The following is a 72,089-nucleotide window of genomic DNA, read 5'->3' on the forward strand; positions in this document are numbered from 1 at the left end:
TTTTTATTTTCCTTTAATGTATTTTTTTTTTTTCATTTGTATATATATACTATTAAATTGAATTAAAAAAATACAAAAAAAAGAAATTAATAATCTTTTCAAATTTATTTTTTTATTCTTTGAAAATTTTTCATGGTATTAGAACTAGGTTGATTTTGGCCATTGATCTGGTGTTCCTTTTCAATGGACAGATATCATTCGTGCTCAATCAAATCCATACACCAAAGGTCAAAATTTTTTTTATTTTTTATTTTTTAAAAATTTAAATTCCAGGCCATTTTGGGCAGAAACTCGATCCAGAGAAACCCGGTACTCAGGATCCAGCCACACCGGGCCTGAAATTCAGGCCCGATATTGAAGTCCTGTAGATCTGGGCATAGTTTCAAGCCCAATGGGCCTACTTGGATTGGTCCTCATGTGCTCCGTACCAGCAAGAGTTAGGCAAGTCCGCTCATCAAGTGGGCCACATGTTTATGACGAAATGACTGGTTAAAAGAGTTTATGGAAATCTACAGTCACCTACATGATGGGCCCACCTAATGAGCAGATCTTTCTAATCTCTTAGCAAGAGAATGGGCCTGCCTGGATTTCACTCTACTGTTGGTATGGCCTCTCTCCACCGTACGTTGCTGTGTGTCTATCCATTACTGGGCCCTATCATGGATGGCTCGTGTCCATAATCACAGCCATTAGACACATCAACCAATCACTCTCTTCACTTATATTCGGGCCCATTAGATGGATGGACCGGATTTATAAATCATATTTTACGGTGAACAGATGGTTCCACCATATTCCGGTACTTACCCAATGCACCGGATCATTTCCCATAAGAAGGAACCCCATCCAAAGCAGATCAGGATATCTCCACGTGTCTCACGCAGGCACGTGTGCGGCGCCTCAACACTCCGATTTCTGCGACTCCCGCGAACCGCCGTATAAATTTTCGATTTCACCGTTTCAAGTAAAACATTTCAAAAATTTCAAGCTCCAAACGAAAAACCAACCCACCCGCCCTTTTCCCGTCACAAATTCTCTCTCTCTCTCTCTCAATTTCTTCGCCCGCCCAAAATCAAACCGCCACTTCATACAAAACGCTTCCCCCAACACCCATCTTGCCAAATCCTTCCTTTCTCTCTTCCTTTCCACCAAAAACAAAAACAGAAGAAAAAATGGCAGTTTCTTCCCCCAACACCCAAACCAACAAGAACAGTTCTCTCTCTTCCCACCAGAAAAAAACCCGTCACCGGTCTTCTCCCAAACGCATGAAATCACCAGCAATTCACATTGGCGGAGTTTCAACCCAAGACTCAGATGGAAAGACTTGCCACCAGGTAAGAAATACAAGACAAAGGAAAACACCCAAATCAAGAAATTTCATCTTTCATTTTGAATTCTTGTCTAGAAAAGATGAACACTCAAATCAAGATTTTCTATCTTTCATTTTAGATTTCTTTTCTTTCAAAAAGAAAAACACCCAAATCAAGATTTTCATCTTTTCTTTGTAGATTTTTGTCTAGGAAAAAAAAAACCCAAATCAAAAATTTCATTTTTCATTTAAAATTTTGTATTGATTTGTTCTTTTCTTTTCAATGCAGTGTCGGCAGAAAATTTCAGGCTTAGCTGCTTCCTGCAAGAATGTTAGGCACAAGCGTTGCACCATTAAAATCTGTCGCAAATGCCTCCTGAACAGGTTATTCTCCTTTTATAAATCACATTAGTCTGGTGATCTGGGCCGTTCATGGGGTGAACTCTATTGTAGATGGGTCACGATGGGAAAATTGCCTAGATCAGGCAATCAAATTTGTCTGATTCATGGACCTTTTAATTCTGTTTAATATTGACCATTGCTGATGTTCCTTTTCTACTCTTCATTTCTATGTCACTGTTTGGTTGGTTAAGGAGTGGTTTGGATGACTGTATGTTTTTAAGTTGTGACTTCACGCTGCTACTTTGGATGTAAGCTCCAAATCATTAGGGCTGCTTGACACATTGAATCTGAGGGGCCATTTGGCAGTCAGGTTTGTTGGTTGTACAAACCAGATTTTTCTTTGCTTTAAGAGGACAGAATTATTGGCTTTGCAAAGCCTTAAGATAACTCAGAAAACTGATTCTGTAAAAGGAAGGAAGAGAGAGCAAACAATTTTTTTTTTTTTCCCTGCTGCTTTACTCTTCACACTTGCTACAACTGGATACACAAGGTGCCTTTTTACAGGCTTTTGAATGAAGGTAAAAAAGATAACAACACCCCTACAAGGAGCTTCTACCATTTAATATTTATAGAAATCTACGCAGCCTTTCCATCTTTCAAAATACCTCCATAAAAACTGCTGCAGTTGCATTGGAAGTTCAACTGTCACCAGCTGGAAATGAATTTTGGTTTGCAACTCCGATATCCTCTTCCACCATTTATTCCCTTATATTAACACTTACAAACTACGAAAACTCTTGTTTGCATCAAGCGGAAGCCCTTCCTCCCTCGGACCTTTGATAACTTGTTTCAAACACCTTCGTCTCCTCACCCCTATTGTACTTCAATCTCCTCGTTTCCTCTCTTGAGATCTTGTAAGCATTCATCAGTATGTCTTTTGGCATGGCCCGGAAAGTGGATGCCTTGCCAGCGAGTGGGTTTATTATATTTATCGCATTGTCGTTGGTTTTGAAGGCGATGTACTTGAACCCTTCGTTCCCAACTTGTTTTAGCACGACGAATAACTGTGGCATGATCACCAGCTGGCCCTGATGAACATCACCATCAAAGACGGGACTGCCCGTTGTTTCTTACGATCTGGATCCGGCTGTTGCCCCTAGTGACATACACCATGTTGTGGGCGTTCAAGTTCCAGTGAGGTGCCAAGAGAGCATTCCTGTAGAGGACACCCCTCTTAGCACTCATTTGGAGAGTCTTGAGGATAGGAAGATTTTGGCTGTTGGTATTTTTGATGCGTCCACCATGGGGTGTGTACATGACAACATGTGGGGTCTACAATGTTCTCTGTCAGTCTCATGGAGCAGGTGGTCTCTTCCAACCCATTCAAACCCCTTTGTTCTCGTTGTTCATCCTCCTCTCTCCTTGGTGGCCTCACCACCTGAAGCCCATTCTCCACACAGATGATATTGCCCCTTCGATCATCCTCGCCGTCTTGGAGCTCACGCTAAAAGCCTCCGCCATTGTCTTTACATTGAAGCCGCTGAAGATGTTGTTGTTGCTAGATTTTTGCTGGTAGGCTGGCTGATGGGATGGTCGAGAGAATGGCCGACCGTGCCGCAGTTGCTCTCTATCCTGCTTGTTGCTTGCTTTTTGCTTTGCGGTTCGTATTGCTGGGACCCTACTAGTTGGAATCTATTGAGATTTTGATTAAGTTGGTTAGCCTAGTTATTGGTGTCGAATACAACGATCACAACCAGTGGAGTTTCATTGTTGTTGTAGCACCAGTGGGCCATTCCTGCAAGGAAAGCGATGATGTCTCCTTGTTGAAAGTGATGGATCTTCTGGTGTTGGTCCCTGTATTTCTAACGGCCTTGTTCTTGCTTAGATTGTCGTGATTGATGGAAGGGGTTGAATGATTCAAGTCAGCTAGAGATGACCGCACCAAAGAATGTTGAAGAAAGGTTATGGAAGTAGAGATCCATGCTATTAAGAAGAATCACACATGGGAGATGATCTCAGTCGATGAAGGGACCATTGGTCTCAAATGGGTGTATAAAATCAAGCGGAATGCCAATGGTAAGATTGAACGATATAAAGTAAGGCTCATAGCAAAGGCTACAAATAGAAATATGGGCTAGACTATGAAGAAGTTTTTGCCCAGTTGCTCGCCTTGACACTGTGAGGATGATTATCTCCCTTGCAGCTCATTGCAGTTGGATAATCTACCAATTGGATGTGAAATCCGCATTCTTAAATGGAGTACTCGAAGAATAAGTCCACGTTGACCAGCTTGAAGGCTTTGTTATGCAAGGGGAGGAACACAATGTGTATCGATTGAAAGAAGCCCTAAATGGGTTAAAGCAAGCTCCTTGTGCTTGGAATGCACAGATTGATTGCTATCTTCAAGAGAATGGTTTCGTCAAATGTCCGTATGAGCATGCTGTCTACATAAAGAAGGATGCCTATGGCAATATGCTTATAGCTTGTTTATATGTTGATGATTTGCACAGAAAATAGCTAGACGATGTTTGAAGAATTTAAGCAAGATATGTTCAATGAGTTCGAGATGACTGATGATGGATTGATGTCCTTCTTCTTGGGCATCGAAGTGAAACGACAAGTTGGCAGCATTTATATATCATAAAAGAACTGTGTAAAAAAACTTCTTGAGAAATTTCAGATGACCGACTGTAAAGCCGTGAATACACCTGTTGCAACAGGCTTGAAGCTCACAAAAGATGGTGAAGGAAAAAATGTTGATTCAACTTTATTCAAGAGCCTAATCGGAAGTCCAAGTAACCTCACAATCACCAGGATAGATATAGTCTATAGTGTTGGGGTTCTAAGCTGGTATATGGAAGTGCTAAAAGATTCACATTGGCTAGTTGCAAAAAGAATTCTGAGGTATATCAAATGGACTATTGAATTTAGTTTTTTTTATCCTTATGATTATGCGATCTTGTATGCATACTTTGTGTAACACCCTGTGTTTTCAGAATCTGAGTATATGCAAGTATATGACTCATTTTCCAAAAACCTGAGTGTTAATCTTTAGAGAGCCAAATTACATGTATATGTATTATTATTATTATTTTTTATTTTCTTTCAGAGTTAGCAATTTAGCGAAAGATGGACAAATTAACATAAAGGAAAATTCGCACTTACATTAAAATTTTACGAGCGATTGCCTATAATGACTTATATAAACTAATGTCTCAATGCTTACAATTACAAAATGAGATAACATTGCATGTAAAATAAAATACATTATAACAAATCTTGAGCTGTGAAATTACATAGCAACTCTTAGTAATACAATCATGCATCCTTGACGATTGCACCCTGTTTTTCATCAATATGAACATGAATATCAACTGTGCCACTTGTGCTATCTGTACGGTTATATATTTGATGAATGAGTGGCCAGCTCAGTGTGAATTCCTCTCAAAATTATACACTGCCGCATTAGGTAAGCATAATTATAAAATATAACAAGGCATATAAAACAATACATTATGCAGTCTTATTAGATGCATGGATGCATGAGTACACATCAACTGGGGATGTTCATCCAGTTGGCTTTTGGGCAAAACCCATGTAATGTGGCTTGTCACTAGCGAAAGTACATAGTACACGTGTAGTGCCAAACTCACCGAAGGTGGCTCGATAGTCAGTGGTCTAGAAGCTAGCGAAACAATACCCCAACTAAATCCTATTAGGCACGTGTTATAACATCAAGAATTAGCCATTCGTCATCACTCGAATGCTATAAATGTATAATTAGCCCAACCATTATTAGTCCATTTACAATCAACCAGTTTAATAAAACTCAAAGGTCACTATGAGGGGTTCATCACCCAGCGTAGGCCGACAGCTCAGGCATAGTATCTCATTCCACCATCCCTGACTCGTGAGGCTACCACCTTAGGATGTTTAATGGAAGCCAATCGACTAGTGGCCGATCACACTTTAGAATATGGGGCTTACCATTGCATGGTTGTGCAAAATAATATATCGAACCCATATAGGGCAAACACCAAAACAAAACTCATAGGGTAAATATCAAAATTAAGCCGCATAGGGCAAATATCAAAATTAAGCAACATAGGCAAATATTAAAACCATGTGTTAAAAAACCATTCTTAAAAACTACTTAGATACAATAACTTCTGGATGGTAGGCCCATATCAGTATTTGATTTAAATCACTATTCAATAACTATTAAGTCAAAGGTCCATTACAATTATAATCAATTGAGTTACATCCCAAGTATGGGTGTACATTTATAAGTGAGGGTTTCCTACTGATGTATTAGTTTAAGTTTCATAAGCAATCCACAAGTAATCCACAAGCATGTGAAATTATGCAGGGTAATATTGTGCATGTAATCTAGTAATTCAATTCTCACAATTAACACATGTGATTATAAAATGACGACATCAATTATCAATCGGAATTAAAATAAAAACTATCACTTAAGCTAATGGAAAAATGGAAAGCTCAATGGGAAGAAATCATCATTTTATATTTTGAATCGCCAACTAATGTTGCTAGGAAATGCGTGTACCCTTAGAATTGAATCCTACCATGGATTGTAAAGTTATACGTGAGATTAGGTTTTTTACAAGGTATTTATGGTCAAGATTAATATAACCTAAGGTTTGGATCACTTGTTTTTAGGGTATTGATGTAGAACTTAGGGTTTTCATCTTAGGGTTTAGTTTTAGGCTTAGGTTTTAGGATTTGAACTTTGATTACTATTATTATCATTATTTTTGTACAATGGATCAAATAATATTCATAATAGGAGCATTAATCCATTAATATTAATAATGATGATTCATAAGTTGATATTTAAATATACCAACAATATCTAATGTTCTTATAATGACTAATAATCTATTAAATAATAAAGGTAATAGAAATATATTATTTATTAACAATAATATGATGACTAATAATAAATATTAACAATACTTATACTAATCCCATAATGAAAATGATAGTATTTTCTAGTGATGATAATAATAGCTATCAATACTGAACTTATTCATGATAATACTTAAGGATAGTAAATAAAATATAAATGTCTAATAATCGTAGGTTTATTTATAACATCCAATATTAGTATGAAGAATTAGCCTAGTGGTCAATCATGCTTGATAATCACAATGATCATGGTTATGGTCTTAACCTAGGGTTTGGATTACCTAGGTTTAGGGTTTTATCCATTAATCTAATCTTAGACTTTGGCTTAAGAGTTTGAAATCTAACTCATATAATTAATTCATAATAATATTAGAATGAAGTAAAAATAAATAATAATTGTCTATTAATATTGACAACACTAATCTTATAATCAATAATCTACTAATGACAAAATAAGAATAGCATTAATAATGATAATTGTTAATATCAAGTATTTATAATAACTAATACTAGCAAAATTAACCTACTAATGGTTAACTACATTTAATAATTGCAATAATTATAGTATCAATAATAATGATGATGATAAATCATGAAATTTACTTTGGGAGAGGGAAGCTAGCTTACAGTGGTTAACTTGACAGCAAGTTGAGTTTTAAAACTGATCTGTTCCCAACGGCCCCACATTGTCATCACTCCTCTCGTGCGAGTTCAGCGCTAACTGGACCTGAACAAGGCTCAGCCCAAACACATTAGTCCATGCTCGACTTGGCCTAGTTGACTCGACAATGAGTCAACTCACTCTCCAACCCACTCTCTCTCCTTCTCGTTTTCTTCCTTCCTCCTCTTTTCTCTCACTCTCTCCCTGGACTTTTACAAAACCTGGACTTGGCGAGTTAGCGTGCCGACTTGGTGTCAACCTCGCCTCACCTCTCTTTCTCTCTTCTTCTCCTTCTTAGTCCAACAGGGTTCACTAACCTAAGGTCGACCCGACTCAGATTCAGCGAGTCGAGTCTAGTCGACTGGACAATAGCCCATGAGTCAGTCTAGTTTGGTTTGGGCTGAGATAATGCTGCACATGCACCTGCTTTCCCACTCTCTTTCTCTATTCTTCCTATTTTTTCCTTTCTCCCTTTTCTTCTAGAGCCACTTAGGACTTAGTGTGGTGTGCCGCGACAGCGAGTGAGGAAGAATCTCTGAAGTTAATGGCGGTTTCCAAATGGTGGTGTTTCTCTTCAATCCGGCTTTCATGGACAGTATGGATTAGCTCCAAGGAGCTTGTGGAGGAGAGAAATCGAAGGTCGAACGAAGATCTAGAGCTTGGAAGCTCTTAGCTCAATTTTTTGAAAAACCAAGAGTTGGTGTGGCTACGGTTTCTCTCTCTTTCTTTGCATGAAACCCTAGCTTTGTGGGGCTAGGATTGCTTTAAGATGGATGGTTAGGATAGGCGGATTCGGCCTCACACGGATCGCCAAGTTGGCAAACCGCAAGGTGTTTACCATTTTTGGAAATATGGTTTTTCACAGTCCACCTACATTTGGATTTGTGCCCACATATGTGCACACTGTCATGTGGAATAGTCAGGGTTTTGGTCAGCCCCATGCTCTAATCTGATGGACAGTTTGGATCGTCCTAATGGGGCCAGATGGTGGGCCACCGATCAGAACTCTAGACAATCGTCCGTCTCTTGTCAAAAACCAAAGAGAGAGAAATCTCTCTCTGTTTTTTTTTATAGAAAACGTGGTTTAGCCCATGTTGACTGGGCTCCTAGGACCCGTGCATGGCGAGTGCACCTCCTTTGGTGCACATGCGGCGCATAGTGGGGTCCACCATGATGTTCAGGTGAAATCCACTTCGTCCATCAGATCCCTCGCGTCCAAATAGCGCCCTTGGCCAAAGATCAGGAAGATCCAAGGTTTAAGTGAACCGTGGTTTCTAAACATAAGGTTAGATCAATTCTAAGCCTAGTCATTGGTGATCCCTCGGGGTTCCTAGCTCAGTTTAAGTGAAAATCATTGGTGAATTTAGTGATCAAATGGCCCAATTATAATGGTTAAGCGTTGTATCGTTTGACGGAGTTTTGAAGGCTAGATGAACGATGGATCTGTCGATCTGGTTGCTAGGGGTTGTATTAGGAGATCCACCCCCTCCATCCTTCTAGCCCACTCATCTTTAGTCGTTGGCCCAAGGGTGTGGCTGATCTAAAACTTAGGTGGGCCACACTACCTTATTCTTAGGGTTTTAATGACACTTACTAACAATCTAACGGTTAGATTGGCTCGAGGTGTTAATCTAAATGACCCCACATGATCCTTAAGTTGCTCAGTTCACAATTGTCTCCATCAAGCCATTTAATTAGGTTATTTTAAGTAACCACATACCATCTGCAGTGTGCGCTCTATAATTCAATGGGCGGATTGATTCAAGACCACTAATTAATGGTCCTGGCAGTCTTAAGAGCCATCTAAGTGGGATTTGATTACCACTTAGATCGTTTGGTTAGTGTTAGTGAGATCAAGTGGCGGGACTTTAAACGTTGAGTTACGTCAATCTAATGGCTGGATTCTATCAATTTTGACCATCAATGGTCCCAAGAATTTCTAAATTAGGTGGTCGCTTGGTGGATATCGTCTAATGATATGCTATGGGCCCCACGGACGGATCTAACCTTTTATGTGGTCAGTGAAAGTGTATTGTGGTCCTAAAGTGAGGTCCATTGTGATGTGATTCACAAATCCACACCATTCAACTGCTTTTACATCTCCTATAAGGGTTGTTAGTCTAAGGATGATGCATATCTAAAGCTCAGTGGGCCATACAACAAGGATCTCAGTGTTTCGCTAACGATTATTGACAATTAATGGTTGGGTCATTTCCCGATCCAATCACTGATACTTTTAGTTGTCCTTAAGCTAATATATATGGGTTTTAACGATTGCTTTCTCAATGTGGTGGCTAAGTCGTGTAAATAAGTATTAAATCATCTTACATTGAGTCGTGGGCCCAATGAACAGTGGATTTGCTGAGTTAGGTCCTGAAAATGACCATGTACGGTTCACTTGTTCTAATAGATCATTAGGTGAAGTTTTGTCGCGATTGAATTTCCATAATTAAGTCCTTTGAGGTTTGACACCATTCCACTAAGGTGCGATGGTCCATTTAATGGATGGATCACTTGATCTAAGGATAGTGATTTCTTCCAATAGTCCTAAGGGTCCTAGGGTTGTCTAGATGTAGGCCAATGGTTGAATTAATGATCTGATGCTCTAAGTGTAATAATCAGGTAGTAGGCCTTCAAGTTAGATATTGTGGATCTATGAGTTTGGTCTCGATTCTGGTGAGTTGCAATCCAGCTTAGGTATGGCATGATGGTCCGGCCAAAGGTCAACGATCAGATAACTTAATATTTGGATAAGATTGCACCAGATGGTCGAGATGGATAGATTTAGGACCATTGGATGATGATGCATAAGGTGAGTCACGTGTGTTCCCACACACGTGCAGGCTGATTTAGATCTCTATAGTAGCACTTGAGTATTGAAAGGTACGGGGTGTTACACTCTGATAGTGATTGGGGTGGTGACCAAGATGAAAGAAAGAGTACCACAGGGTATGCTTTTTATTTTGGATTGACAACATTCACATGGAACTCAAAGAAGCAGAGTATGGTAGTGCTGTCCACATGTGAAGCCGAGTATGTAGCAGCTTCGTCCACTGTATGTGAGGCGATATGGCTAAGGAATATGGAAAGGAGTCGAAGCATTCACAGGAAGACTATTATATACGTGGACAACGAGTTGGCAATTGAGCTTGCCAAAAATCCAGTGCAGCATGGAAGGAGCAAGCGCATTGATATAAGGTATCATTTCCTGAGAAATCAAGTAAAGTAAAAAATCAGTAACGCTAGAGTACTGTCATACCACTGAACAAGTGGCAGACATCTTTGCCAAAGCACTGCCAACTGATACATTCAAGAAACTTAGATTGATGCTTGGAATGAAGCCTATTTTGGTTTGAAGGGGAGTATTGGAGTTGCAAACCAAAATTCATTTCCAGTTGGTGATGGTTGAACTTCCAATGCAACTGTAACAATGTTCATGGAGGTATTTTGGAAGATGGAAAGGCTATGTAGACTTTTATAAATATTAAATGGTAGAAGCTCCTAGTAGGGGTATTATTGTCTTTTCACCTTCATTCAAAAGCTTGTAAAAAGGCACTTTGTGTATCCGGTTGTAGCAAGTGTGAAGAGTAAAGCAGTAGAAAAAAAATAGTTTATTATTATTATTATTATTTTGTTTGTTTTCTCTTCCTTCCTTTTATAGGATCAATTTTCTGAGTTATTCTAAGGCTTTGCAAAGCCGATAATTCTATCCTCTTAAAGCAAAGAAAAATCTAGTTTGTACAATCAACAAGGTTTTGGAGGCAAATGTGTGTTTTGAATCCAAGATGTTACTTTTTTGTGTTTGGTAGTCAAGTATTCAGAGGTATATGGAATCAGAGATATTATACACACTTTTGGTGTGTTTTGAAATCTTAAATTTTTATTGAGATTTGGTTGTGATGGGAGTGAAATGCATTTTTAATCCCTTTCGAAGGTAGGAGAGTTGGATGAGTAACAAAGATATTACTAGGCTACCAATCTATTGTACATGTGGCATGCTGATGATACTCACAACAATCTAATTATTGGCTGCGGCACTAAAATCACATCAATAGAATTATTCAAATTGTCCAAATGTTGATCATCTAAATGGATGGTTAAAAAATGCTGGTTAGTCGCTCATTTGTAATCCGTATGTTTTTGGCCCACCTAAGGCTTGGAATTTCCTCATTTTTGGTTAGAGTACATATTTCAATGGGCTTATTACAATGATTCCATCAAATATCATGTGTACTCTAATTTGGGATATTGAAGCTGATTTAATTAATCAAATTTAGGTAAGTGAATATGTTAAAGAATTCCAATGTATTCCAAATAAGTGCTCTCAAACAAAAGTTTTGGAAACTAGTGTTACAAGTTGCCAAACACAACTTAGGATTTGGAATCACCTTGATTCCAATGTGATTGTGATATAGATTTTAATGCATTCCAAATACAAGTTTCCAAACAAGCCCTTGGATACACCTTTATTAATAACTCTTAAAAAAAACTTATAACAACAAATAAGCTATGTCTTTAATGGAAGTTAAGTTTGGCACCCTCTTAAAATCAATGAGGTTGAATCGCAAATTGTATTGTTTTATATATATATATATATATAGGAAAAGGTACTATGCGCTCGAGTTGATGGGATCGTCCCATGAGGTCGAGCTGTGTGGGCCCCACCGTGATGCGTTTCGAACATCTACCCCATCAGTCAGATGCACCATTCCATCGTGGGCCTAGGTCTCAAAAATCAAGTCAATCTATGACTTGTGTGGGCCACACCACATATAGAAGTGGGGAGGGGCCGTGCACCATTAAAACATTCATAATCATTTTTTGGGCCCACCGAGATGTGGTTTGCAAATCCAGCCCATCCATTATGTGTGTCCCACTTGGATGAGGGTTCAGACCAAGTTTCAGCAGCATTCAAAACTCAGGTGGGCCCCACCAAGTGCTTTTATATGTTTTTGGCATGTCTTCACATGATTTTAGATGGTATGGCCCACCTGAGTTCCGTATACGGTTGATATTTGGGATATCCCATAATTTAGAGGGGACCCATCAAATGCACGGTGTTGATGGTCAACACGCATCACGGTGGGGCCCACACAGCTCGACCTCACGGGAGCTTATTGTGAGGTTGAGCGCATAGTACCTTTTCCCTATATATATATATATATATATATATATATATATATATATATATATATATATATATATATATATAATGAAAAAAATATAAGTAAATAAAAAATATTAAAAACTTATTAATCACCAATTTCCCATCAACATGTACCAAAAAAGTAATACATATAATGATACTATCAATTGAGAAAATGTATATGGTATACATATCATGATATTAAAGGATTCTCATCTTGTTCCTTTGTTTTCTTTTATTGTCTTTCGAAAAATTTATATTAAAAAACATAAAAGAGTCCTTTAATAGTTTTTTCTTTTGTACCTTTCTTAAGTGTAGAATCATGTTAGAAAAAATGGCATTTGATTCTATTGTGAATAATATCTTGATTTCTTTGTTTTGTTTTGTTTTTTGTTTTTTGAAAGATGAGAAACTTTATAAAAGCTGCTTGTCCTCAACAAAAATAGACTTAGAAGATAATTACAAAAGGAAAGAAAGCAAAACAACAACCAGACCCCAAGTCTGGAACTGCCCCCTAGCTAGAAACCCTTAGGAGACCTAAATGAAGAGAAGTTTATGGAGCCTAATCCCTAGATAACATCAGGACTCTAGAAAAGATGCCTGCTGAAGAAATGCTTCTATTCCTAAAACATCGGTTGTTTTGCTCAACCCATATAGCCCAAACCACAACTAGCAAAATGGCTCTCCATTTCCTCTTTCCAATGACTCCTCCAAAATCCCAATGCCATGAGTAGAAGATGCGTTCAACAAATTTGGTTATCACCCACGAGATTCCTGCCAATCTTAGAACACTTCAGCAAATATCAAGAGCAAAGTGGCAATGGATGAAGAGATGATCTGTAGTCTCCTTGCTTTTGAAGCAAATGAGGCAGACGTTGGGGACCATCATTCCTCTTTTCTTCAGTTGTCGATAAAGGGGATTTGGCTCAGATTGAGATGTCCTCCGAGGGATAAAACATTCAGTTTCCAATTTGGAAGTTTTCTTTCCATTCTTTCCACAATTTTGTCCCATAACAAAATAGGATGTTTTCCAACGCATAAAGGCAGGCCCATATAAATGGTCGACAACACCTACCTTACAACCAAACATATCCACAAGAGAGTTATTTACCTCAGTCTGGATATTGACATAAAAAATTTCACTTTTAGACAGATTAACGTTCAGACTTGAAATTACCTCAAACCAACAAATGGTCATACTTAAGAAAGTTAATATAATCTTGTTATCTTCACAAAAAATGTGTCATCAGCAAATTGAAGATGATTTATGCGAATGGGGGAATTCTTTATTAGCATATCGTTATAAAGCTTAACCTCTTTTGCCCTTACATTCTATTGAGTGCTTTTGTCACAATAACAAAAAGGAAGGGCGACGAAGGGTCTCCTTACCTTAGACCTCTGGAAGACCTAAAGAAACCAGAAGGAGAGTCGTTAATCAAAACTAAAATTTTTGGAGATGAGATACACTCGTATATGTTCTTTATCCTAAGTACAAGAGTCAAGGCATTCATTTGCTATTAACACACAATTTTGAATTTGCTTGTCCTCAACAAAAACAAATTGAAAAGGAGACAATCTTAGGAATCACTAACCGAAGAAGCATGAATATCCACTTGAATAGTTTGCCAAAAGTGCTGAAAGAAAGCAATTGGAAACCTATCCAGGCTCGGGGCTTTATCCCTACCAAGACCCTAGAGAACATTCCTAATTTCATCTAAATTGTTGGGTCTTTCCAATTGCAAGGCTTGATCTTCTGAGATGGAATTGAAAGTGAGATCATCGATTTTAGGTTGGTCAACATCATCGACAAATAGCAGCTTTGAGTAAAAGTCAACAATTGAATCAGAGATGGATTTCTTATCAGAGACAAGGACATTGTCAACCATAAGGGATGATATTAAATCATTCATGATCGAGCATTAGCAATACTATGGAAGAATTTAGTATTGTGATCTCCCTCCTTCAACCAAAGGGCTTGAGACCGTTGATGCCATTTAATCTCCTCCTCTTTGAGTCTTAAAACAGATTCGTGAGAGAGATTCTCTAGCAATAGTGTTCTCCTCTAATAATAAACCAACCTCCTTCAAATCCAAGTCTTGGATGGCTAGGAGCGTAGAAGTCATTTCATTTTCCCTTAATCCAAAAACCTCCTAGTGCCACAATTTCAATTTCTGCTTTAACATCTGGAGCTTTTTGAATAAAACAATTCTCGAGCGCCTCTCCACTTGGAAGGAAGCCCACCATCCCTAAATCCTCTCTTGCCTCACACACACACACACACACACTCTCTCTCTCTCTCAAAAGAAAAAAAATGAGGATATATTTAATAAGGGAGGTCTTTTCATGTTTTATGAGCAAAAGGGTACAAAGAAAAAAGAAAAAAATTCAATAAAAATTTTCAAAAAAAATGATTTCTAAGTAATTTTTTGGCCCATTTATGTAATCTACAATTATCGTATGATTATTTGAGATTTATGATTTGGGTGAATGCGTACACACTTTTTAGCCCACCCACCCTTCTCTTTCTCAAATTTTTTGTCAAAGGTGGCCTGGCATGATGGATGGCTTGGATCGAAAGTGGGGCCCACATGATGGATGGTCTACATTAAAGGTGGGTTCACATGATGGACAATTAACATTGATGGTGGGTCCCATATGGTGGATGATGCAGGTTAAGGTGGGCCCATGTAATGGATGGTTAACATCAAAGGTGGGCCCCTAATGATGAATGGCTCACATCCACAGTGGCCCCACTAGATGGATGACACACTTTGAAGGTGGGGCTCACAAGATGGATGGTCCACATCAAAGTGAGCACCACATGATGGCATTGGACATTGAAGGTGGGTGCACATGATGAATGACCCACATCAAGATGGGCCCCACATAATGGATGGTTTGCATCAAATCTTGGCCCTAAATGATGAATGGCTCACATCTAACGTGGGCCTTGCAGGATGGACAGTCCACTTTGAAGGTGAGGCCTGCATAATGGATGATCCACATCAAAGGTGGGCTCTGCATGATGGGCAATGGGCAATGAAGGTGGGCCTCACATGATGGACAATTAACAATGATGGTGGGGCCCACATAAAGGATGGGTTGGTCAGTAATGAATAATGACCCACATCTAAGGCAACCTTGCATGATGGATCACCCATTGCGAGGTTGGGCCCCTCATGATGGGCAATTCACATCCAATGCCCGACAAGTGGATATTAAAGGTGGTCCTTGCAAGAATAAATAAATTAAAAGATGTTTTGATGGAAAAGATTAAAAAAAAGGCAAAAGAGAGGAGAAATAGAGACTAATGGAAGAGATTCAAAAATTACTTGTATCATATTGGAATCCAAAATGCTTTTTTACTTTTTGGTTGATGAGTATGTTGTGTACCAAATGTACTTTTTTGCCGAATAAGTAAAAATCAAGATAAGCTACTGGAGGCATAGGTAGCTTAAGCAAAATGACTTACAATCCAAACAGGGCCTTATAGGTAAGTGGTTTTTTGTGTTTGGATAGCTAGTAAGTCACTTATAGGTAAGTAGTTATGTATACACACCATACAGAGTTTAGAGTTGGGAATCATTTCAAAATATTCAAATCACATAAAAAAGCTTGACAAGATATGCCATTGGGTTGAGCCCATCTTGATGAATTTATAAAATGATTCTTAGGCTAAAGCAATCATCAGGTGAACCACAAAAGTGGGCCCATAAATTCTAAATGCTTGTAATGTGGGGCAACTACTTCAAATAAGTGGCGACATGTGGCAAATGTGTGCTGCATCCAAGCTTCGTATTAGGTCACTGTGTGTAACCCATGGCTCAAAAACACAAGCCAATCCAATTATTCTTATTTTTAAAAAAGCATGAAAATTTGCAATACTTAAAATCTAAGTTATCCATGAACCTAGTTGCACACATTCATACCAATTGAAAAGAAGAGAAGGAAAAAAAAAAAAAATCAAAATCCAATTATAACTGATTAGTGAAGATAATTAGTTTGCTTAGCAATGTTAGAAAGCGATTGAGCCAATTGAAGGAAAAACCAAGCTTTTCAATATGGAGGTTAACATGGTTGATTGATAAAACTTCTGTTACTTGAGCATTGCACACGTGACATCTCATTAAAACTTGAACACAGTTTGCAAGCCCTCACAAATGTAAATTGAAAAACATCCAATTGTTCTATCTCATCAAACAAGTGCCCACTACTAGAGGAAGACTGTGATCTTTCTCTTCATGCTCTTCCGTGTGTCACAAATCAAGTGTTAAAATTGTTCAAATAATCTAATTTTGGAATTGTAAACTAGCGACAGTGAGTACCACAATTTAGTCAGTTTAAGTTGAGAAATGTCTGCCACTTATACAATGTTTGAGTGCCCAAGTATCAAGTGTCATATGCAGCTTGAATATTATATTAGCTGATAACTTTCATGCGCATGAGACCATATGGTCCAAAGCTCTATGGGGTCCCCCATGATATCTGCCTGAAATCCGCTCCTTCCATTAGATTCGCCAGCTCATGTTAGGATGGAGACCAGAAATGATGCAGATCCAAGACCCAAGTGGACCACACCATTCTAAACAAGTGGGTTGGGGTTTTTTTTTTTTTTGGGGGGGGGGGGGGTGGGGGGGTGTGGAGAGATCTACCAATGAAACCTTCCTAGGGCCCACAACCTTTTTTTAAAAATCCGTAATCCATTCATAAGGTGATTCTCATTAGGATGAAGGGAAAACACAAATATCAGCCTGCTCTAAAACTTCTGTGGGGTTCAAGGGTTTTAATGGTACGAGTACAATCACCACTGTTTGTTGTGGGGTGGCCCATTTTAGTCTTCGATCAGCTTTATTTTTGGGTTCATATCTTGAAATGATATGGAAAAACTGATATATAGAATGAATTTGAGGACATTGTGGTGGGCCCCACATGCTCGTCCATGATGGTTGGTAGAGGGAGGGAGGGAAACCCAAACACCATTTGTAAGTTCTGAGAGAGAGAGAGAGAGAGAGAGAGAGAGAGAGAGAGAGAGAGGCAAACACAAACACCATTTGTAAGTCACAACTTACAGGCATCCAAACAACCCCTAAGATTGTTGAATTAGTGAGTTTCTTTGTTGCAGGATATCTACGATGTGGTGATGGAATACTGTGCTGTTTACCCTCCTTTTTGTTTTTGTTGCACAGCCAACATTATGGGCTACTGCTTCAAAATCTCACAGATTGGACTATCCTACTAGTCCAATTCGACCTTTTTCCATTTAATGAAGGCCGTCATGGTTGGATGGTTAAGATTGTCTGATCAGCAAGATTTTTCTACTGCAGCCCATTCACAGTGGGGGCCTACCAGATGATGCATTACATTTTTGTATAGCCTTTTTCTTGTGCAGCACACATGATCATTAAAATGTTTGGGTTCTTTATTCACAGATATGGAGAGAAAGCCGAAGAGATTGCCAAACTGGATGATTGGAAGTGCCCGAAATGCAGAGGCGTCTGCAACTGCAGTATCTGCATGTGAGCGAAAAATGTTCATTGCAATCAACATTATTTTCATGGTTTTATCCTTTGTTAATGAATCTATCATTGCAGGAAGAAAAGAGGTCACCAGCCGACTGGTGCCCTCACACAAGCTGCCAAGGAAACTGGTTTTTCTTCAGTTTTGGAAATGCTGCAGCTCAAAGGCAAAGAAAGTTTGGCCATTGAGAAGGCTGTAACAGATTTGCACAGCTCTCCAAATAAATTGACTGTTACAAGCAAGGTCTGATGGTCCTATTTTCAGCCATTTCAGTTTTCAGGAAGTTCTGTCAATGGGTTTCTATTTCCCCTTTTGTAACACAGCGATGGATTTTTACAGGTGTTAATTACTTCAAAAAGAAAGCATGGGAAGGAAAACTCTTCTTTTGATCCAAATATGCAACACAAGCCTTTACCAAGCAATGGGGGAGTGAAATTAAAGGCTGAGATTGGAAGGAAGAAGGTAAAAATTAATGATGGAAAAGGCAATGCATGTATAGGCAGTGGCAAGGGTGCTGGCCTAAAGAAGAAGAATGATTTACAAGCATGGATTCATGAGAAAATTCATGCGAGTCCCATTGCAAAAGATGAGAAGGTGAATGGGAGTGATGGTGTGTTGCTGGCTGGTGGTGAGATAAAAGTGCCCAATGGTGAAACCACTCCTGGTGCTGTAGTGAAGAGTGTGCTGCTGCCAGAAAATTTCAAGCTGAAAAAACATGCTATGGGAAGCCACAGCAAAGATGTAGATGCAGATGTTGTATTGCCTCAAGGCCATGATTTAGTCACAGTCGGTGGTGTTGATTTACCAGCTGATGATGTTGGACCGGCCTTGCAATTTTTGGAATTCTGCACTGCATTTCGACAAGTAAGAATCAAGACGTAAACATGGCATAACCCATCTGGTCCATCTTTCGGTTTTATCATTTGAAATGAACTCTTTAGTCTTGATATTGTTTGATTACCACATGCATTCAATCTACATATATGTCTGCCTGATTGGGCTGGCCTGAATTTTTGAGGAAATGCATCTGTGCATTGATGTCCAACTGATGGACAGCTTGGATGTGTGGTTGTGTGTGATCCCATCATGTCCATGAGTGTGGGCATAGCAAAATTCCCTAGTTTGCTATGGAGCTCATGGTTGATATTCATGTATTGAGTTCGAATGTAGGAAAGCATTTGAGGCTTTATTTTTTAAGGCAGTTTGTTAATCTTTAGGTACTTGATTTGAAGAAAGGCCAGCCGGAAGCAATCCTTCGAGAACTAACACGTGGGCGTGTTGGGCGTGGCGGATTATATTCAGCAATTGTTCAGTTTCACATCAAATTGCTGTCTTTCATGCAAAAGGACTTTGGAGAAGAGTACAAATTTTAGCCCACATGATTTTCTTTGAGAAGCTGTCTAAGTTTTTTATTCTTCCAATTTTTATCTGATAGAGTTTGTTGGATTTTTGACTATTTTCTAGATCTTTATCAGAATCAATGAGCACTGGAAGTTCATGGTTTCAAGCTCTTGGGAAATGCATCTCTGAATCCCAATTTGGATCAAAGCAATTTTCCTTGGATTATTTTAATAGGGGTGTTGATGGATATAGTAGGCTTGATTCTTCGGAAAAGCTTAGAGTCTTGAATTTTCTCTGTGATGAGATTCTTGGCACTGAGTAAGTGCTATATACTGATCTTCATAATACAATATTGTTTGGTTTTTTACCCGTTCTTTCCAAAAATCAGATTTAATTTCATCAACTTGCATTTGCAGACAGCTGAGGAATTGGATTGATAAGGAAAATTTGAAATATGTTGAAGGAATGAAGGAAGCAAAAGCTAAAGTTCTGGCTGCCAAAGAAAAGGTGGTCAAGTTTTGGAGCATATACTTCATGAGATTTGCTAATTCTCCAAGTTTATACACTAGCCTCCTACATGTTGCAACATGTGTAAGAGATCCAAGCTTTCCAGCCAGTGAGACCCATCATGAATGTTCAAGCTGTTAGTGAATGACCCCTACGTGGGTCCCTTAGGATGTGGGTGCTCACTTCCTCCTGTGGTCTCATGTTCCATCTCACCTACCTCTGTCACCATTTATCATATAAATGACACTCTGCCCCCATGATTGTCTCTATTATTGTTAAGGAAAATGGGAAAATAAAATAAAGAAAGAAAGATTATAGTACTTGACATAGAGTTCAGAACATGGGTGGTTCTAATCATTGGATTGCTTGGCACGTGCCCCTTTTGGCCTGACACACTAGATCTTGAGTTCAAACTGCAATCCTTATGAAATCCTTTGACTTCTGAATCTTGTATCAAAATTCTTTGTAGCTTGACATGTGATAGATTATATTTCTTCTTATTCTGGGGCAGTGTGTGTCCTTGGGTATTAGGGAGTGTCTCGTGGTTGACTCCAAATGATAGGATCCAATTCCAAACATGTCCTTTGGATTGTTACCCCTGTAGAACTCGTGTCTGTTGAGTGGTATGGTTCAAAATCAACAAAGCCTTCTATGTCCTTTGTTATATGCTTCGTAGCTCCTGAATTTGTAGTCCATTCATTAAAACCTTAATAGTTCTTAGTACTTCGGAGAAACATAATTGATAGGGGCGAGAAAAAAGACGCTGGTTTTTGTTTGGGGTAGCACTTGGCCTAACGTCCCATCTTACCACAATAAACATGAACTGTCACTGTCCCTTGGACTTTTCATTCTGAACTCAAGACTAACAAACACGCATGATGGCTCCTGCATGATAGCCAGTTTGTATGTTGCGTACATCTGTGGGCAGATGTGGCAGCATGTAGAAGGGATGGGATCTACATGCATGTACCACTAACTAATCTCTATGCTTTAGTATTGATTTATTATTATTATTTTTTGTGGTGTCTATTCTTAAAATGCATTTCAATTGCAGGAGAAGCTTGTAAAGCAAAAGGTGAAGGATGAGATGGAACAAGCCCTTCTTTCTTCAAGAAATGGTGCTCTTTCAGTTGTTGAGCATGAGAATATTGTTTCGAAAATGAAAATTGAGACAGAGAAAGCTCATGCTGAGATGCTGGAGGCAATGGCCATGGCACCTAAAAGTATGATTTCATTCTTTTACTAGGCGCATTTCTATTCTTGATTAAAGCATAGCTATGCTGTATTTTTCTTGCCTATTAGTGTGATTTGCTACAGGTCAACCTCTTGGTTACTCGTGCCCACTTGATGAGCATATGCATGTTCATTGCTGGGCACTACCTGATGAATGGCTCAGATCTTACAAGTGCTGCTAGCAGTTTAATCCTTAGCAGGGCTCATGATATGCAAGGCAATACAAGTTCTTTCAAAGTGTGAACAAAGCTTTTGCTGTATGTCTGCAGCCATGGTTTTTTATTGATTGCTTATTTTAACGCGTCTCTTGAACTTGTGAGCATTTTCTTGTTTGCAAACAATAGCTGTAGAGAAACAAATGTTGGACGCTGTCAGGACGGAGCCTATTCTTTTAGATGGAGGTGGTCGAATCTATTGGAGATTGAGAAGCTATTGTGATAAATCATGTTTTATACTTCAAGGTTCGTACTAACTCCATAGTCTCAACAGTCTTAACGGTTGAGCTTGAAACTCTAGAATTCGTACCTTGTGACACTAATTTCGTTGTTGTCTTATTTCATTGCAAGATATTGGGAAATGGGATTTGATTACACCTCAAGACAAGTGGTTTATCTATGATGAGGACCAACAAAATGCGGTCGAGGAATATATTTCTACTTTAAGGTGGGTGGAAGCAGGTTGTTCAAATTGCAATTTATGGTTTGATGTAATTATCAAGTGGACCAAATGTTTGGAGCCTTTCCATGTACATTGTTGCAGTTGGCCATGTGGACAATCCATACCATCTGGAGTTTCCATCTGGTCCAATCCATTTTTCACTGGCTGCCTTGAAAGAAACCATGATGATGGGATGACCCAAACCGACCAATCAGTGGGATGCAAGAATGGGTCGGGAGGATTGTTCATAGAAGATGGGTCTAGTCGCGGATGTTTAGGATGACCTCATTGCTGTGATTTTTGCACAGTAACGGAAGAAGAGTGGACTGGACCTAATGGATGGTCCAGATAGGTAAGTAGACGCAGCGAGTCCAAATGCAACTGTGCATGGGAAGGTTTGGAAGGTTTCCATACACATTAATATGTCTTGCAAAGGGTCAGGTGTTGTTTATACATGAAACTGATTTTTTTTCTGTGATGATCTTTCATGCAGAAAGAAGCATAGGACGGTCACCAGTCCTAACACAGCGGCATTTGGGAGCAATGATGTAAAATTTAAAGCATGACTATCCATGCGACTTGTCGTCTGCAAAAAGTGCAACAATCATGATTTAGGTTGGTTTTGTTAGATGCCTGTTCCTATATACTGGATGCCTTCTCCTGTTTGATTTATATTACAATCCAATTGCGAATTTGATTGCAGAAACTAATGCTGTCTCATTTTATTTGTGGCTGCAGAGCAGAGAAGTAAATGATCAAGCAATGGAGGGGATGCAGGAAGTCTCTGTCATGCATTCTACTTCAAATGTGTTATCTATGTTCACAGTAAATTGTCAAGCTTACCACCTGATTTGAAGATGGGAGGGCACTCATTTTGGTGCAACAAACAACCTCCAGCATTTTTTTTGGAGCACTTGGGATGGCTGTTTTCTCCTTTTGTGGGTGCTCTTCATATCTGGACCCTCTGGTGACTAGTAAAACTCACGGCTGATTATTTCACCAATGTGTCTGAAAGTGTAGCAGTGTCTTATTAAAGCAGATATTTTGTAATCTCTCTATCTTCCAAGGAAGGATAAAAACATGAATACCAATGTGCACTGATATGCAAGATATTTAAGTGGAAATTGGAGATTTATTTTATTTTTATTGTTAGCTTTCCTCGTGGGGTACTTGATTATTTTACGATCCATATGCTAAAAAAAGAATGATTGAAATGAGGATGTTGAGAATTGAGATGAATGAGTGGCAGACTGAGGAAGATAGAATTAGGTCATGTAGGATAAGGCGATGTGGGAGAAGGAACTTCCCTAGTGTGCATGGAGTTTCCATGTGGGGGCCCATAGTTTGGTGATCCAATCATTGAGATCGTGGCTCACATCAGAGATTGACCATGCCCAAAGAACTCAAAGTTTGGTGATCCAATCATTGAGGTTGTGGCTCACATCAGAGATTGACCATGGCTAAAGAATCTTACCTTTGCATGCAAACAGATGATTAAGAAGTACACCAAAATCTACAATCAATGGAAACAAGGCTAAAGATTGGATGGTTAGCATTTTCCAATTACAGATATTTTAGTGGCATGGTCCATCCTTCCCCATTAGATAAATCACTTGATCAGTAACCCAATAGTGGGCTTCACAACAAACGAACTTCATGTGCAATGAGGAAGAAAGTTGCCTTTCAAAAACTGCTAATGGTCTGCCTAAACCCTAATGCTGCTTGCACATAGCACTTTTAGTCAGGTCACAAGACAGTTGTGCCATTACCTGACCCACACCCCTTGGACAACCCTAACTTTTTCAAAATGGAAAATATACTAGGAAACATGTCTTAATCCATAACTAGAATCAATGCTTTCAAAGTATAAATCTTCTGATTTTTGGAGTATATTTTTTCCTCAATATTTGATTTTTTTTTTTTTGGTTAGCTGGTGTGAATGGAATGATGGAACATGATTCATGCAGCAAACCCCAAGTAAGTGTGGGATAAAGGGTTAGAGGATGACAAAGATGACGATGTGAGTAAACTCAAGGTTGTGGCCATGAGGGCTAATAGAATGGTTTAAGACTTGGTTACTTGGACCAACTCGTTCGGCCCCAAGTCCATATGTGACTCAGCCGAGAGTTAGGGTGACTCTCCAATTTTCAATCGATTTGCAACCAGATCAGGTCCAACCAGTCTGAATCAACTTGAACAAGCTGCACAGGACTCATCTGCGCATAAAAACCTTGCTTATAATGTGATTTTATTCCACCGATTAAATTCTTAGAGAATGGCAATAGTTTTATATATATATATATATATATATATATATATATATATCAATTATAATAATTAGATCAAACTAATCAAACAATTTTATGAATATACCAACATGCATGTGTTATTTTCGCTTAGGGCATGTTTAGATACAGGGAATCCATGGTGTGAACAGGCAAAAAGTAAGGCTACTGAGCAATCAAAATAGCAGAAATGTCACATCAAGGGAAAACTTCTCTTCCCTGAGGATTCTGTCTATCCAAACATACCTATAATGCATGGAGGAATATATGACACAACCGGCATCTTTCCACAGTTTGTGCAAGTTCTCAACACTAACACCCGGGGCCCATGGTTTGGCAATCCAGACCTCCTTGCAGCTACCATAGTGAACTATGCTGCCAAAGTCTCCTCAATAGGATTGTCTTAACCTTTCGATCTATCCTTCCAGATCGAAAGACATTGAGAAAATTTTCAAGCTTGGTTGCTGGGATCTTCCAGTCAGGAGATTTTTTGGGGAACTAGCTGCTGATGTTGGGCTGCAATAGATCAATGGTCTGGATTATCAAATCAAGGGCCACTTGTCATAATAGGAAACCCGTGTATTCTGCAAAGATGTGTGTCATGTGTCATCTAATCACTCCTTAACATAAAGACAGGCAATGTTCTGGCTCACTAACAAGAAAGGTCACCATCATTATACCTTTTCAATACTCAGCTTTGAAGTCCATTCATTGGCTCTCCATTTGATTTTGCATATTATACATATGAATTTTACAGAGGGGATACTGTCGTGAGCAGCAGGCCAGTAGTCAAATGATGAAGAAATTAATCATGTGTAGTACGATATGGTGGTATCATACACTTGGCTGTGAGGTTGTGTTGGAGATAAGACGGACTTCATAGAGACTGTTCTCGCCTTTTGCTGCACCCATAGATTCAAAATCGTTATTTGGGCCTAAAATTCAAAGACAGTAAAAAGTTTAGATATACACATTGCTATTCCAACCAAAATGTATCTGTACTTGAACCGATGCTGTAGAAACTCACCAATTTCTGCAGTGATTCCAGGTCCAAAGAACGAAGCAAACTTCGCCTGATGCATGCCAACATTAAGACATGGGAAGATTAATACAAGTTGAAAATTCAGCTCAAGGGTTGAGCACCTAGCTTGGTGGCCAAATTCTCTATATGGCTATGAGAGTCCTCTCTCCAAACATGTGAGATCTGGGTGGGCCCATGGGTCAGGCCATTCCAATCATCAAGTTTGCCACATGTATGAAGAAGATGGATGGTTAAGAAAAATGACCAATGGCCTCATGGCACTTATATGGTGGGGCCCACCTGATGAATGCCCAGATCTCTCACGCACATCACACAACCGCATGTGTGGCAGAGTATGGTCATGGTCCGACTCCAATGAGTAGCCAAAGCACACTAGAAAATATTGAGAAGATAAGTGTAACATTGAGGTTTAGAGTAGACAAGCATAGCAAGGTTGGTGTGTTCAAACACTCAAAATAAGAGAATGAATTGAATCGATTCCTGAAAGTCCACAAATGATTATTTACCTGTCTTTGTTCAAAATCTGATAACTGCAATGCTTTTGCCTCAAACACAAGGACTAAGCAGTACTTTCCTTGTTCAGTGACCTATAAGGCAATAACTCAAACCATAAGAAGGCCAATATTGGACACTCATAACAAGATTAATAGGTTAAAAAAACTTAACTATCACTTTGGATGTGACCAAATTGTAATCACCTTACGTTGAGGAGCTCATGGCCATTTTAGGACATGAGAAAAATAATTTGCAATTTTGGACTATTGTTTCATGATTTTGTTAGAGTGGAAATAGAGTAATAGGATTTGTGTAGCTGACCCCCAATTACTTGGGATAAGGCTTTGATGATGATGAGTATAAATCCCAAAAACCACAAAGTATTTCTCTTGCGGCCTGAGCCAAAAGTCATTTGCTTGAGGTGACATGTGCCTTGTTGATTCATATGAATGTTCCAAAAAGTTTTTGAAGTGATGTAGTTTTGGCAGCATGCTATCTAATCAAATGACATCTATTATCCTAATGAGTCAGTTGCCTCATGCAGTTTGGTTTCCGAGGCGTTCCATTGCTTTCACTGCCCCCAAGGTTTTTAGGTGCGTATGCTTTTGTTCAGCAGTTGGAGTCGGGCTACGGCAAATTAGTTCCTAAAGCAGTTAAATGCATTTTTCTTAAGTATCCTAAAATGAAAAGGGGTTACATGTGTTGCAATTATTGTCTTTGAAGATAATATAATGCAGGGGCATTTTCACACTGGGCTCGAGTGGGGTAGCCCGTGGGATGCGGGGACACACTTAGGGTGGGTGACCCATGAGATTTGGGGCCCATGGGAGAGATCTCGTGTTCGAGACTCCTCAGCGGGGGTGATTAATGCACATTTCACACCGGGCTTGAGTGGGGTAGCCCGTGGGATGTGGGGACACACTCGGAGTGGGCGGCCCATGTGATTTGAGGCCCACGAAGGGGGTTCGGCCGAGATCCTAACCCATGGGATGTGGGGCCTGGGCAATGAGATAAAGGGATTAATTTGCCATACTCTAATAGTTCGACCTTTTACAGCAAGTGGCTAATTGTCCTACATCAAATTGGTATCAGAGCAGGAGGTCTCGTGTTCGAGACTCCTCACCGGGGGTGATTAATGTAGGGGCATTTTCACACTGGGCTCGAGTGGGGTCGCCTGTTGGTTGCAGGGGCACACTTGGGGTGGGTGACCCATGCGATTTGGGGCCCATGGGGGAGGTCTCGTGTTCGAAACTCCTTACCAGGGGTGATTAATGCGCATTTCACACCGGGCTCGAGTGGGGTAGCCCGTGGGATGCGGGGACACACTCGGGGTGAGCGGCCCATGTGATTTGGGGCCCACAAAGGGGGTTTGGCCGAGGTCCTAACCCATGGGATGTGGGGCCTGGGCTATGAGATAAAGGGATTAATTCGCCATACTCTAATAGTTCGAGCTTTTAGAGCAAGTGGTTAATTGTCCTACATCATAATATATTTGTGTTTATGTTACATTCTATAATTCCATTCCAATATTATCAAATAACAATAGATCTCTTGACTTGGAAGCTTCACCATCAGTACCTGTGCCTATTTTGGTTGAAGAAGACACCATCGAATTGCCTCCTTCCACTGGTTCATCCATTCTTATTGTTGTGCCTACACTCAAAGTCTACTCATGTTGAAAACGGGGAGATAGTGCCACCAATCATGATGTGCCACCCACCATATCTTCTTCCGAGCTTGTTGATCCAGTCACTCCATTTATATCACCTGATTATGATATCGCTATTGTTCTGAGGAAACGTAAGCCTGCGTGTACTGACATCCTATATTTAAATTTGTTTCTTTTTAGTGTTGCCTTATCTTTGCCATCTCATTCTGTTCCCAAATCATACTGGGAAGCTTTGTTGCATAAAGAGTGAAAGTAGGTTATAGAAGAATAAATGGCTGCACTTCATCAAAAGGACACTTAGACGCTAACTAGTCTTACCACTGGAAAATGTTTTGTTGATTATTGGTGGGTTTATACCATTAAATTTCAACCTGGTGGCATAGTTGAACAGTTGAAGGTTCGCTTAGTTGCTAGGGGATACATTCAGATTTTTGAGATTGACTACATGGAGACATTTTATCCAGTCATTTGTGTCATTCTTTCTGTTGTTGTTCATAAAATTGATGTTAAAAATGTCTTTCTTTATGTTAACTTCACAAAAGTCTATATGAAGCAACCACCAAAGTTTGTTGCTTAGGGAGAGTTAGATAAGGTTTACAAGACGATTTATGGGTTGAAACTTGAAATAATCATTGCATGCATGATTTGATAAATTTAGTAAGGTCGCATTAGCTTACGATTTTGTTCAAAGTCATGTTGATCACTGTCTTTATACAAAGAGGCGCCTGCGTCTCTAGTATGATTGTATTGGTTGTATACGTAGATAACATTGCGGTTACATGGAGTGATAGTAAAGGATTTGGGTATCTTTAGTATCATTAACGTCACTTCCTAATAAAAGATTTGGGCCATCTTTGATATTTCCTTGGGTTAGAAATTGTCAGATCTATTTGCTCATAAAAACATGCCTTTTTGGTACCAAGCCAATAGATATACCAACGGATCCAAATCATAAACTAGTTAGTGATCTAGGACACGTGGTTGAAGACCCAGGAAGGTATAGAAGATTGATAGAAAAACTTATTTACCTAACAATCACCAGGCCAGATATATCACGTTTTGTGAGTTCTCTTAGGGTGCCTCACATGGATGAAGTTGTTAGGTTTTTGCAATATTTTAAAAGAGCACTAGGGCAAAGAACTTTGTATAAATGAAAATATCATCTTCCAAGTTAGGGTATTCTCATGCAGATTAGGTAGGCTTTCGACTGATAGGAGGTCTACTACGGGTATTGTGCATTAGTGGGAGGAAATTTGGTTGTGTATGTTATGTAGAAGAGTAAAAAGCAGAGCATTGCTGCCCGATCAAGCATTGAAGTAGAATAAGGGCACTTCTCCGTGGACCATAACAAATGCAGTTAATAAAAGGAAAAGATCAAGTCTAGAAGCATACTTCCTCACGGATCATTTTCAGAATAGGTGCACTTCTCCGTGGAATTCCTCCACCCTAAATCATGAAGTGGAAAGAAATCAATGTCACAGCTGGAAAGCACATGAGATTATTTTTAAATCAAAAGATCCTGCATGTCACAATTAATTCAGACATTTAAAACAACAATGTTATTCTTTTTCAGCACTTCACAAGGTAACATATATACAACAATGTTTGCTTGGTAATGTAACAACATGGAATCATAGGAAATAATATTCTTAATGGAGGACTAAGTGGAATCATATGTAATATTCCCATAGTTTTGCTTTAATTTCTTTTTTCAAAGTTACTCGTAAAGTTTTTTTTAACTCGTCCAACTCAGCCAAGTCAATGAAAAGCCTTGCTGAGTTGACTCATCCAGGCCTCTGGGCGAGTTACAAGTTTAATCCTAGTTTTTAGACAAAGATGAAGGTGAAAGACAAGACCTGGCCAAAAATATCAGATCTGATTGCTTCATATGCTAGAAAGGGGGCTTTAGAAATTAGAATAAGAAAGTGTGAATAAATAAGAGATGTTGAGTAAGAAAGTAATAAAGAAGCACCGGGCTTGTAAAATGGCAGTAGGCAGATGGTAGCGGGACAACCAAGTAGACGGTAAGTGCTAGGAAAACCTTCATTGCCACTACACTCAATCTCTAGGTTTCAATTATTTAGACCTGCTCAAGTATCATGCTGGAGAAAATTTCAAATCCATGCATTCAGTAATCTCAATGAAACATGTGTTTGTGTGCGTAACAATATTTTGATGAATAAATTGCTCCAGATATGAATAAATGCACACCAGTTACTGATATAATTTGAACCAACAATGGAAATAGCAGTAACAATAAATGAATGGAAAAGAAGATATAAGATAATTTCGTTCTGCAGATTTCACAACCCATTGTGTCACTAAACAGACTGCTGGATGTTCAAGAGTTCCATAGATGCCATCCAGAAACAGAAGTTGAGTTTTGGAAGGTGAATTTAGGAAATGTACCTGACCATATTGGAATATCCGTTTTAAGGCCTCGTCCAAATGTTGTTCATCTCCATATCGAAATCTTATAACATCATTTCTGACCTAATGAGTGCACACAAAAAAGATATGCAATATAGTTAAATTACCAATAGCAAACCCGTGAATGAAGAAATGTCACACAAAAACTATATTTCTAAGCAACTGAAGGATACGCCATTGACCAATTTTAATTCATTACACTCACAATATTCAAATTCAAGTAGATGAATATTAAACCGTGGGTAGACTTCTATGTTAGTTTTGCACCATTTAAAAAAATGGTGGTGACCCATCCTCCTCACATGTGGCACTGATGTAAAGCTATCCAGACTATCCAAAATGTGGGTCCCATTGTGGATGGAGCATATATCTAAAATCACAGTGACCAAGCAATCCTAACCATCAAGTTAATGGCTATCAAATGGATGGGTAAAAGTAAAATAGTGAGTGATCCAAACATGAAATGAAAAATCAGATGGTTACTATTATCTTCTCAGTGCAAGTATTTGGTAATGCTCCATCAACAGTTGGGTTAGTGATTTGGCCGGACGGGATTGCCACACAACTATGCCATGTGTATGTATGTTTGAAGAGTCGCCAGTCACCACCCATTTTAAATGGTGCAAAAATTAGCACAGGAATCTAGCACTATTAAACTATAAGACAGTCTTGGTTTAAAACTGACATATGCTTAATCTTGACTTTCAAGAACGATGCAAGCCTTTAGCATCAAGATTACCTTATAAAACAGGGTTTGGAGGATGTCATGGCCTTTGAAAGAAAGGTTAGCAATTAGGCCATTGAGAAAGGGGAGGAGAGGGATTCGATCTTTGAGGCCAGGAGCCCAAAGATTGTGCACCAACATCAAAGAAGTTTTTCTCAACAAATATTTCTCTTTTATTTTATTTATAAGACACTAAGAAACCCAAGAATGATTTTTATCTTATGATTCTCATATAGTTGAGAACCCTCCATCCATTCCCGATTGCCAAAAAGAGAATGGTAACCATTACCATAGTGGCTGCCTACTCTATCCTTGATGCCAACTGCAAGTCCTCACATAAAAGTGCAATTAATTCAGAGACAATATGACAAAAAATAAGTAGTTGAGGATGACTTCACAACACTGAAGCAAGAACATAGAGAGTGGAGTATGCATGAAGGACCTATCGGGAGGAATACACACAGAGAGTGGAGTATGCGTGAAGGGTCTATCCTGAAGAATACACACGTCCCATTTTGATCTAGTTTAGCAGTTGAGTGTTACATCATAAAGTACAAGATATAAGGCTTCTTAACAAGCTTCTAAGTAGCTCACATATGAAGACCATGAAATTCATCATGGATTTTTAGGAGGTTTTGATAGCCTCACATGCACCTCTGTCCGATGGTTGACAGGCCTGAGTTCTTTGCCAGAGGATCTACACAGTGGGTCCATCCTGATACATGGCTAGGATATCATATACACGTGCCAGTTAGCTCATATAGCCATGTGTAGAGCTGCATGTGGGGGCTGGGAAACCTCTAGATTTGGATTATACATAACAATGGGGATGGGTCACTCCAATCCTTTGGGCTCCAACTTTGGCACGGAGGATGAAACCAGCACAAATTACCATCTCATGGTGTTTTTTGCCTTTCCATCTAAACGTTAGAAACTGAAAAGGCCTTAACACATGCACAGTTCCCTTTTTCATAAGGCCGTCAATAGCTTGAGCTAACTCCTTGGACTTCCAGGTTCAGCATACCATGGGCCAGGCATCTGTCTCATTTCTAGGCTCGCATTCTGGCCTAGGACAGTGCGTGGCCCTCATTTTCAAGCTCGAAAAGTAAACAGGCTAGACCAGAATGCAGATTTGCAACAATTTTCTGTTGAGAGCAGACCAAACCCCATGGGCTGGGCCAGACCTTATCCATGCACATGCCCATGTTTGGGCATAAATTTCTGACCTGAAATGAATGCCAGCCTGATTTGATCAGTCTTGTCAATCGAAAAGCACACAAGAGATCAAGCATGGGATCATTTTGATCGCACATGGGGGGCCCACTTAATTAGACATGCGGGACTCCATGTTACACGCATATTAGCTTTAGGTTTTTAATTGGATTACTTTTTGTTTATGTTTTCTTTTCTTTATTTAGCTTAACCTATGTAATATCTGAAGTAAGGCTAAGCAAGGAGAGTAATTTTGTCTTTTGTTTATTAGCAGGGCTTCTTTCTTATGTTTAGCCTACAAATAGGCCCTATGGGATTTCTGAAACTATGCTTGGATTATGATAAATAAAATTTACAGCTTTTTGTACTTGTTTCGTAGAAAATTGTCGCAAAGGAGGGAGATGTCTCTAGACTAGTGCAGTGTTGGGTTCATAACATTCCAGTTTGAACCCCAAACGAGCTATGGCGGACCCTGACATGGCCCAAGCCTCGCTACTTGTTCCTCTTATTTTTATGCAAACAATTTGGTGCAATATAGAAAATCTAGGAAGCACTATCAGATCCATTATCATGAGCATCAACTGCTTGCAATATATGGGTCCTTACTCTTGCTCGGGTGGTAGACTCTCAGGAGTTTCAACACCTGATCAAGGGTTTGAGTACCCATAGGTGGTGAAATCCCACTACGGCGTAAGTGTGTGTGTGTTTTAAAAAAAAAAAAAAAGTGCTTGCAATATATGTAGCAGAATTGAAGAATCAAACTGAAATTGATTAGATTTAATACACTCATTGCAGAGGATCCAATCCTCCACTTGCCGCCATAAAATTAAAAATTTCTCACATAAAATAATAGAAAATAAATTAAAAATGATAAAAATGTGGAGTCACACCACACAAGACCCAAGGGAATCACTCCCAAAGGGTTACTAGAGGCATCTCACCACTAGTTCTAGAAGAATCTCTCTCCTAGGCTTGTATCCCATCTCGGGAAGCAAAAAAGGCAACTTTACTCCAGTGTTTTCAGAAGCGCTGTAGCGCACGCTATGTAGCGTAGCGTGGCAAAAACTTTACATAGCGTACACAAGTAGCATAACTCCCTGGTAGCGTAAGCTACATGGCATGTAGCGTAGCGTAGATAGCTATCTGAAATATCATTTTTTAAAGAGTTTTTTCTATGTTAATTTAACACCTATATTAAAATGGTGATGACTTAATACCTATGACATGTGGCACTACATTAAACTAATTCGGACCATCCAAATTGTGGTCCATATCGTGGATAGAGCACTTACATCAATCTAAACAATCCAAATTGTGGTATATATCATGAATTTGTGATGTTTCAATAAATGAAAAAAAGAGGTCACACTTAAGGATGTCTAAAGGCAAAGAGAGAGATTTTGCATGGAAATAAGTAGTTGATGATCCAGATTCGTAGTCAAGAACTCATAAAAATTATGCATTTTGTAAATTTTATCATATTTTCTATTATTTTAATTAAAAAAATATTAAGGATAGTGTAGCTTATGTTGGAGTGATAAAGTCCCTTGATATACATTGATACACCACACTCTGACAGCTTAAGCTTTTAGAGTGAATGGTTGTTTGACATGGTATCAGAGCGGAAGGTCCTATGTTCGAATCTCGAGAGCAGCAAATATGCCTCGCTAATATATTATTCTCCCACGGGGGATCAGGAAAAATCAGGTCCGGCCTAGGGACCAGGAAATCAAGCCCGGTCTATTTATGGTGAGAGTGTCCCTCCACTTTTTTCAGTATGTTCCCGTGCGGAGTTCCCACCTCGCACGTGTGGGGGGGTGTTGGAGTAATAAAGTCCCTTGATATACATTGATACACCACACTCTGACAGCTTAAGCTTTTAGAGTGAATGGTTGTTTGACAGCTTATGCTATATGCTATGTAGCTTACGCTACATGCTATAGAGGGCTAAGCGTCATGCTATACGCTACACACTATTTAAAACACTACTTTATTCAAACAAAAATATCATGGCATTCCCATATATCTCATACATATGCCTTATATAGCCTCATATTGATGTGGACATCAGTGGTGCACCATTTAGAGTGTACCAAAAGAGGTATCGCCGACAGAGTACCGGAGTGGAGGAGTTGATGTGGATGGATATTGGGTCCATCGAACCCATTTTCTGACGCGCTACAAGTGCAGGAGTGGCATGACTGCAACCCTGACCATAGATTCATGGGTCGAATTTCACACCCTACCACACGGGTATTTTAGTTTTAGGCTTTTTTTTTTGGTTCTTTTCCTTATTTCAAGGGCTTTATTGCACTTTCTTTACTTTTCGTCTTTTTTTTTTTTGTTATTTTCTTGTTTACAGGGGCTTTAGTGCACTTTTACTTTTTCCATAGCTTATATATACATTGTGAGAAACCCTATTTTCATTATTATTGAATGAATAGAAATTTGTCTCTTTTCTTCCTCTTTATTCAAGAGATTAGGGTTTCAGGATTGACCCTTGGGTGTTGAGGATTCCACCCCGATTTCAGGTTTCCCTATTTCTAAGATCTTTGAAGTGCAGGAAAATGTAAGAATCATCCTCATTCTTTTCTTTTAATGACAAAAGGACCTATACCTCCTTCATCTCGAACCCCTCATCCTTCACCCCTTTCGTTCCTCTTTGGATATCCTCTTTCTAGTTCGAACGGAAAAGAGTGATGATTAGTTAGTAGAATCAGATCCAAGTTTAATCGTGGACTGACTTGTGCTAGATCTGGGATATCCTCATATCTCGAGGTCATCCCTTTTTTTACTGTTTACATGATCTTATGCTGAGGGGCATGATCCTGACGGAATAACCTCATCTTTGTGTTAAGATTTACTCAATCCTTTTGATTGGAAATGGTTAATTAATTAGTGTATTTATTTGAATATTCTTTAAACTGATTATACATGCATCTAGGGTTAGGTCATCACATGTCCCTGCATCAAATTTGGTATTAGATCTCAATTTTAGCGTAGGTCAGTTTATTGTCAATCCGTCTTTGTAGTAAAAATTTTCTACAGAAACCCTTTACCCAAAATTTAAAAATCGTTTAGGTTTCGGGTGACCGCTCTGCGTAGGGGGCATATTTTGTTGAGTTTAGCTAACCCTTTTTCCTAGGTTTTGTTGAGTGCCCATATAGATCTAGGTCATATGTCGTAGTTGTATTGCATTCGTATCATCGTTTTTACCCCTTTCTGGCACATAGATCTAGGGCCATTCACTTGTCATTCCTAGTGTATGCCCAAGTGCACTGGTCGTGGGTTCAGTCTCCATTACACCATGGACTCCGATCAATTTACCAAGGCCATGGAGGGCCTAACTAAGAGAACGGATCAACAGTTTCGAACCTTGAGGGATAATATCGCGTAGCAGTTTACTCATCAGGATGGTAGGTTTATGCGTATAGAGGAGAGAATTGTGCGTCTAGAGGCTGATATTCCAACCACCAATATAGGTGGAGCCTAGGTGATCCCTGACACTGGGGATGTCGATCAGTCCCAAGTTGTAGGCCCTGATCCGCCTAGGGATGGTTTGAGCTTAGACAAGGCCCGTGGGCCTGGCAACGACACAATGGGGTGTATCCATTACCACTCATACACAATCGTGATCATGTTCTTCTCACCCAATGGGAGAGCCATGATGAGGTGCGTTGTCGGCACCCCCAAAGATATCATGAGCACGAGGACCCTGTTACTAAGGTCATGAAGGGCATCAAGGTTGACGCCCCCAGTTTTGATGGGAGATTGGACCCCAAAGTTTTTTTTTAACTGGTTAGCAGACATGGACCACTTCTTTGAGTGGCATGATCTGCCAGACCTACGGCGAGTTAGGTTCGCCAAGATGAAATTGGTGGGCCAAACAAAACTATATTGTGGGAATGTGGAGCATCGCCGTGAGCGATCTGCAGAGGGGCCGGTTCTCTTTTGGATTGAGATGAAAGAGTTGTTACGAGAGAAATATGTTCTCGTTTCTTACAGGTAGAGACTGTTGGATCCATGACATATTTTGCGCCAAGGATCCATGATGGTGACGGAATACATCGCCAAGTTCGATGAATATATGATGAGGTGCGATGTGGATAAGGACCCTGCTGTGGTTCTGATGAGGATATCAGAGAACCTACTCGAATGTACCAAAGATGGAGATGACCACCCAAATCGGCGTGGCTTTCTTTATGGATGGGAGATGAGTTTCGGATGGGGCCCGTCAGGCCATTTTGAAGACCCCACTTTGGGATGATGCATGTGGGTTGCTTAGGAGATCATTTTAGTCATAAGATTTCTATTTCATGTCGATCCGACCATTGGATCTTGTCGATCAGGCCATTGGGCCACCAGATCTTTTAGATCTGGGCCCCTTGGACTCTGATCTTACTTTGTTTATGTTTTTTGTTATTTTTAGGAGTTATTTGATGATTGAGATTGATAATATATATTTTAGTTTTATTATTTTGGATGATGGGCCACTTAAGTGACAAGCATAGTTGTAATTTTGCTGGATTTTAATTCCGAATTTTTAATTATAAAGCACAGGGAGGGTGGAGTTCCAACCCTAGCGGAGATTTGAGAAGAAAAAAAAAGAGAGGCTCTCTTGTGTGAAGAAATTTTCCTCATTGTTTTCTAAGGTTTTTTTTTTTTTTTTAAACATTACCTTCCAATTAAATTGTGGAAGGGTAAAAGCTTGTTGGGTGGTGGATTCCCCAAGGTATTCTTCGTCTTACATCATTCTTCTTTCTTCGAAAGGTATTTTTCTTCTTCTCTTGTCTTTCTCTTTTCCTTTCCATTACAACATTCTAAACCCTAGATCTTCAATTTCCTATTTTTCCCAATTTTTAAAACCCTAATTTTTCAAATTTTAGATTTTCTCCTTCCTAACCCTAATCATAAAACCTACAAATCTGTCCTTTGAGCGTGGAACGTGCTTATGCTAAATTGAAAGTTCTATCCTTCCATCGGTTCTAGTTTTAATTGATTTATGTGATTTCCTAGCATGTATGCATGTGATTTAGATTAAATCAAATTTTATTTCATATTGTTTACTCTTAATTGATTGGTAGATTAGCATCTTTTGTTAATTGAATTACTTTATAGACTCTTTCATAATCTCCACGTTGCATGCTAACATTAAATCATGTGTCTTGCATCAAATTTGGCATCAGAAACCATAGGTTTAGCGTAGGATTTTTGTGTTGCATTTATGTTAGAGTCACATCTAGGGTTAGTAGAACATTCATTGCATATAGGATCATATTGCTGATTTTTTTTTTTTTTTTAGTATCATATTGCTGAATTTTCAGTATAGGAATCTCAGGGTATCACATTGCTGAATTTTCAGTTTGGCACCCTTAGATTACTACCCTGCTGAATTTTCAAACATCATATTTGAGGATAGTGGCTTGCTGAATTTTGTGGTTGGTGTGTCCAGCTTGATCTTTAGGTTAGTTTTATCATTGTCCCAGGACCTAGAGTTTCCCTTTTGGAGTTATCTTGTGTATGCCCCCACTCGTTTTGGATGTGGCTTTGGTCTACATCCCGCTATGAATCTAGAGCAGATTAATGAGGCCCTTAACGCTATCAACAACCGTCTGATGGCTATTGAAGCACACAATAGGACCATGACAACTCAATTGACCGTGATCAATGCGTGTGTCAATTGGCTTGAAGCCTCCCTTCAGGAAAACTCCGACACTCGAGAAGATGTCCAATCACAAGTCGGGGATCAAGTTGAGACTATTCAACTTGCAATTATTAGCCGCGCCTTAAGCCAAATTGTAGAAAGTGATGATTGACGCAGGGATTCAATTTTTCACACTCATACTGTAACGACCTTGGAATTTCTGTGCTAATCTTTCCTTAAGTAGTTGTTTTGGGGTAATTAGCGCTTTACTCGATTGCTTGTGCAATCCGCATCAATCACTTTAAATTGTATCTGCATGGCTCTAAACGTGTAGATTAGTGAGCGCTACGTTACTCTGAAATCTGGGATCCATCGCTAAATCCAGTTGTTCTGGGGAATTTTTGGAAGATCTGGATCGGACCTGGACCGCGCGTCGAAAGTCCGATGGCGATGATCTTAGGCTGTTGCGGTCACCGAGTTGGGCTTGATCTTCACCTCGAAAATCAAGTCGATCTGATGTTCTGGGTCGATTTGCTTGAGCTCGGAGTGAAGAGTGTGAGAACGGTTGGAATTTAATAAGCTTTTATTGAAATCTGAGTCGTGTCGCTTGCGCGACGATTTTAAGCATTCTGACCGTTGGATTCTGACCCAATTTCACCCTCTGATCAGGATGGTTGGCCCAGGCATATCCTAGTGCTTGTGGACCTGATCGAGTTTCCGTGACCGTTGAATTGAGTGTGGTCCGCCACGGCTGATCTGAAGAGCCGGTCGGTATGAAATCTCTGCTTGACCTAGATCCATGGTCAAGGAGCTTAAGTCCGACCTTTCGTGGTTATAGGCCCACCAGAAGTGCTTCGTTGGATCGAGAAAGGTGTGCTTTGGTTATAACCTAAGTATACCTTGACCCTGGGGTTATTTCCATCATTTTAAGGCCTATATATAGTCCTTAAACCCTAGCTCTCATTTTCATACGAATTTTCTCTAACCCTAGCTTGGAAAGAGAGTGGAAAAGAGAGAGAGAGTGAGAGAGATAAGTTGGTGAATCATCTTGATTCTTCCTTGTTCTTCTTCATCTTCGAACCTTCACTTTGAATCGTTCTTCTGACGATTCTGAGTTCCTTTGGGGTAAGTTAACCCAACCCTAACCTGTGTTAGAGCTTAGATTAGACTTGGTGTTGTTGTATCTCATTTCTATCCTTATTTTAGGGTATTCTAGCGCCGTTGACGAAGACAACTCGTCCAAATCAGCTCGGCGGTTCTTTCTTTGCTTAAGGTGCGGACTTTAAGTGTATAGGTTATGGTTTTCAAGGCTTTCAATCCCAGTTAATGATTTATTCTTGCTATGGATGAGATTTCACATGCCAAATGTTGTGTTTACATTGCTTTCCTGACATGCATATGCTATATTGAGATTTGTGTATTCTAAGTGTATTTATAAAGTACCGTATACGTATAAAATACGCACTTGTGTTTGCCATGATTATTTGTCATGTATGTATGCTAGATGCATGTATGACGACTCCTTGGTAAAAGGAATTGTCTAAGTGCATGTATTTCAACATGCGTCATGTATGTTGTTCCATGTATGCTAAGTGTTTGTAGAAATGCATGAATGATCTAAGTGTAACTTATTACACTTGTTGCGGGCGTTGAGAAGTGATTCTCAATACTCCTATGGATGCGCATGTTTTCCTTTATGCAGTTACATTCCAAGTTATTTAAATTCAAGCATCTCATATGCTTACATTTATGTTAAGTTGATATTCTTCAGATGTGTATGTACCATGATCTGAGTTGTTGATCCATTACTGCTTTACATTCCATATGAATATCTGTAGTTGTGTAAGGTGTTTGGGACTATGCCTTAGTCCAGGAAATCGGTAATTGACCCTTTGAATCGTGGTTGAGATTGCTTTCGCCACGTAAGACGTATTAGACGAACCCGAGTCGTATTAGAGTTGTCGGCAGTGGTTTGGCCACGCGGAGTGTTTGCACACTCTATGTCGCTCAATTCGACGTGCGCTCGTGCTAGTCGAGTTCGTCAAGTAACCCGATTGTCCGATGTATGTTAACCATGTATGGACGCTACTGCTTGAATCTAGGGTATCGAACTTACCAGTGAAATCCTAATAACCATGGTACACGATCCGCTAAGACTCATGAGCCGGACATGGTGGTATGGGACACCGTGGTCGAGTGTCGGCCTACGCTGGGGTGACGAGCCTCCCGTAGTGACTAGTGAGCAACTAAACTCGTGAGCCGATTATGGTGGTATGGGACACTATATTCGTGCTGTTGTCGGCCTACATTGATTGGTGACGAGCCCTTTGTAGTGACCTCGAGCATACCCGGATACCGCAAGGAGGTGACGAGCCGATCTGTGGTAGTAAGGGCATGAAAGGCGTGCATTGATTGGTGACGAGCCCTTTCTATATGACCTCAACTATATGATCGTATGAGATATCTAGGATTGACGACCCTAGTATGGATCACTGTTTGGATGGTGATATGAGGAAGGTATCTTAGCTTCCCAATCTGGCTGTGTGAAAAGGACTAATAACACTTGGTAATCATATCCATGCACCGCATTTGCATGTGCTTTGTAGATGTGGCGCACTTTGAGGCGATGTCATGCGTAACATAAGATGAAGACGCCGAGGGTGTACGCGTGAGGGCACGCATCATATTGCATTCATACTTGCATTAACAAGAGTACTTAGGATTTAATTACTTATCTGCTTTATCATTCTTGTTTGATTGAACCGATAACATGTTAACTAGTGCCTTATTGTTCCACCGAGTTGATCACTCACTCCCACGTTTAAGGCGGTGTTACACACCCACCGGACTCTGTCTTAGGCCCTGATGGTGCATATGTGGATGCGACGTCTGAGGCAGAGCGGGAGCTGGATGACGACGAGGCTGCCTTCTCCTATATGCAGTTTTCAGACGGGTTCTAGCGAGCCTCGGTCTGTTGCGCGGGATCTTTGGGATTATTTTTGGAATCTTAAATGATGTAACTTGATACTTATAATTTTGTTAAATAACACTTTCAAATGATCTGGCTTGTATATGTAATTCAGGGGTTTACACTTGTACACATATTTTCCTATAAGTCTTCCGCTTGCTTTATTCACTTATCCCTGAATCATATCTGTGTTTTGGCTTAATCTATTCCATGTTTTATGCACTAATACAGTCAACATACATCCATCATTAAATATGTTGCATAAGTGATGTTTTGGAACTCGGGAGCTGAGTTATGCTCGACCCCCGAATTTCAGGGCGTTACACATACCAAGTGTGGTAGCAAAAACTGCAAGGTGATCATTGATAGTGGCAGTTGCATCAATGTGGTATTTGCTCGCACCGTGGACCATTTAGGTATGCTAGTTGTTCCTCACCCTCAACCCTATCGAGTCTCATGGGTTGATGCATCTTCAATTCTGATTTCTCAGTATTGTCCCATTCCCATCCAGTTTTGTTCCTATACGGACATGTTGTGGTGTGATGTTTTGCTTATGAATATATGCCACATCATTTTGGGTAAGCCTTGGTTGTATGCCATGGACGCAACACTATTTGGTCGCTCGAATATGTGTTCATATCTGTATGGAGGCAAAAGGATTGTCTTAAAGTCTCTCCCGCTCAAAAGCATCCCTAAAAAGGAGGACGTCAAGACATGTGGTCTTGAAGGTGTGACGAAACTCCAGCTTAAGTCTCTTCCTATAGTTAATGCCAAAGAGTTTGAAAGAGAGACTAAAACTAATTTGACATTGTATGCCCATGTGGCAAGTGAGGTCACACCTAAGGCTATTATGGAGATGCCACCTGAGGTTACACCCGAGGTTAGTGTAGAGTTACCATCTGAGGTGAGTCCGATATTGGAGTCCTCCAGTGTTGTTATTCCAGAGGACATACCGGATGAGCTTATACCCGTGCGAGACATTCACACATTAATTTTACTAAACCTTCATCACGATCAAATGAGTCCTGGGGAGGACATGGATTTGGAAAGATAAGTAGATGAGCCTAGGAGACCTATAGATTGCATACCCAGGTTTGTGCTCCATAGCCCTTCAGAGTTTGCATATGCATCTATTTAACATACGCATGACTTGCATGTGGAGATTAGAAAAAGAATCAATATAAGTAATGAAACATACATAATGATTGCTGACTCACACCATAGGTTTAAAGAGTTTGTTATGGGTGATGAAGTCATGATTAAATACGTCCAAAAAGGTTTCCACAAAGAATCATAAAAAAATTACAAGCCCATAGCGCTGGACCATATAAAATCTTAAAAAGACTGGGTTCGAATGCTTATTTGATAGATCCTCCACCTAACATGGGTATTAGTTCCATCGTGTTTGACACCTAACATGTGGGCCTATGCTACGGGCATGAAGCTTCTCCGTGGAGTACCTAGATCCATCGTGTTTGACAGAGATACTAGGTTCACTAGTTATTTTTGGAAGACCCTCTGACATCTTTTGGGTAAGAAGCTCCAGTTTTCTTCAGCATATCATCCCTAATTAGATGGTCAAACAGAAGTAATGAACCGTAGCCTAGGGAATTTGTTAAGATGTCTGGTTGGAGACCACCATAGGACCTGGGACACTGTTCTTCCCTCAGCAGAGTTCGCATATAATTCTTCGATGAACAGGTCCACAGGAATGAGCCCGTTTGAAATTGTTTCAGGTCTTAGACCCCGAGCCGCCATAGATTTGATCCCCATGACTACCCCACAACGTCCTTCAGAGTTAGGAGAGTCCTTCACCCAGCGTACACATGTATTGCATAATGAGATTAGGAGGAAGATTAATTCAAGTAATGAACATTATAAACTTTCCGTTGACACTCACAGGAGATTTAGGGAATTTCAACCTAGAAATAACGTCATGGTTTGTATTAGGTTTGATCGGTTTCCACCTGGATCCATGAAGAAGCTTCATGCCCATAGCATAGGCCCACAAAAAATTGTGAAAAGGTTGAGGCTAATGCTTATGTTGTTGATATCCCTGCTACCATGGGCATTAGTTCCACATTTAATGTGGCAAATTTAGTTTCTTTTCACGAGCCATTATCTCTATCCACTAGTTCCCATGTTTCTTCTCAGACCCTCCCTATATATGGACCTTGGCCACGGCCTAATCTTCCAATACCCATCTTAACTTCTCTTCCACCTGCACCGAGAAGAGACGAGATAGAGGAAATTTTGGACTCTAAGGCCGTTTCCACTCGCTCCGAGGGTTTCCAGAAATTCCTAGTCAAATGGAGGAACAGGCCCATTATAGATAACCCTTAGATCACAGAAGCAGAACTACATCATATCGACCCCAATTTGCTCAAGAGATACAGGAGTTCACTTTCGCCAATGGCGAATTCTTCCTACCTGGGAAGAACTGATGCGGACATCAGTGGTGCACCGTTTAGAGTGTACCAAAGGAGGTGACATCGCCGATAGAGTACCGGAGCGGAGGAGTTGATGTGGATGGACGTTTGGTTTATCGGACCCATTTTCTGACATGCTACGAGTGCAGGAGCGGCATGACTGCACCCTGACTGTAAATCCATGGGTCGGATTTCACACCCTACCACACGGGTGTTTTAGTTTTAGGCTCTTTTTTTTCTTTTTTCTTTTTTTTTCTTTTTTTTTGTTATTTTTCTTATTTCAGGGGCTTTATTGCACTTTCTTTACTTTTCGTCTTTTTTTGTTATTTTATTGTTTTTAGGGGCTTTAATGCACTTTTACTTTTTCCATAGCTTATATATACATTGTGAGAAACCCTATTTTCATTATTATTGAATGAATAGAAATTCATCTATTTTCTTCCTCTTTATTCAAGATATTAGGGTTTCAGGATTGACTCTTGGGTGTTGAGGATTCCACCCCGATTTCAAGTTTCCCTCGATCTTCGAGGTGCAAGAAAAGGTAAGAATCATTCTCCTTTTTTTCTTTTTACGACAAAAGGACCTATACCCTCTTCATCTTGAACCCCTCATACTTCACCCCTTTCGTTCCTTTCTGGATATCCCCTTTCTAGTTCGAACGGAAATGAGAGATGATTAGTCAGTAGAATCAGATCCAAGCTTAATCGTAGACCGGCTTATGCTAGATCTAGGATATCCTCATATCCCGAGGTCCTCTCTTTTTTTACTTTTTACGTGATCTTATGCTAAGGGGCATGATCCTGACGGAATAACCTCATCTTTGCGTTGAGATTTACTTAATCCCTTTGATTGGAAACAGTTAGTAATTGGTGTATTTATTTGAATATTCTTTAACCTGATTATACATGCATTTAGGGTTAAGTCATCACATGTCCCTGCATCACATATCTCCTACTTAAAGTGAAAGAAACCAAGGCTTAAACCCTATTGGTCCAACTAAAAGAACTTGCCTAAATCGTCTCAACTTGCAACTGAAATGGAGATACCCAAAGGAAAACCAAATATAGAGTTTTGATCTCAAAACTCTCTATATGCCAATCCTATAATAGTGATGCAGGCCCACGGTACTTCTTTGCAATTTGGTGTTGATATCTCATTGATTCGATAACCAGGTTGCACCAAATAGCCCTATTGGGCAGTACAATTAGCACAAAACCCTGCAATATGCATTTGGTTGGCATACCAAGGCATATATGGGCATTTTGTAACCATCCGGTTGAATGTCTGCCCCCCTATAGGTGAAGTGTACCATTGATCTTGTCCAGATCATTCACCAGAACCATTGATAGGATCCTGATCTTTATCAGCTCAATCTGGAACCATGATATGGGTCTTGAACTTCAATCTGGATGGTTGAGTAGGTCGGATCTTTAACCAGGACCCAATCAGTGGACTTGATCTTAAATCAACCAACGGGACCGCTTGTGCCGTTCCATTGGATGGTCAAATGATCTTGCATCACGGTAGACGTGTCTTTTGTTTGGTGTACCTTTGATAAAAGGTTTTAAGTCCTTATTCGATAATATGGTGATGCAAAGAGCAGTTCCTGAGCTCGTAAACGTAACATACTTCACCAGTCCGTCATAGTGATATGATAACAAGTGTATCCAACTTGCATCTGTTCCATGTTCAACTTGTTATCTTCATTACTTGATCTGCATCCTATAACTTGGAAATAGACAAATACCAGTGTCGGACAGTGTCCTTTAAAGTCAGATCAGCTGACACGCCACACATCTGTACACATTAAATAATAAAATACTATTTTCTAATAGTATCGTGTAATTATTTACATGTAAAAAATCCCAAAATAAATCATAGCAATAATAAACCTAAAAATCAATTATTTATATGTAAAATAGCATAAAGAAAAAGATAATAATAGTTAAGAGTTAAAATTTAGTTTTTAAATGACCCATGTTCATTATTGTCACAACATAGACAACGATTGGTGTCAAAAGGGCACAATACAAAAAGTGGCATGTCCTTGTTACATGGGATCTTTCAATACAAAAAAATTAACATATCTTACTTTAGTAACAAATTGACATATCTTAATTTAGTCATGGACCCATGGGAAGAACGCAACAATTGCAAATGCCAATGTTTGTTAAAGAAAACAAGCTAGCTTACAAAAGCTGATTTCGGAGCAAGAGTACAATTTGGAGGTTTCGAAAGTGACCAAAGCATTGTTTAGAATTACCTGCTTAAGAATAGGAGTGGCACACGTTTCCCTCAACATCTGAGCATCAGAGTAGGTTATGCACGGCACTGGTTTGAGCTCTGCATACTACATGATAGGAAAGGGTACATTCAAGACAAAAATTCGTATTCTCAATTTATCTTTAGAACTGCAACAAGCAAGCAGTATAATAATTTTCCATGCATCATTAACATCATCAACTGTTATGTCAATTTAAGCTATTTAGGCCATTTTCTAATTGGAACAAGTGAAACAGTATACCTAAGGGTGTTCTTGGTTTCTTCCTTAGTGTAGTGGAGTTGGTTGTGATTAGAAGATGGCATATGGGCCTGACCTGGGATGACAAATATCAAATTCTGGATAGGTCCACCCTGACAGGCCCAGCCTAACAAGTTCAAAATCCAGGCCTGAACCAACCCATGCCCAGTCCATTTGCAACCAAGTGGCAACTTAGACAACTATACCACCTGTTCTTTTAATAAAAGAGTTCCCAGATAAGGGCTCCAGTTTTTTCTCACATCTTCACATCTTTGTTAGTAATAATATCATTTTCCTTTGAATTGTACCATGATTAGTGTTTGCGATATTGATAATATCTACTGACATTATTGGCAATGTTCGTAGTATCGGTATCACGTTACATATCATGCCCTTGGGATATATATACGTATCGGCTATCCCACAAGATATATCGTTTGTATCAAATAATGTAACACACTTTTTGGAAAACAAGGGAAATTGGTTGAATTTTTCAATAAAACTTCAAGGATTGTTAAAAGGACCTTAATACTCACTTTTAAATCATAACATCTCAAAAAAAGTGCACATAATAGGTTTCCTTCGTATAAGGTCCCAACTCCTAAGCTATGCGCTATCTAACTAAACTAATGCAACTATATTCAAAGTGAATTCAAAACATTTATAAATATAAGAAGACATGAAAACACAACCAATTCATTCAAAAGCAAAAGAAGTAGAAATTGAGAAATATACCTATGAGTGATGTGATGGTCATTTCATCAAACACTCCTAAAGGAAATTGGATTCAATTGATTGCTGCTAGGAGTGAAATTCAGAAAAAAAAATTTAAAAAAAAATTATAGTTTTTTTAATTTCTTTTATTAATTTTTAATTAAAAATATATTTTTTTTTCTGAAATTTCACAAAAACATAATAAATCAGTGGATTAGGCCCCATACATGTTTGATTTCGTGTTTGGAGTGTAAGATTGCAAGAAATTTGGGAGAAATTAGAGAAAAAAAAAAATCAATTTTCTCCAAATCAGGCCACCTACCCTCAAATCTCAAAATTGAATGTTGAAATCCTTAATTTTCCACACAAAACATGAAAAATCAAGGATTTCTTATGATATCACATTGATTTTATATGATTTAAACAACAACAAAAAAAGAGAGATCAAAATGCGAAATAACTCACCTTTTGTAAGCAACCCTAAATGTAAGAAAATCTTGATTCTGATTTCAAATGTAAGTTTTTCTCCCAAATCCAAGAAAAGGATGGACCAAAATCCACCCACAAATAGTTCAGAAGAGAAAAACTAAAGAAAAATGTGAAAAATCGGATTTCGGGGTGTTTTGGGAAGTTCCCTTGCGGTTCCTAGAATGTATTGACGATATCTGTTGATATCAACAACTAACGTCAATACCAAGAAATTTTGTAATGAAAAAAGTCATGACATCTCGTGATATTGCCAATACATTGCAATATTTTGAGTGATAAGTGATTTTTTTCATTTTCAACTTTACTCCAAGGATGTTTCGTATCCTTGGAATGCGATATCAATAATATCGGCTGATACATAATTATCGGTATTGCACCTCCCCGATGTGAAACCCCCGAGAAGTAGCTGAAATTTTTTATGTCCATGATATTATCACAATATATCACATTTTGTCAATAATATATCGATACAATGTGATATATCGTTGACATGTAAGGACGTTTCGATGATAGTGTCGTTGAGACATCAATACTAATAGTGTTTTGTGTCCTGTGGGTGACTCAAAAAATAAAAAACTCAGAAAAAACTTACAAAATCTCTTTTTGTGTCAAATCTTCCACTTTAATCCATTCTTGAGGTGAAACTGACCAACCCTCTTCAATTATTTGGAGAAAAAACAGGTTTTTTAATTTTAGAAATTAAGATTAGATAACAGGTGGATTGATTTTCAAATGTTGATTTTTTTTAACATGTAAATCACTTGGAATCAGTAAAACCAAGATGAAAGCCATAATTTTGTATGTTTTGCATGCTCAAACATGGATTTCAACCTCCGATTTGGAGAGTTGGGGAAAATGAGGGAAATTCGAAATTTCCCCCATTTTAGTCATTTAAATTGCAATTAGACTATGCAAAATCATGTTGGACATGTTAGAGGTTGGTCTATAGATGGAGGTTTGAGGATTTTTTGAGAACAAAATATTTTTATTTAAAATATATATAAAAAATAAATAAATAATGATTTTTTTAACAAAAAATCCAATTTTATCAAATGATTATTTATCCCTAACTTGCAGGTTTTTACAAGTGTTTGTTGATATTAATATCAGATACAATCTAATTTGTGAATTTGGGGAAATTACAGAAAATCTGAAATTTCCTCAATTTCACCCATTTTTGCAATTAGAGTATGGAAAAATCACATTAGACATATTGGAGGATGATCTAAAAATTGATGGAGGTTTTCAAAGACCTCACTGTGATGCATGTCGACCATCAACACCATGCATTTGATGGGTCCCCTCTAAATTATGGGATATCCCAAAAATCAGCCGTATACGGAACTCAGGTGGGCCATACCATCTAAAATCATGTGAAGACACCGTTAAAACATATAAAAGCACTTGGTGGGTCGCACCTGAGTTTTGAATGCTACTGAAACTTGGTCTGAACCCTCATCCAAGTGGGACACACATAATGGATGGGCTGGATTTGCAAACCACATCTCGGTGGGCCCAAAAAATGATTATGAATGTTTTAATGGTGCACAGCCCCTCCCCACTTCTGTATGTGATGTGGCCCACACAAGTCACGGATTGACTTGATTTTTGAGACCTAGGCCCATGATGGAATGGTGCATCTGACTGATGGGGTAGATGTTCGAAACGCATCACGGTGGGGCCCACATAGCTTAACCTCATGGGACGGACTCGTGAGGTCGAGTGCATAGTAACTTTTCCCATATATATATATATATTTAAAAATATTAAAAAATAAATTTTTTAGAAACATTCTAGGTGTAGTTTTAAGGCACAGTCACACACATCATAGGTATATTTCTACTTCTTCTTTTGCTTTTGAATGTATTACTTGTGTTTTCATACATGTCTTCTTAGATTTATACATGATATGAATTGATTTTGAATATAGTTGCATCACTTATGTTTGACAGTGTATAATTTAGGACCCTATACAAAGGAATCATATTATGTGCACTTGTTTTTTTGTGATATTTTGATTTTTAAGTGTGTATTGAACTCTTTTTTAACATCCCCTATAGTTTCATTGAAAAATTCGACCAATTTCCTGACATTTCCCCAAAAAAACGAAACATTACACAATACATCTGATATTTCCCACACGATAATCGATACATTTTTGTATCCCAAGGGTGCAAATGCGATACATCCGTCAATACTGATATGAAAAATATTTGTCATGATTAATATCATATTGAAGTATAATGTAAGAGTGAATGGTAAATTAGTAATAAACAAAGGATTTATCATCTTTAATTTTTGCAGGAGCACGATTCTCCTTGTATACCCATATAGAGTTTGTGGGTGAGAATTCTCCTGTGTTTCTCACTGAATATTTAACATGATGGAATTAAAATTCATTTTGAGTAGAATTTGTTGAGGATATATGTAACAATTTTATGTGTTTGTTTCACCTTCTCCAAATGTTGCATAAGTTTCTTTGAAAAACAAATGCAGCAGCATTCTTGATTCTACAATGTATTTGTGATGAAAGGTGTTGCAGCTCACTAGGTCTTTTCGAGCAAAATTGATGTCACAAACTCGAAATGATAATTCAAGCATGAGTTGATACTATAACAATTTAAAAGCTTATGCATTCAAGGCTTCTCAAAATATCTATTCATGATATGCATGTGATGCAACCAAAAATGGAAGCAGGTATCAGTACAGTAGATAGTCTCAGTCCTAGAATTTTTTCCTTTTTATGAACGGTAGTCCTAGAATGACTTTCTGGTACCTTTTGTATGTTTTGACAAGAGAGAGTTGCACAGACAATGCTCTTAAGTTATAGAAAAACATTGTTATTGACTTCAACAAGCTAAATATTCCTCTTTTCTTAATATCGTGACAAAGTCATCCAGACATTAACTCTAATGTTTCGAAATGGGTTTTAGCCAGGAAACAAAAGTAACTCAAAATAACATATTTTATAAAAGATGTATATGAGATTCAAGAACCAAGTGGTGAGGGAAATTAATAACAGCAATAAAACATTATGGTTATTCAACAACTTCTATGAGCATAACTAACATAAAAGCATAATGTATACAACATCATGGAATAAGAAGGTCCAATAAGTACACAAGAACAAAAGAAATAATACTAAAATTCCCTTAATTAATATAAGATAACATAACAAAATATAAGTTGCAACATATTTCCGACGACCTGTCGGTCCTAGTGCTCTACATAGCTCATTACTCCATACATAAGTCAATTGTCATGCCATTTAAAACTAGACTAAAATTTGATGTGGAATGGTAGAATACTAAATTATTTCTACAAAGGTTTCTTTTACAATTTTTACTTATTTCTAAGGGTGCATTTGTTGCATCAAATTTCATAAAATGTCATATATATTTGCACCAAATTAGATTGATTAATCATGAAATTTCATTACATTTGGTACAACCAAATACACTGATGGGGACATCACATTACAGACCCCATTACGCACATATTAGAGGGTCCGCGCCCCAGTGTCCCTATGGCTAGGTGAGTACCCATTCGAGTCCGAAGGAAGAGTGGAAGATCCCACATAGCATGTGGGTTGCGTGGATGATGTTTTCGGACCGTTCGATCACGAGGACTTCACTATCAGACTGTTGGATGCAACTTAATCGTGGCCCGACATGATCATAGACATCTTTAAAGTTCATTGGATAGTCTTAGTTTCTTGGGATTATAGTGATTTTTGTTTTTGAGACTTTATTTACATGCTTTATTGGCTTTATGGATAAACAAGGCTTTACACCAAGGTAGTTTTTATTCATATTCACATCGAATGGGGTTTCATACTACATTCTCCATAAACACAAGAGAAAGATAAGAGAACTTCAAGCTTTTTCATTAACATCACATTTAAATTTTTTTTTTTTAATTTTTTTTTTAAAGGCTAGGGTTGGAGTGGACCCGATCGTCGTGTGAATCCCACCATGGGTTCTCATGATCGTGGCCGACTATTCCAAACGATTTAGTACTTTGAGTTTTGGTTATTATTGTTATTAGGAACATCATGGATGGTCTAGATTATTTTGATCAGTTATTAATTGTGGTTACTTCGTCTCTAAGTAATAGGTTGCGCACATGGCGCGAGTTTTGGGGTATAGGATTTTATTATAAATAGGCACCCCTTGTAGTCTTTTTCCTCATTGAAGATTGAATAAAATTTCTGCGTTTTCCTGCTCCTCTCTGAGTTGTGAAGCCTAATTGGGTGCGAAACTAATGCAGGGGCATTTTCACACTGGGCTCGAGTGGGGTCGCCTGTTGGATGCAGGGTCACACTCGGGGCGGGTGACCCATGCGATTTGGGGCCCACAGGGGAGGTCTCGTGTTCAAGACTCCTTACTAGGGGTGATTAATGCGCATTTCACACCGGGGTCGCATGGCGTAACCCGTGGGATGCGGGGACACACTCGGGGTGGGTGGCCCATGTGACTTGGGGCCCGCGAAGGGGGTTCGGCCATGATCTTAACCCATGAGATGTGGGGCCTGGGCTATGAGATAAAGTGATTAATTCGCCATACTCTAATAGTTCGAGCTTTTAGAGCAAGTGGTTAATTGTCCTGCATCAAATTGGTATCAGAGCAGGTCTCATGTTCGAGACTCCTCACCAGGGGTGATTAATGCAGTGACATTTTCACACTAGGCTCGATTGGAGTCGCTTGTTGGATGCAGGGGCACACTCGAGGTGGGTGACCCATGCGATTTGGGGCCCACAGAGGAGGTCTTGTGTTCGAGACTCCTTACCAGGGGTGATTAATGGGCATTTCATACCGAGCTCCCGTGGGATAGCCTGTGGGATGCGGGGACACACTCGGGGTGGGCGACCCATGTGATTTGGGGCCCACGAAGGGGGTTCGGCCGAGGTCCAAACCCATGAGATGTGGGGCTTGGGCTATGAGATAAATGGATTAATTCGTCATACTCTAACAGTTTGAGCTTTTAGAGCAAGTGGTTAATTGTCCTGTATCAGAAACCCTCCCTTCTTCGAAGGGCTAACTCCAATGGTGCAAAGCCACATTCATCCCAAATCGCTCCCATCTCCTACCATCCATATTCTCCATCTCTTACAGCCATCCCTTCATCAAATCCACCCACGTTTGCACCTAATCTTTTCCCCACAGCAGATTTCCATAATCTGGCCCTGTAGGAGGGCTAAAACTTCAGCAGAGCACCGTGCACAAACCAGACATCCGATCGGTGTGAAACTTGGCATGAAGGTGGACCTCCCTTAGTCAACCAGTACCTAGCTGGCTGATTTCAAATTCGTGGGCCCCACACATGTGCGAGCAGGATCCCACGTACATGTGTCAGGCCTGGGCCGCTGTCCACATGTGTGGATCATCTTGGGTTCGTTTCTCTCTTCTATTTCACTCCTCTCTCGCTTTATTTCCCTAACCCTAACCCTAGATAATCCTAAATCCCAAGTCTTATTCCACTTTTGCAAACCCTAGGTTTTTCCGATTTGAAACATGTGAATCTCTTGGATTGGAAAGTAATCCTTTGCATGTGTGGATGAATTTACTCTCCTTTGAGCATTGTTTAGTCTATAATTTTTAATTGATCCAGCCCTAACATGTGTAGGCTTGGACCCGCATAGATTCCCCTTGTTGAATGCTTGACTTTTATGTGGGATGTGGAATTTTTTGTGATTGTTTTAAAATTAGTGTGATCTAAAGCCTGAAATCTTGCATATCATATTTAATTTTCATGTCATGCATCATTATACCTTATTCTTCTTTCTTCAATCAAACTCAACCTAAAACCTTAGATTCCCCTTTTAAATAAATCCTAATTTCAAATTTCCCCAATTTCCAAATCCTAACCCTAACCCTAATTTCCCAAAACCTAGAATCCTTTAGAATCCCTTTACGACTTAGGTGATTCCCTTTAAAATAGTTCTACCCACATGTTTTGGATGGAATTTCTTAATTCCATTGGGCCTATTTCGAAATAACATCTTACTAGTTCCTTCGTATGAGCATGTGGTAGCCTAAGATTACATGCAATTGCTTACTTGATTAATTGTTTAGTTTATAATGAGGTTGCTAAAATTCCATACTTCTATTGCTCATGTTTAAACTAAAAATTTGGTTTTACCCATCATCCTTGGTTAGAAAACCATCCTGAATCACACACCCTAAACAAGAAAATTTTATGACCTATTTTTACAATTTGATGCTCTAACAATTAAAATTTCCAATTCAGTTTTCAGAACAGTTTCATTAGTTAATTTCAATTTGAAGAATACTCTTCAATGAAGCCATAGGAGAAACCAAAGAAACGATAGATTATGCCACGCTATGTGGCGTGTAGCTTAAGCTACATTCCATAGCTTATCCTTAATTCTACATAGCTCATGAAAATACCTCAAGTAGTGTGCAGCCTACACTACATGATAATTTGCATGCACTACACGCTACGTAGCTCACGTTACAAATTATTTTTCAGTACAAAGTTAAAATCAATTAATGTTTTTAATGATTTGTTACATTTTTCTATTTTCAATAAAAATTAGTTAATCTTTTCAATGCTTTTAGTAAAAATAATATAAGTAACAGTATTAAATCAGTTTCCCTGCTCTTTCTTTACCTTTAGACTTTTACCCTTAAATATTACTTTTTAGGTTGCACCAAATATCATGAAATACATACATACATATATAGAGGAATGTTCACCCGCGCACCAATTCTTACGAATTCTTGTGAGAACTTTTTGAGAACTCATCTCCCATGATATGAGCCTAAAATCTGAACGGTCCACGTGATGCAGCACCCCAAGAAACCCCCAGGGCTACACTTTTACCCTATTCCAAAACTTTAGCGGGCCATGGCAAAAAAGAGAGGCAAATCAAGGGAGGAAACTGTTTCCTTTTTCCATGGCCCACCAAAGTTTTGGATCAAGGTAAAAGTTGGGCCCTAGGGGTTCCACGAGGTGCTGCATCACGTGGACCATTCAGATTTTGGGCTCATTTCACGTGAGATGAGTTCTCAAAAACTTCTCACGAGTTCTTGTGAGAACTGGTGCGCATGAAGGCTAGAAGAAAGACATCACCTGTGCTTGTAATGTATGAAATGATTGAAATCCAATAAACTAGCTTTTAGCATTATGAAATCCCAACAAAATCAGGATCTGAGATTAATCCTAATTTTGGTACGGGCAATGTCCTCCAGGTCAGAATTGCCGTGCTAAAACAGTGCTATCCTCTGCTTAATTGCAGTAATGGAAGTTCTAGGAAAAAAACTAAACATGTTCAAACTTTCAATTTGTGTTATATCGGAGGCTAAAACACAGAGATATGAGTGAATCTTTACCTTAAGAGCCATGCCAATTATTGCAAGAGGAAAGCCATAAGTTAACATTATTGCAGACCATTCAGATCCAGGGAGAATATTGAAATATGCTCCAAATCCATATCTGAAGCACAGGATGCGAACCAAGGAAATGAAAACCAGAATATTCCTAAGAAAATATGAATTTTTTATTGAATAAATACTTACGAGAGAAGTGTAACACCAACACCTAGTCCAATAACACCAAATGAGACCTGCAACATGACACAATCATATGACTTTGAGACAGAGAAAAGGGGATGGGAATCGAAGAAGACATTCAACTCAGAAATGAGGATGCTACTATGCAGCTTGCATCATAAAAGTGCCATGCATCTCCCTCTGCACAATAAATGATGCAAACATGTGGGTTGATCATGACTATTGATTTCATGGGCCACCATTTCGATAGGTGACATCCCAGAAGCAAGGGGATTGGACTGTGTTATCCATCTGATTAGTGCCTGCAGAAGGAACTGTTAGCCCAAAACAGAGAAAAATTCCACATTCAACCAGCAAAACCCACTACAACTGGAGGGTGAGACCATCCATGAGGTGGCCTAAAATATCAACAGCTCTGATCCAACACATTTGCAATGTGTACCTTTGAGGAGAGAGTTGGACAGTAATTCTCTAAAATGAGCAGCATTTAAGCATCCCCATTACAAAAATTGCTCCAAGTAAAACAGTGCAAGGAAATTGATAATTGGGACTTAAGGAAGAAAGCAGATAAGCTTCAAACAAGAAGAAATTAATAGAGAGAGAATGGGGAGACAAATTATAAAGTTAACAACAAATCCCTAAGGATGATTTTGTGTGGTAAAAGTTTTATGGAACAGATGGCAGAAAATTGTCATATTAAAGGAGAGGTCATGCAATCTAGAAGAGTAGATTGCCCATGCGGCACAAGACCACACAAGAAACTACATGTTGACCAAATGAATTATAAAACTAGATAGAAGGCCCAAGCACCTTTGCATAAATAGGAGTCTTCGGATTTTCTACACGTGACCATGATGCGACAGATTCACATGAATGGTGCACCATGGACAACACTCGCATCCTTAAAACTTCCCCTCAGCTGCAGGATGAATGAAGTAGAACAAACAGTCGTCTTCTAGTGTTTCCCATGTTGTTAAAATGAAATGAGAGAGTTTCGGTGACTTGACCCTTCATCCTAACGCCTTCATCAACTTAATGAGTAGAGCCAGAATAGAAATGATGGTCACTAACAATTACTTATACAGACAAGGGTTACGTGGAATGAGAACACCAACCACATGCCCTTGTCCCCCTTTGGGCTTTAGCTCAGGAGAACAAAGACCTAATATGAGGATAATTATGATTGTCAGAAAGACACAATTCAGAAAATAGAGGGAAGTAGGGTTGTGTGCAAGAAGAAGCTCAACAAGAGAGAGAGAGAGAGAGAGAGAGAGAGAGAAGTCAGAAGAGAGAGAGAGAGAGAGAGAGAGAGAGAGAGAGAGAGAGAGAGAGAGAGAGAGATTAACCTTCCATAAAGAGAAAAAGATAACAAGAAAAAAGTCAAAGAAAGAGATAAAGGGAGAGGAGGGGCTGTAAGAGCATAGCTTTTGGGTTTACCATTCACCATTCGGGTTTGGTTTGCTTCACAATTTTTTATGCATCAACTGCCAAATGAACTGCTACTGAGTTCAGTACTTCAGTTCCCCATTGACCGGTATGGTTGGCGCAATGATCTGATAAGTTTGCAGACTCAACTCATTCAATTTGTGAATTCTTTTTTTCTTTTATTTTTTTATTTTTTTATTTTTTTATTTTGAATGGTTCAATTTGTGAATTCTGACTCCTGCAAAGCCACCTCAATTCTTTTACATTGCCTTGAGATCCAGCTTCCTCCATCACAACTCTCAATCCTTGTGAATTTAGGTTATGCAGGTGCCAAATTAACAAGCCAATCTTTGTGGATTTGAAGATTGGGAGCTCTAAAACCAACACGCAAACATTGTTGGATTAGAGGGTGGAGAATTTGATTTGCTCAATTCAGAGCAAAAGGTGAAATTTGAATTGATTTCATTAATCCAAATTGGAGGAAGTAGGACAATACAATAGCAAAAAATTATCAATGGCAATCACAATATAGTATGAGCAAAGGGAACAGAATCACAGAGATTGTAACTGCATAGATGGCATGGAAGAACCAATTGTGCAAAACTAGAGAACTAAATGCATAGCTATTAATGGGCCAGTACGTACACAGAGATGTCTTCCCTGATGATTTATTTTTTTCAGACACTGGTGTATGGAGGCCTATAAAAATATTTGTGAAATGATTACTAAAATCCTGAGATTAAATTTTTTGAGGAATGCTGATCCTACTGCCACCACATGGCATGCTTGGAACACATGTATGAGACCTAAGCCGCTCATCAGCAGGGCCAAACCATGGACACACCCTGGCACAAAAATCAGGCTGGTCTGGCAATCCTGGCCACTGGTTTGGAACCGGTTAAAAATGGTCGATCGCTGATCCACATTCATTACTCAACTCGAGTGATTAGGATTCATGCAACTGGAATGATTTTTTGTACCAGATCACATCCATGCCAGGGCCCACCTCAGGTTGCACATGTTTGCCGTGTGCAAAGGGACATGGTCAAGTTGGGCGAGGGAGATTCTCACTCCTCCACGGATTTACTGTTTAAACCATACACTTCATAGGTTAACAAAAGTGTACATGGCGGAAGATATGGTTTGGTTCTCTGAACACAAAGAGGTCATTTGGATGCTTGGAGACTGCGACTTATGGGAGAGCTTCCTGCAGAAACATATAGTTCTAGTGTTGGCAATGCCCCAGCACATGGAATTCACTTTTCCATGGATTATATTTCTGCATATTTGCCCCTTTTTTGTTTTTCTTGCAAAAAGCAAGGATGCTGATTCATTGGAAAGTCTTTCTCTTCCAACAGCCCTTTTCTTGGGTTTTATAGATATTCATTCCAGCTGTATCTCTCTTCAGCACTTCTCCCCTCTGTCCAACGGTTCCCTCCTCAATGTCTTCCTCTCCCCTCAAGTTCAACCCCACATATAAAATGCTACACTCATCAGGTGGGCCACACTCATGCGAAAAGAATGGACAGTTACAAATAAGAGATTGTTCTGCCTGTGTTGCAGCTCTGGATCATCAGCATGTGTCACCCCCTGGGCCCCACATGCAGAGATGATCAGGTAATTTGAATCATCCATCTTGTGGGGTCTATTTTGAATGGCCTAGGATCCAATAATCATGCTGAAAAAATAATCCCAACCATTAATCCATTAAAAAAAAAAAAAAAACTCCTTTCGATGGTCCACATTCAGCTATACAAATTGATGGTAAGAATCATCCATTCAGCATAAGTATCTTAATTGGTCCAGTGTCCATAGCACCCAAAACATGTATGGTTCTGATCATCCAACCATCTCTGCATATGGAACCCAGTGGGGAACACACGTTGATGTGGGCCTAGTGGGGCCCACAATGTACGCCACACTCTTCAATCTTCCCTCATGTGAAGGTGAGTTTTGATAAGCAGGCGCTCAGAAATTGTTCGCATGGCATGAATTAAATCAAATTAAACTGACTAAATTGTGGAATGCACTGTCGCTAAGTCCCAAAAGCAGATTCGTTGAACAATCCCAATCTCTGATTAGTGGACACTTGTTTGTTGAAGTAGGACCATTCGATAATTTTCATTTTTAACCGTCCAATAAATGTCCACCAATCCGATGGTCAGAAATTGAACAATCTTAATTCCTGGGTCATGATACATCTAAACAGGGACCCATAATTTGGACATTTTAATTTGAATTACCAGTATTCCAGGCATGCAATTTCAAGTGCCTGTGTATCATCCATCACAGGCTGCCAGAGTATCAAAGTGTTTCTACGTGTTAATGCCTCTTGTTTTTTGAGAAGAGCACTTAGAATCCCTAATCCCACGCGAATTCTTCTTTCCATGGAACTCAAAAACCTATCATCCAAACATCAGAACAGAGGTCCACGAGAACTTCTTTCCACGGATTGGATTTCCATGGGACTGATTTCTGTCCATGGACCCTAGTTCCATGCACAGGGTGCGTTTGGATGCACTATCAAAACGAATTCCAATTCTATATCTTTCTGTCTAATACCTTGGCGAGGGAGAACTCCTCATCCGACACGATCGTCTTGCCTGGGGCAGTCGAAGGTGCAGTTGAAGGTTGGGTCGAATCGACGGCATTGGCGACGAAGATGAGTCTGGGATGGGATGAACGGTTGAGGAAGAAGGTGGTGGTGGGCCTGGGAAGGGACGGTGAGGATGCTGTTGGAGGAGGAAGGGAGGAGAATGAGGAGATGAGGCGGACACGGTGGCTGAGGATGATACGAGACGAGCATAAGATGACTCCTCCTGGTCCTGAGGCTCCTATGGCTGCCACTGCTGCTGCTGTGATAGGCATCGTATCTGCTGCTCTCTCTGTCGTTCGCTCGTTCTCTTGCGAGTAGGAAGATAGATATCCTCTTGGGAGGTTTGCTGCCCCACACCAGTCCCTCTCCACACGCATTTCGTACGTGCTAAAATTGAAATTTTTTGGGATATCTGAGCCGTTCATAAGGTGATCCACAACTTTAATATGACTATATGCAGAAATTAGATCTCTATGATCATTCTCATGCGTTACTTCTACACGTTTAAAGGTGGCGTTGGGATGTTTTTTAAGCCGTCCGTTTTTTTCTTGTAAGATTGGTCTACTTGATGAGTATCCAGACTGATTTTTGGTAATGGGGAGGCCCGAGATTGTGATCACCTTACTAACGGATCAGATTTTTTACATGAATTCTATGTTGGCACGTGTGCTGCGTTTAGGGAAGAACGCGTGCGGCAGGAAAGTTCTCCGTTGAACTGAGCATGCGGCTCCTATTTGAACAGCAGGGGAGTGTTGAGAGGTTGGCTGGAAAACATCCCGACGTGTTGCTAGGTATACGTCCGAACTTTGGCTTTTAGATCTGGGATCCTCTCGGAACGATCCAAACCGTTTATTTGATTGTCCCAACCTAGAATGGAAGAATAAAAGATCTGATAAAAGCGTTGAGACGTTCTGAATTGGAGTATTTCAACGGTTTGATCAATTTTCTTTTTCTTTGAACATGTACGGTCTCCTTAAATGTTAATTAATCAAAGGGTTGAAAATTTTTAATCTAATAGAGGTTATGGATATCCATCATCCACAGTGTGATCCATTACATAAACAGTTCAGATCTCGGTAAATACCATGATCCAACGGTTAAAATTCCGACGTATCCTACAGCAATACGTCCAGATGTGCGGATATTATTACTTACATTCGCATGCTTCGAGGAATTTTCCGGTAAAAACCATATTTGTGTGATGTCTTTATCTACGTCTTTCCGATCTCACCAACAGATTATATTTCGGGAAATAAACATTCCCGCGCTACCCATGAAAATTTTAATGGTAGGGATTCAATCACAACTGTTTCAATTGTTGTGGTTCACCTAAGATTTAGGTCAAATTCATTTTTGGGATAATGTCCTAAATTAACTTCTCGAAAATTGTTGGACAGTGTTGATTTAAGGAACATACATCACTTTGAGCCCTAGCATTAGGGGTCCACAGCAATGCATGACCCATGTAATTGGGTCCGCTGATGCACCGGACAGATTATATTAAACTTTATCTTTCATTCGTTGGAAGTGTCCGAAAAAACAAGTTGTCAGAGATTATCATCATTACAAATTCATAAAATTTTAAAAAATTTCGAAATTCAAGGATAGGTACGATGAAATCTGGCATTTTATGTTATTTATATCGTGTAAATAATAAATGCTATTTATACTTTATATTTATAGTAGAAATTAAAAATCAAACCACCTTTAAAAAAATGAGGGGAGTTAAGAGTGCATTCTTTCTCGGCATTAATTGGGCGCAACGCTTACCCTCACTCAGGGAAGACATTCACACCATTAGATGTGCCCATGTGACACGTAGGTGCGAGCTCCACCATGTGTGTTTTATCTAAGCTATGAGTCCATTTTGCCTCATTTTAGGCATTGAACTAAAAAATGAGATGGATACGAAACTCAAGTGGACCATACCATAGGCAACGGTGAGAATTGAATGCATACCATTAAAAGCTTACTAGAGAGTCATAGAGTTTTTAGATTAATATTTATGTCTTCCCTTCATCCAGGGTTATATGGCTCTATGAATAGGTTAGATGACAAATAAACATTGGCATGGGCGGCAAGCATTCGATCCCAACTGTTCCTTATAGTGTAGTCCACTCGAGCTTCATATCTAACTTATTTTTGGGCTCGTGGCCTTAAATGAGCTGAAAAATGGATGAATGGTGTGGATAAAACACATACATCATGGTGGGGCCCATGGTGCTTTTCCACCAGCTACCTAGCTGGTATATGGGTAAATGGCCAATCTGCGTCCTAGATCCCTGGGAGTTTGTTAGTTGGTTGTTGTGCCTCTAAGTTATGAAATTTTGTCATGCTAATTGATCATGTGAGGTTTATTTAAGAGTAAAAATAATTCATTTCGTAATTTTATAAAAGCTTTATTTAAGAGTTAAAATAATTCAATTTCTAATTTTATAAGAGTTATAATAAATACTTTTAAATATTTTATTTTCATAGAGAACATCACAAGAAGAACATCGAAATTAATCGGAAAATCTACCAAGAAATTTCCAATGGAGAAATCGACGAGAAAGAGATCTGTAACTACTGCCGTATACATGTGTGCAAGTTTCACAAACATCTAAGAAATGCAATTAAATAGATACATAAAAATGTATCCACACACACATTGATGGTCTCTGTGTGGCTTGAGTGGGCCCCCAGCTGTGATGTGTTTGTAAAATCCACTCTGACCATTGGAGATTGATTACAACAATGAAATCCTAATTAATCTTAAGAGAAAAACTTATTCCATATTTCAACATTATTTTCCTCTTGGACAGTCCATTTGGGTGCTGCATTAAAATGGTTTTATGTTAAAAAATATACATGACCCTTTCATGGGGTGTTGGGAAAACAGCTGATTGTTTTGATGATTGTTTTGAAATGAGTTAAAGATCAAACTAACTGGACACAGGTTTGGAAGATAAAAATCACATCCATGCAACCCAAGCTAACTTGAAATTCTATCTCCTTAAATCAAGCCAATTTGATTCTTACATGGGCCTCTATAGATGGCTAAAAATACACCAAATAGTGATCCAGACCCTCTAAAACTGCTTCGCGTCATCTAAGATCACCATGCAAGAAGCTCACATTGATAATGAAGCCCGAAACATTAAAAGACTACTCAAATGGTCAATCTGATAATTCAATGGCACACATATATACTAAATGAATTCATGGGCTACATTAATATTTCAGCGATAGATCTAGCTCGAAACTGGCCCCTAGGGCTACTAAAAGGTGAAAGTCGACAGTTAGGTCATCACTGCAGAGTCAGATGCACAGGCAAAGGCCTAAATGGCCCCTAAACACCACATACATCCTCTTAAGTACCAAAAGCGACCAAGTAACCAAACCTAGTTGCGTGTCTTCGGTAGGTTGGTAGAGCTAGTAGAGACAATGCAGTATATGTGAGTAATCCCAAGGTTCAATCCTTAGTTTTATTACCATGTAGAATTTTACTAGTACCTTAAAATAAATAAATAAATAAATAAATAAACATCAAGCCTATACAAATGAGCAATTTGGTTAACCACCTTGCTAGTCCCACTTTACAAAATGCAGTTTTCGGCCATTATTACAGTCTATATATTATGTAATTGTAGTATTCCCTTGATATATAGATCAATCTTTAAAAATAATAATAATAATAAATACCCTATCTTATTACGAATTGGATTAGAAAGTTAACAAAGAACAGACATTATATTGGATTGTAGACTCAAATTTGAGGGATTGGCAAATTTAAAAAACTCAAGTCTTAAGATTGGATGATCGCCATGTGATATCTTATTGGTTCATATATACTTGTTAAAAAGTTTTCAAGTCTATATAAGTTGTAAGTTCTTTGTTGAACTTACTTAAAACATACAAGCTTTTGATTTCTTACGTGATATGTAGCTTGTTTTTTCGTCTCTCCTCTCTCAAGTTAGGCTAATTAGCAGCTTCATCAGACATTAAAAAATAAAATAAAAGATTGTTAGCTGAGTGCCATATGTCTATGTTTGGTAAAGTACTCGGCTGAGATGGTAGAGAGAGAGAGAGAGATTATGATGTAGCCATTGCTTTCTCACAAGCATGCCATGTGTGTAGAATATCCGATCCAGCTAAAATGTGGGCCACACCATGAATATCATCTGATACAAAAGCAGTCAGGATCCGCTCTTCAGGTAGGTCACACCAATACACAGATTCCTGTTATTGAGGCGTGGATTAGGTACTACCCCCACCACCAGGACCTAGCAAGAGGTGGATGGTCCTATCAGTGTTCTACGTGGGACCTACCATGATATATGTGTTTTATCCAAGCTGTCCATCTATTTTGAAAGATCATTTTGGAGCATATACCCCAAAAGTAGGCAGATCAAAGGCTGGAGTGGACCATACCATAGGAAGTAATGGTGACAGTGATTCCCCATTGAAACCTTCCTAGGGCCCACCCTGATGTTTATTTACCATTCAACCTGTTTGTAAGGTCAAGTAGACCTAGATAAAGGGAAAACATAATAATCAACATGGTCTAAAACTTTTGTGACCCCAAGATGTTTTGAGCAGTAGTAATTCAATTCTCACTGTCTCCAGTAGTGTGTTTGAGTTGAGCATATGATTTACTTCATTTTTGGGCTCACCTAAAATAAATCATTAAAATTAGCAGATGGCATGGATAAAACACATGCATCATGGTCAGCCCGGCAAAGTCCCTAACATGACAGTCCATCTCTAACTAGGTCCTGGTGAGAGTACTACGCAATCCCCATTGCCTTGGGGTCTCTAGAGATCCCCCCCCCCCCCCCAAAGGGTTTGAATTTAATTACTAAATTAAGTTTAATATCTCTTATCAATTATGTAAGTAACATTTGACACAATGGTTACAATAAGCCCACTGAAATATATGTTTTGCTTGAAAATGATGGAATTCTAAGTCTTGAATGGGCCACAAGCATAAGTTTGAGTGACTAACTAGTAATTTTTGACCGTTGGTTTACATGAACAATGTTTGGACGGTAATGATCATCATATTAATGTAATCAGAGTGATGCAATTGATAATCTAATTGTTTTGGGATATCATTAGTGGGCCATGTGCCCAAGAGAATAATAGGCTGGTGACACACATGTTACAAATGGAAGGATTTTGGATGTAATCCAAATTCTCAGAGTGAATTTCAAACCCCCATATACTTTATACTACCAAATAGCTAGGGGATTTGAAATCCCATCAAATCCCCTCAAATCCACGGTGCCAAACAACCCCTTAATGTTAGTTATCTGATTGATCAGTGGATCGGCCAATGTTTATTTCAGACCGTTGGAATCTTGTGTCCTGCCTTTCTTGCTGATTGGATACTCCACACGCATTACCTATTGGTGGGAAAACGATGGCAGTATCATAGCTTATGATACAGCCACTCTATACGACGACACACACCATAAAAAATCTCAGCATGCGTGGGACCGTGCGAATTTACCAAGCCGTACGTGGGTAGAAGATGGAGTGAGAAAGACATGCGGAGAAAGGAAGAGGGAGCATCTATCATCTGCGAGTAAAAGCGACATGCCTTTACTGGCAGGAGACAAGCAATGACTTCCACAATCACATACTCGCACGAAAGGGGAGCATGGAACGCGGGACACGAGATGGGCCACCAGACGGTCAGGTCCTATGTCCCACGCCCCCTACATACAAGCCTAGATTGAGAGTGACCAGAGAGTGTAATTATTTGATGAGGAATGATCAGATACGTTGTGGTGTATGGTAATTACAATACACTAGACCTGTGTAGGGTCCACCGTGATGTGTAAGTGCCATCCAATCCGTCCATTAGATGCCACCCTCCTAATTTTAGTTTAAATAAAAAATCCATCATGATTCATAACTCAGGTGAGCCCCACCAAAGGGAATAATGGGGGGCAATGGGAGGGGGACGCCCACAGTAAAAACTTTCTGGTGGAACTTTCTTGTGTTTTTGTCATCCTATAGATCCACGTACATGTCATCCTAGGATGAACGGACACACTGAAACAAAAGCCTTTAAAAATTTTAGGCCGGTCACAAAAGTGAATCTATAGGTTATAGTGTTGCTCCCTGTGCTGTGACCCACCTGAGATTTTCACAGGATGATTCTTGGGATGTATCTGTAAACATGAGGAGGTGCACCGGATGCAAGGTTCGGATTCTATACACACATCAGGGGTGCTTGGATGTATGGTAATTTTTGTAAATTCACATGGGGTTCAATCTTGGATTCGGTTAAAAAATTTCCCTCTGTAAATGTCACTTTTAACCGGTTAGTCTAATTAGACATCTAAAACTTTATTTTCTATTCTAAACCTTTAAAACTTTATTTTCCATTTCTAAGCTTATGTTATGTGAATTAATTATTATTTTTTTTTACGAAAATATTCTTATCTTTTAGTTATATTTATTTCATTCAACTATGCCTAAAAACCCATATTTTTCTTTTCATTTTTTTTCTTAAAATTTTTAGTTGAATCTCTAGTTATTGTCATTTTACATTTACAATCTCTCTGAAGAATGTTCATTGCTTTAAACCGCTCACGTTGATAAGCTTGGAATCTTCCAGGTTTTGTCCAAAGGGTTTATTATTTTGAAATCTTGTTTCACTTCATTGCATTTTTTCTTTCTTTTTGAACTCCTGTTTCACTAGAACGATGGCTGTGGGAGGTAAGAATGAAGAATAAATGTATTTTTTCGTAGTAAAATTAATAAAGCTCTCTTTGAATATCATTGTTTAGGTGAAAATTGACCAAGTATAGATGAATTGACTGAGTATATTGGAATTGACTAAGTACATGTGAAAATTCACCAAAGAAAATTGACCGATTATAGGTGAAATTTCACAAAGTACAAGTAAAAATCGTTCGAGTACAACCATGCAATGGTTAAAAACCGTTGTTAATTGAGATTTGATATGATTTTCCATTGGCATTTTTTCATTGGTGAAAATACACCAAGTATATGTGAAAATTAACTGAGCATAGGTGAAATTTCACCAAGTACAGGTGAAAATTGACCTAGTATAGGTGAAATTTCACCGAGTACATGTGATAATCGATCGAGTATAGGTGAAATTTGACCAAGTACATGTGAAAATTGACCGAGTACAGCCATGCAATGGTTAAAAACTGTCGGTAATTGAGATTGGAGATGGTTTTCAACTGTTGTTTTTCATAAGTGAAAATTCACCGAGTACAGGTGAAAATTAATTGGGTACATGTGAAAATTCACCGAATACATGTGAAAAATTAACCAAGTATATGTGAAAGTTCATCGAGTATAAGTAAAATTTCACTGAGTACAAGTGAGAATTGATCAAGTATAGGTAAAAATTGATTGAGTACAGGTGAAAATTAACCGAGTACTGGTGATAATTCACTGAGTACAAGTGAAAATTCATCAAGTATAAGTGAAAATTAATCAAGTACATGTGAAAATTCACCGAGAATAGGTGAAAATTGACCAAGTACATGTAAAAATTCACGGAGTATAGGTGAAATTTAACTAAGTACATGTGAAAATTAACTGAGTATAGGTAAAAATTCATCAATAATAGGTGAATATTGACCAAATACATGTGAAAATTGACCGAGTACATGTGAAAATTCACCAAATACAAGGTGAATATTGACCGAGTATTAGTGAAAATTCACCGAAGTGGAATTTCTCCGAAATGATTATACCTACAATGCGTGACTTCTTGGATGAAAGCACCATCTTCTTCCTCGTCTATCTCTTCAAATTCTGAATCAAATCCCTCTTTAACGTAATCTATTTGAAGCAATGAAGAAAAGGAAGTAGAGATTTCAGGAAGAAAAATGAAGAGACGATTTGATGAAGAAATACGAAGAGATGAGACGATTTCAAGAAGAAATACAAAGATGAGTTTTTAGTATAGCAAAGGTATTTTCATGTGGAAAAAGATCCAAGGTTTAGAAATGTAAAGTAAACTTTAGAAGTTTAGGTAGGCTACTCAATTAAAAGTGAAGTTTACAAAGAGAAATTTCACTTTTTTGTCTAAACATGGACGATTGTGGTGTCTCTCCTTTATGGTCTATTTTTAGGCCACAAATTATATGGTTAAGATATTTGTCTATCCATGATAAGGCTAAATAGATCGGTTGTCTTGATCATTGAATTCGATGCCCACTTGTACAAACTCATAAAATTCAGGGAGCAGGAAAACGTGCTCTGGGCCCACATGATGTGTCTATGATATCCACTTGTCAATCAGTTGTGCCAGATTATATTGGACATGAGCCCACAAATAAGACTGATCTAAAAACTCATGTGGGCCACACTACAGGGAGCAAAGGGGATGGGAATCTCCACATTTTAAACTACCTTGGGGCCATCGTGATGTTTTTATGCAATCCAATCATTCAGAGGGTGAGCCATAGGAGATAAAAGGAAAAAATTAAAATATCAACATGATCCAAAGCTTTGGTGAGCCTTAAGAAGTTTTTAGTGTTGGGTATGTCATTCCCACTCTTTCTTATGGTGCGGCTCACATTGGTTTATTTTACGAGTTCATCATATGATCAATAAAAATGGGTGTAGTTGGGCGCATCTATTAAGGTTTGTTGAGAATCACTAAAGCCAATAAGTGATACACTGGTTCACTAAGAACTTAGTCATGGCTTAAATATAAAAGATAAGATATTTATCAAATGATTTTTTTCACTATGCCTGGCATTAAAAATGATTTACAAATATTTTCATTTAAAATGTTTTACAAATATTTTCATGTAAAATTTTGTTTAAGCATTAAAATAATTTTGATTATAGTACTTAATAATAATATGATACTGATCTAAGGGTTCATTGCTCTATTTGATTGGGATTGGGTCGTTGGTAGATGGCCGTGGTGGTAAAATAATTGGTTTGAATATAGATACATATGATAAAGCATGATTACAAAATTCCAATGTAATAGGACATATGAATGTTGTACAATATTATAACTAGTGTTTTCGTAAAACACATCATATTCTTCATAAATAGATTCTATTCTAAAGGAAGAGGAGCCTTAAATCGAGTAGAGAGAGCCTTGCACATACTTCTCTCAATGGTCGTCATCCACATGAGAGAGAGAGAGAGAGATGTATTCCCCTCTTTCCGTTCCTTATCACACGTTTTCACATATGGGATCTAAACATGTGGATAACTTGCATTTCCTTATCTTATTCCTAAGGATGATGTGTTCAACTTTCACATTGCCATCATTTGGGATAGACTTAGAGACTTCCTAAATTAGAAGATCAGAAATTACAAATTCAACAACTCATCAAGCATCAGGTAAATTCTAACTTTTGAATTTTGATTTTCCTTTCACAGATATTTGAATATATTTAAACGGGGCATATAGGAGTTAATCACATAATCTAAGGTTTTGAAAAGTTCAAATTTTTGTTGCTCTTTGAAAACTCTAATAATTACAACCATGGCCAACCCAACAGAGCTTAGTGTTATAGGAAATTCACATCCCAAAATCACATGACCCCTTGTGTTATTAGGTTGCTTCAGCCCCGAGGCTTTTGTTTGTACAAGTGGGGCCCATATTTTATAAAAGTCTCTTGGAATATTAATGGAAAGTCATGGCCATCCTATCCTTCCTCTCTTCAGTTGAATGTGAACTATCAATGCCCTTCGCATCCAAGCCATTTATTTGAAGGCCACTGATGGAAGTTTAGGATCAGTCCACAGAAGAGACCTTTGTGCCATGGTCCATCTAAGTGGGTCCCATCATATCAACAATCTGGATCATACATCCATGCATCCTAATAGTTCCAACCAAGAAGTTGAATATAATATACCAATCCACCTGAATTCTAATTTCTTACGTACTCTGTCATGGATGGTAGGCTGTTTTTCATGGTTAGGCTTTACGTTGGCACTCAACGGCCATATACGACAATCGGTCCTTGCAGTCCATTTTAAAGGGCAATGGGACATGCTTCCACCTATACTTTTACCATCATGACGAATGGGCCACGCTCGGTACCTATGGGGCGAAGTGAGTGCAATTTTTACAAGATCCACCCCATCCATTAGGTACACTACCTCATTTTGACTGTTGAGCTAAAAAATCACTGTCATCCAAACCTTGAGAAGGCCACACCATAGGAAATAGTGGGGATGGAAGAACCACCATTAATTTTTGTAGGACCTGCTATGATTTTTACACGCTATCCTACTGATTCATTTAATATACCCTATAAGATGAAATAATTACCCAATAATTACAATATTTCAAAGCTCAGGTGGGCCATAATAGGTAAATTTAGAGGGCTGAGGTATAATCTTCTTGGGAGCGTTGACTTATCTTATTTTTTGAGACGAAGGCTCAAAATGGGTGGTATGCCTAACGGATGGGGGTGCACTTTTGTGAAAGTAAATATAGAAGGTAACTAGTGGGTCCTTACTCTTGCTCGGGTGGTAGACTCTCAGGAGTTTCAACTCCCGGTCAAGGGTTTGAGTACCCATAGGTGGTGAAATTCCACCAGCGTGAGTGTGTGGGGTGTGTGTACGTGTGTTAAAGAAAAAAAAAAAAAACCAAGTGTTTTTCATCATCAATGAGTGTCACTTCATTGCAGAGATGGCTAGTTTGGTGCCACATGTTGATCTTCTTTTTGCATGCTCAGGCTTGTATGGATGATTTATTCTTTTTTTTTTAATTATTGAATTTTGTTTGTTAAATAATCATTTTAGACAAGTAATGAAATTTATAATCATTTTTTTCCAAAGTAACATTGAGAAATAGATTTTAGAGAATTTTATTTTAAGTGGGAGGTTTGATTTGCAAATAAAAGTTTCTATTTTATGTCACTCACATCACCATGGGTTTGTGTATAAGAACTATAGGAGGAGCAAAGTTCAATGATTACATTAGGAATTACATTAGGAGTGCATGTTTTCTTTTACAAATTATGTACACCAGAAAAAATATTATACACTTTTCTTCTTTTACAAATTACATGAGAAAAACATTAATGATAACACTTTAGGAGGTGTTTGTTTTCTTATTTACAACTGAAAAAGTAAATAAATAATTATTATTTCTAATAAGAAATACACGTAGCCGCCCAGTGACATTTGATTTGACTTGACACTAATATCAAGGAAAATTTTCAAAATTTTGCAAAGGCCAGCATGATATATGTGTTTGATCCAAGCCGTCCATTCATTGTAACAGCTTGTTTTAGGCTTAAACTGAAAATTGAGGCAAATCCAAAGTGCAAGTGAGCCACAATACAAGAAACACGGGAATTAAACATACACTATTGAAAATTCCTCGTGGGCCATAGGAGTTTTACATCCAGCCAATATTTGTGTTTTCCCTTCATTTGTGTCTGTGTGATCATATGAACAGGTTGGATCATAGAAAAAAAATAGTGTGGGACCCACGGATGGCTTCATATTTCAATGATGGATGTCAATATCCCCTTGTTTGCTGCAGTGTGGTCCACTTGAGCTTATAATTTACCTAATTTTTTGGTAGAAATCCTAAAATGATCTGATAAAATAGGTAGATGGCACAGATCGATCACATACATCATGGTGAGATCCACAAATTTCACTAAGTTATTCCCACCCACTTTTTCAAAAAGTAAATTTCAAAAATCGATTTGTAATTACCCTTTCTATTTCATCTCTTCCAAACAATAGAAATGGGTTATAATTACTTATTTACCACTAATTACAATGGTAAATAGGAAAACAAATACGCCCTTAAATTTTTTAAATCAATTCTAACTTATCAAATAGACCCTAAGCATATTAGCACACGCGGACATGTGCTGGTAGGTTAATACTAGCATATGTAATACATGTGAATCACTCAGAGATGCACATCAACAAACCTAGCTTACTTGAACATGCATAATAAAATATATTGTGCATGTATATGTGGGCATTGGCATACATAGGATAGGTGGGGCACTTGAAGGTTAGATGTGTTTACGCCTAACCTGATACAACCCATATTAGAAAATGGGAAGCCGCCACGTGTCATCACACTTGTATGAACAATAGGGAGACATACTTGTAGCAGGAAAGACCATAAACACCTATCTACAAAAGACAAATATCTTGCTAAGAGGGCAAGACATTGATCAAAGCCATATGCATAGCTATAACAAAAAAGGCAATCGACTCTCGCATGACACGTGACCAACGACCATATAGTATGCGTACACCTTAACATGTAGAGGAAGTTTCACCCAAATACTCATCATTACTGGATTCTCCGTAGCCAACATATGCATAACATGATTGTCCTAAGATTTTAACTTAAAAAAAATCTCTTTCGAAGGATGTTCGAGATCTTTTTAAAAGTTGCAAGAAAGTAAAAGCGTACAGCGGAAGGCCATTCGAAAATAAAAGCAAATTATTTATGATAGTATAATACAGAAAGGACTCCATATTCAAATAAGATATGACTGATGCATATGCACAAGTAATGAAAACATACATAAGGCCATCACATCTCTAAGTCTATAGAAGTAGCACAGAAAGATAAGTTCAGGGTTGCATGCATGCTAGTACAATACACACAACCTTTATGCTCTATTTTGTTTATATCTTTCGTCTTCCATGGACGTATTAATTTTTCTTCTTGGCTTAGTTTCCTCTACTTCTGTCCAGCACCATGCTGTAGTGAGTGCAGAGTAAAGGCTCCTTAACTTAGTTTCACCATTGTCTAGCGCACTATTATAATACATTAGTAGGTTAGTTTAAATATCCACGAGCTTATTGTTGGATCCCCATATTATATTTCTCACTTGACATATCTCCGGTCATGTCCTATTAATCTCATAACATGACTGTCCAGGTCTAAAGTATCGTCAAGACCAATTGTTTTCATCAACACTGACTATTATAGGTAATATTTTCTGTTTATTTTCTTTTTCTTTTGTCGCTTGTACTTCCTTGATACATTGATTAATAAAATCGGCAATGCAGACTTTATTTTTAATTTATCCATATTTTATTGCTTTATTGAAAAACATGATCTAAGTGATCAACATTGAAACAAAAGTTATTCAAGATAAAAATATCTCTTTTGGAAGGATTAACCATCCGCTTCTTAAATCACCTGATCACTATAACAACCGATGACTAAATAGTTAAGCCAATTTTTATAGATATGATCTTAATCTACCTAGTTTAGTGCTTAGGGTCATAAGTGTTCAATTTGATTTGAGTCAAGCATGACTTTACCATGCCCGACACCTAATTTAATCGCGTACGTTTAATTGAAATTAGGTCACTCGTTATATATGTGGCCACATGTCTTAATTGAATAGCAACAGGATGTGGTAAATAAGGCTTTCTTGCATATGCACCATTTTGGATCACTTAATGATGTCAAATGGTGTATGTGGCTCACTTGAACAAGGATGATGACACATATGATGTATGTACATTTGGGCATTGGCATATATTGGACACTTGAATGTTGGACATTGCATGTATAGGGTATTTGGAGATGGATGATTTCGCTTGTAGTATAATAATATACAAGGTTCATGTGGCATACGTGACACCCATGTTATGTATGTGTAAAAGAACAATTAATCATTTTTTTATCTGGATCCTTACTATGGCTCGGGTGGTAGACTCCCAGGAGTTTCAACACCCGGTCAAGGGTTCGAGTATCCATAAGTGGTGAAATTCCACTAGCGTGAGTGTGTGGGGTGTGTGTGCGTGTGGGTAAAAAAAATAAAATTATTTTTTTATCTTATAGAAAAAAGGTTAAAAGCCAACTTTATATTTGTTTTTCTTTGTACCCAATAAAAATTTACGCAACCATTTCTTTATTTTTATTGTAATTGATGTCACTGTTTGCTTGATAATGATGGACAAATCATGAATAGTGGCAGGAGTTAGAGATCTTAAAAATATGAATCGAGCCCTTTTCGGCAAGTGGTTCTAGAGACTCGGAACGGAAGATGGGACTCTATGGAATATTCTAGTTAAGTGTAACTATGGTTGTTCAGCAGGTGGTTGGTGGACCAAGGATTCTTCAACCTATAAAGCATCAGCACTGTGGAGAGGCATTTTATCTATTCAGAAGGAAGTCCTTAAAGGCATCGGACATTTCATAGGAAAAGGTGATAACACTCATTTTTGGAAAGATATCTGTGTGGGAGAAGTCACTTTAAAAGAGAAATTTTCGAGTATCTATCGTCTGGCTCCGAATAGATCCATTTCGGTTGCTAAT

At 38.7% G+C, this 72,089-nt stretch overlaps 2 protein-coding genes across 6 annotated transcripts; one reads left to right on the forward strand and one right to left on the reverse strand.

Moving 5' to 3' along the window:
* Nucleotides 1–947: 947 nt before the first annotated feature.
* LOC131237579 (uncharacterized) lies at nucleotides 948–22,788 on the forward strand. 3 transcript variants are annotated; one of them, XM_058235420.1, is made up of 13 exons: nucleotides 948–1,334; nucleotides 1,599–1,693; nucleotides 17,817–17,903; nucleotides 17,979–18,147; nucleotides 18,244–18,768; nucleotides 19,122–19,264; nucleotides 19,369–19,563; nucleotides 19,662–19,752; nucleotides 20,807–20,975; nucleotides 21,336–21,446; nucleotides 21,552–21,648; nucleotides 22,136–22,257; nucleotides 22,381–22,788. In XM_058235420.1, the coding sequence occupies exons 1-12, from the start codon at nucleotides 1,173–1,175 to the stop codon at nucleotides 22,206–22,208; spliced, it is 1,917 nt and encodes a 638-aa protein (XP_058091403.1). In that variant the 5' UTR covers nucleotides 948–1,172; the 3' UTR covers nucleotides 22,209–22,257; nucleotides 22,381–22,788. The 3 variants fall into 3 exon arrangements, with proteins under 3 accessions (XP_058091403.1, XP_058091404.1, XP_058091402.1); XM_058235419.1 differs by having other exon boundaries at nucleotides 957–1,334; nucleotides 21,330–21,446; XM_058235421.1 differs by lacking the exon at nucleotides 22,136–22,257 and having other exon boundaries at nucleotides 949–1,334; nucleotides 21,330–21,446.
* Nucleotides 22,789–24,580: 1,792 nt separating this feature from the next.
* Nucleotides 24,581–58,212, reverse strand: LOC131237580 (uncharacterized). Of its 3 annotated transcripts, XM_058235422.1 has the most exons (9): nucleotides 57,787–58,212; nucleotides 53,806–53,852; nucleotides 53,620–53,722; nucleotides 44,804–44,890; nucleotides 29,543–29,626; nucleotides 28,526–28,579; nucleotides 25,476–25,556; nucleotides 24,955–25,000; nucleotides 24,581–24,829 (listed from the first exon to the last, which is right to left on the reverse strand). In XM_058235422.1, exons 1-9 carry the CDS (start codon nucleotides 58,195–58,197, stop codon nucleotides 24,762–24,764), a joined length of 981 nt encoding a protein of 326 aa, XP_058091405.1. In that variant the 5' UTR covers nucleotides 58,198–58,212; the 3' UTR covers nucleotides 24,581–24,761. The 3 variants fall into 3 exon arrangements, with proteins under 3 accessions (XP_058091405.1, XP_058091408.1, XP_058091407.1); XM_058235425.1 differs by lacking the exon at nucleotides 44,804–44,890; XM_058235424.1 differs by lacking the exon at nucleotides 28,526–28,579.
* Between the last annotated feature and the right edge of the window lie 13,877 nt (nucleotides 58,213–72,089).

This window comes from Magnolia sinica, chromosome 2 (assembly GCF_029962835.1).
Source record: "Magnolia sinica isolate HGM2019 chromosome 2, MsV1, whole genome shotgun sequence".
NCBI lineage: Eukaryota > Viridiplantae > Streptophyta > Magnoliopsida > Magnoliales > Magnoliaceae > Magnolia > Magnolia sinica.

What these genes read in the sequence shown, in the direction of transcription:
- LOC131237580 (XM_058235422.1), bottom strand. Translation starts at nt 58,197, where the DNA reads ATGCGTGTGGAGAGGGACTGGTGTGGGGCAGCAAACCTCCCAAGAGGA. An exon ending in GTTGGTGTTACACTTCTCTC is followed by an intron (nt 53,723 to 53,805) that starts GTAAGTATTTAT and finishes CCTGTGCTTCAG; the next exon opens with ATATGGATTTGGAGCATATT. An exon ending in GGATATTCCAATATGGTCAG is followed by an intron (nt 28,580 to 29,542) that starts GTACATTTCCTA and finishes TTCATGATTTAG; the next exon opens with GGTGGAGGAATTCCACGGAG.
- LOC131237579 (XM_058235419.1), top strand. Translation starts at nt 1,173, where the DNA reads ATGGCAGTTTCTTCCCCCAACACCCAAACCAACAAGAACAGTTCTCTC. An exon ending in TGCAACTGCAGTATCTGCAT is followed by an intron (nt 17,904 to 17,978) that starts GTGAGCGAAAAA and finishes CTATCATTGCAG; the next exon opens with GAAGAAAAGAGGTCACCAGC. An exon ending in ATCATGTTTTATACTTCAAG is followed by an intron (nt 21,447 to 21,551) that starts GTTCGTACTAAC and finishes TTTCATTGCAAG; the next exon opens with ATATTGGGAAATGGGATTTG.